The sequence below is a fragment of the Numida meleagris genome, chromosome 1 (assembly GCF_002078875.1).
Source record: "Numida meleagris isolate 19003 breed g44 Domestic line chromosome 1, NumMel1.0, whole genome shotgun sequence".
NCBI lineage: Eukaryota > Metazoa > Chordata > Aves > Galliformes > Numididae > Numida > Numida meleagris.
In genome coordinates, this window is record NC_034409.1 from 18,898,647 (window position 1) to 18,970,735 (window position 72,089).

General features: G+C 37.9%; 2 long non-coding RNA genes across 10 annotated transcripts; one reads left to right on the plus strand and one right to left on the minus strand.

Moving 5' to 3' along the window:
* Positions 3,854 to 11,598, plus strand: LOC110392474. The gene is made up of 3 exons (XR_002434412.1): positions 3,854 to 4,815; positions 8,299 to 8,503; positions 10,774 to 11,598. It is a non-coding gene; the product is annotated as an uncharacterized LOC110392474 (long non-coding RNA).
* LOC110392473 lies at positions 7,591 to 37,359 on the minus strand. Of its 9 annotated transcripts, none has more exons than XR_002434405.1 (10): positions 37,218 to 37,359; positions 36,986 to 37,130; positions 29,691 to 34,701; positions 29,501 to 29,548; positions 24,141 to 28,828; positions 23,115 to 23,230; positions 17,386 to 17,495; positions 13,750 to 13,954; positions 10,668 to 10,787; positions 7,591 to 8,557 (listed from the first exon to the last, which is right to left on the minus strand). It is a non-coding gene; the product is annotated as an uncharacterized LOC110392473 (long non-coding RNA). The 9 variants fall into 9 exon arrangements; XR_002434404.1 differs by having other exon boundaries at positions 37,204 to 37,359; XR_002434403.1 differs by having other exon boundaries at positions 36,986 to 37,359.

Below are 72,089 nucleotides of genomic sequence, written 5' to 3' on the forward strand. Positions count from 1 at the left end.
TGAACATTGCCCTTCTTAATCTTGGAATAGTGATCAAGGATTGCAAAAAGAAAAAGTGGGCTGAAAACAGCCCTGTGTTTGCTTCGGTGTAAGCCTCTAAATATGCTTTTCTATGGTTGAGTGTAAGAGAGGAGATATCTAACATTGTGAGATTGTTGGAAGGGAAGTGGACAAGTAATTGATCATGCAGAATAGTATTGCCTAACCAGCCCCAAAAAAAGAATATGCAAGAAGGAACTGGAGTCAGCTCTTGACACTGGGGAGGAGTAGTTTGTGTAACAGAGAAAAGTACTCATTTTAGCAAAATAACCCCATCTCTTAGTCTAGTTGGTAAAGTCAAAAGGCTGTCCCTCTTGGCTGAAGGCAATCAGACACCTTATGTGCAGAGGTCCCAGTGTATTCAAGAACAGATGGCGCCTTGCTGTATGAAACATTTAACGATGTGTGCTAATGAAACTGGAGTTTATGCTGTGCTGGGGCACAGGGGCCCTTGCAGGCTCCAGGTACACTCTGTGCTCTTTTTTTTTTTTTTTTTTTTGATAGAGCTCAGTGAATAAAAAGAAATAAAAGAGCTGTTACTTAGCTTGAAGGGAAATTCACTGCAGCCAGGGTGCCAAATGTCGATGTATATGTTAATCAACTCCAAATGTATCTTACAGGAAGAAAATTGTTTAAAGGGACTGTATTCTACATACTCATTCAGCTCTCCTTAGGATTTTTTCTTCCTGCATTTTTTTGTCTTAAAGGAATACATTATTTAATCTCAAAGTGTTCAACAATCATAGGTACAGATGATCTCTTTTGCAATAAGAAGTCCCTGTGAAGGCTTTGTCAGGTCAGCTTCCTAAATGCCTCTTTTGCAGATACCCAAAAGAGTAGGTACACCCAGATAGGGAGTGGGACACGGGTGACAATCTTTTGTCAGTGTTTTAAATTAAAAACAACTTGTACAGAATCGTTTAAGAAAGATGTGACCCAGAAAGTAACACTCCATAGCTCTTCTGTACAGCAATATCTGGAGGACCCACAAAAGTGACCTTCTTGAAGAATTCTTCAGGCCTTCTGGAAGAAACATTCATTCCAAGACAAGAGGAATTGTAAGCCATCAACCCTAAGCCGTCATCCTTTGCACTATCTCACTTTTGCAACAAAAGGAGAGATACTACAGGAAAGCACCTGCAGCATCTGAGGCACGGACTCAGATGTGAATTATCCAAATCGTTTATTACAGGTTCTAACATCCCTTATATACATTCACAAGTTTTCTCTTTTAACTTTCCCTTAACTTTACACGTCAACAAAACATTCTACAAACACTCCTTAACCATGCATGCAGGCGCTTATCCAATCAGAGCCATGAGTCGTTCCTTTTGTTTTTCTCTTCTTCTGGAGGTGTCCTTGCTTCTCAGCCTTGCTTTCTCATGCTGTTTATCTTGCTTCACAGCTTCTGCTCTGAATAGTCTATCTTGTATTCCCACAAGCACCATGCCATGTCATGAAGGCAGGTTTCAGTTACATTTAAGAGGACTTAAATATGATGAATTGGATGGTCTTAATGTTGGTCTTTTGTTGATTACTGAGATTATTAGATAAAGATTATTGACTTTGCAATTAAAGCGATAGTTTTATCTAAATGATTTTGTTGGATACATTACCTATGTTTCTTACTCAAATTAAAATTATTCTATTGCAAGTATATGTGGCAACAAAAGGTTATCAGTGTTATTTAGTCCTGCACATCCACAGTGAGCCTGAACTACCAGTAAGTACTACACCTGTCTGGAGGAAGAGATGAGAGAGGAAATGTATGCTGAGGCTTTGCATTGGCTTTGTGAAATTGTTTGAGCAGCCTGCCCTGAGTCCCTGATGATACGGAGAAGGTATAATGTACTTGATTCTTGTTGTTCCTTCAGAGTCAGGGATGAGCCTCTGAAGACATGCAGTAAGTCTGAAGAAGTCTGCCGGGGATTGTAGCTTTATCTCCATGCTCTCTAGAAAAGGGAGGTTATCTGTTCAGAGCCCCTGTTTTAGCAGGGTTGCTGGCTATTTAGTTGCGGTGTCCAGGCGTACATATTCAGTATATTATTTCGGCATGTTGCTGTGGTTTTGCCTACAGATGGGAATGACACCACACCCGTACCTGGAATATAGTTAAATCACAACATCATAGAATCATAGAATCATTAGAGTTGGAAGGGACCTTTAAAAGTCCTCTAGTCCAACACCCCTGCAATGAACAGGGACATTCACAGCTAAATGGACTTTCATGGAAGCTGATAGAGGTATGTATCATCCAGAAATTTCTAACTGATGAATTTCAAAGACCTGATGTAAGCAATGAAAGCATGAGAACATCAAAATCAGACTCTGCCTGCCGAGAAATACATGACAATGCAAAGATACTTCTTTCACTTACAAATACATAGATACAAATACGCATAGTCTTAGTTACACAGGCTTCTTTTAGCTGTTCAATAGATTAAAATTTTTAGAATAATATTTCTTCTTCTTATTTTCCAGAATCATTTACTGTTTTCTGGAGAACAAAACTTTGTCCATGACCTGAAGTATAACAGCACTGAAAGGATCCTCTCCTCATGAATAAGTATAGTTGCAACTTGGTAGGTAGGAAACATGAAACAGATGGAAGAATTGCTGTTCTAAACTTAACATGACTCTCTTTCTCAAAAATATTTCTGGCTGCATACAGATCTGAGCCATACGATTCACATGCCAGATACACATGTGGAAGTCTGTGTTTTCACCATCTCCCAGTGGGATTTTCCATGTGCACAGATAATCAAATTATTTGTTTGTTGAATGAGGTAGAAGTGCACCCCTCCATAGATTAAATTCAGGGTGTTTAGAATATATCTCAAGCTTTTATATACATACTCCTTCAGTGTTGCAATGCCCTGGGGAAGCCATGAGATTCTTCCAAGCACACCTTCTTGGACCCCTGAAGCAGGAGAATATATTTAAACCATAACATTCTTATGACTTTTGTTTATTTTCATGGACATATCCTTTTAGAGTAAGAAGTGTACAGACAAGCCATCAGAAGTAAATAATTTCTAAAAGACAATATTAAAGTAATCTTTTGAGTGACATAAGTAGTAGATTTCTATTCAATCACAACTGAAATATAGAAGTGACCAGAAGGCTAGTTGGAAAAAGGAAGGAGACACTGCAAAATGATCAAACATTTTTAAAAAGAGCTACTATGTTCAATATGAATCCAGGCTGCCATGTTCGTAATCTCCTCCAGACAACCAACACCTGCTCAAAGGACAACTGAACATGTAAGTAATTTCCCCTGGAGTTATTGGGTCTCTTTCCACTGACTCACTGCTGCATGTGAATGTACCTATTCCATTCCCTCAGCTGGCTTTAAACATATTTTGAACAGCCTGTCAGATTAAAATGGTGCAAGTAGGAAATTTACACTGATGTAAACCACTACTATTAGACAATTTATGAGGAAATTATGAGATTTTTTTTCCTGGTTTCTGCTTCAGATAATAAAAAAAAGAAGAAACAAAAGGGCAGAGAAAGAAAGAAGGAAAGAAAGAAGGAAATAAATAAAGGAAGGAAGGAAGGAAGGAAGGAAGGAAGGAAGGAAGAAAGAAAGAAAGAAAGAAAGGAAGGAAGGAAGGAAGGAAGGAAGGAAGGAAGGAAGGAAGAAAGAAAGAAAGAAAGAAAGAAAGAAAGAAAGAAAGAAAGAAAGAAAGAAAGAAAGAAAGAAAGAAAGAAAGAAAGAAAGAAAGAAAGAGAAAGAAAGAAAGAAAGAAAGAAAGAAAGAAAGAAAGAAAGAAAGAAAGAAAGAGAAAGAAGGTAAGAAAGAAAGAAAGAAGGAAAGAAAGAAGGAAAGAAGGAAAGAAAGTAAGAAACATCTGAAACTGGACTAATGTTTTAAAAATTATGACCCAAATCTATCAAAAATAGAAAAAACAGAGGATGGTCTATTTAATTTCTTGATCAGTGCTACTTTTTCAACATAAATTTCTGGTCTACTGTTAAATTCTTACCTTTCCCCTCAAGACTTTTTCTTCAGCAAAACTTTGCATGGTAATTTTTAAATTGCTCTGGATTGTGTGATTGCACTTGCAACCACTTTTCAAAATAGTCATTGTAAGACATAGTATTAACACAGAAAAAAAAAACATTCACCCCCATACTTGATCCCATGAGGAATACTTAATTAATGAAAACAAAATGCGATTTACTAACATCGTAAGTTCAGCAGACAGAAATGATGTCATTTTTCCTGTTTGGTTGTGATCTGTTGACCTGAGAGTTCCAAGGGCGCTGGCCAATGCTTGTTTACGTAGCAGAGCAAAAGCAACAACTGGAAATGGGATCACAACTATGAAATAACAGTTTACAGCAAGGGTAGGGAACTCCTGTGTGCTTGTGGGACATTATTTGAGGCAAGAACATGATCAAGTGAAAGAAGTAAACAGCCAGCTCTTCATTATATGAGAAAGTAGAGTTGCGCTGTTAGGAATAATGGAAACAAATTGTTTCTCCAGGGAGGATCCAGCTTGGCCCACCAGCTGAATGCCCTTGGTGCTCAGGGTGCACTTGCTCCCACCACCTCTTTTTGGGAGTGTTACACCAAGCTCCCCTTTGCCTTGAAAGGGCTACCTGGAGTATCTCCTTCCACCTTGCTGCTACTGAGGCTGGCACACAAACCAAAGGCAGGTTCTGGAACCCAGGATCATAATCTTCTGCCCCTCCCTCTTGCCCATGACACTAAACACACCTTTTCAATAACTAATAGGAGCTTGCTTGTTCTGAGCTGCTCTATGGAAGGTGAGGAGAACTTAACATGGGAGAAATTTTACTCCATTATTTTACATTCAGAATCAAGCTTTATCAGCAAAGACAACAATTTCTATTACTAACAAATACAAGACGTGACATGTTTGACCCCTGAGCTTACCGGTGTGCTCAGGAGCCCTGGGCTCTCATGCCTGTTGTTCCTCTTCTGTTTCTTTGAGGGGTGATGAAGCTCCCCTGTCCCAAATGGAAGGTAAAACCTGTCCATTGTAGACTTTTTCTCTGAAAAAGGGGGATAATGACGTAGAGCACACAGTTCTGGATTTACTAAATCACGTCAGTACTGTGGGAGCCGTCAAGTTATGCTGGTTGTGGAAAATCCCTGGCTCAGGTTTTATGTCCATCAGCATGTCTGTACAGAGCGTACCACAAGAAGATACAGGACTCACTGGAGACACTGGGTGATAGCACAGTAAAGAATTTAATCACAAACCTATTGAAAATTTGATTTAGAAAATCTGCTGTAGGAAGCAACACTAACAACAGGAAATAAATATAGCAGCCTGAAACCCACTGACCAGAGGAAGGAGCAGATAGTGAACTCTGCAGATTTCTAAAGGGCTTTCTCAGTAACCAACAGGAATTGGTTTAACAGAATAAAAGACAACAGAAGTATGAATAAGTAGAGGCTAATGTTAGATATATGGATAACTTCTGTGACAGCATTCTACAGGTCTGTAGAGAATTTTCCCAAAGGAAGTCATGCAAGCCTCTCTGACATATAGAATCAGTTGGACAAAATACTTACTCTAAAATAGTAAAAAATCATGCATTTAGGCAGAGAGACAATATTTGAAAACTAATATTCTAATTATTTTCTCCAGCTGTGATTTATAGTACATAAAAATATCTAAAAGTAGATTGTTCTCATGATTTACTCTTTTCTGGTTTCTTTTTATTTTTTTATTTTACTCCTTTGGAAAATCACCCCAAAATTAGGGAAACAAAATCAAATAGATAAGCCAAAATTTTAATTGAAGTAATACTGGAAAGACTATAAAATTGCCGGGTTGTTGCACCTTCTCATGAACTTCTGAAAGAGCTATGTAGAATCATAGAATCATAGAATTAGCTAGGTTGGAAAAGACCTACAAGATCACCTAGTCCAACCATCCACCTACCACCAACAACCTCACTAAACCATGTCTCCCAACGCTATATCTAAACGTTTCTTGAACATCTCCAGGGACGGTGACTCAACCACCTCTCTGGGCAGCCCGTTCCAGTGTCTGACCACTCTTTCAGAAAAGTAGTATTTCCTAACATCCAGCCTAAATCTCCCCTGGCGCAACTTGAAGCCATTCCCCCTCGTCCTGTCACTAGTTACAAGAGAGAAGAGGCTGATCCCCAGCTCACTACAACCTCCCTTCAGGTAGTTATAGAGAGCGATGAGGTCTCCCCTGAGCCTCCTCTTCTCCAGACTGAACAATCCCAGCTCCCTCAGCCGCTCCTCATCAGGCCTGTGCTCCAGACCCCTCACCAGCTTCGTCGCCCTCCTCTGAACACGCTCCAGGGCCTCAATGTCTTTTTTGCAGTGAGGGGCCCAAAACTGGACACAGTACTCGAGGTGGGGCCTCACTAGGGCTGAGTACAGAGGGAGAATGACTTCCCTACTCCTACTGGCAACACTATTTCTGATACAAGCCAGGATGCCATTGGCCTTCTTGGCCACCTGGGCACACTGCTGGCTCATACTCAGCCAAGCGTCGACTAATACCCCTAGGTCCGTTTCCTCCATACAACTTTCCAGCCACTCTGCCCCAAGCCTGTAGCATTGCCTGGGGTTGTTGCGGCCAAAGTGCAGGACCCAGCACTTGGTCTTGTTGAACCTCATCCCATTGGCTTCAGCCCAGAGATCCAGCCTGTCCAGATCTCTCTGTAGGGCCTCTCTACCCCCAGGCAGATCGACACTTCCTGCCAGCTTGGTGTCATCTGCAAACTTACTGAGGGTGCTCTCAATGCCCTCATCCAAGTCATCAATAAAGATATTGAAAAGGACAGGCCCCAGCACCGACCCCTGGGGAACACCACTCGTGACCGGTCGCCAGCTGGATTTAACTCCATTCACCACCACTCTCTGGGCCCGGCCCTCCAGCCAGCTTCTTACCCAGTAAAGGGTGTACCTGTCCAAGCCACAGGCTGCCAGTTTCTCCACGAGAATACTGTGGGAGACAGTGTCAAAAGGCTTTGCTGAAGTCTAGGTAGACCACATCAACAGCCTTTCCCTCATCCACCAGACGGGTCACTCGATCATAGAAGGAGATCAGGTTGGTCAAGCAGGACCTGCCCTTCACAAACCCATGCTGGCTGGGCCTGATCCCCCGGTTGTCCTGCAACTGCTGCGTGATCTCCCTCAGGACAATCTGTTCCATAACCTTCCCAGGCACCGAGGTCAGGCTGACAGGCCTGTAGTTCCCCGGATCCTCCTTACGACCCTTCTTGTAGATGGGAGTCACGTTGGCAAGTTTCCAGTCTTCTGGGACCTCTCCAGTTGACCAGGAACGCCGATAGATGATGGAAAGCGGCTTGGCTATCTCTTCTGCCAGCTCCCTCAGTACTCTCGGGTGGATCTCGTCTGGCCCCAACCGGGGCTTTCTCCTCTTCCACTTCTGCTGCATTCTGAATAATAATATTCAGAGAATTTAACTAGGTTTTCTATTCTTTTTTTTTTTTTAACTGGTGATAGACAAGGTTAAGACCTTGAGCAGTTCAGAGATCAAATTCATATTCTAGTCAGTCACTTGAGAGTAATTGTTAGGATTTTTATCAGAGAATATTTTGGTTACCTCAAGCTTCAAGCTATTTTCCACAAAAATACTGTGCGCAAGATATTCCTTGCCAGCAAAACATTTTGTAATGTTGTACAGTGTTTCAGTATTTTTTCATAGAAAGTGACCTCCATAACATAAAATTGTAAGATGTAAGTATAATTTGCTTCTATTTAGACAGACAACTGAGGCCTCAGATGTGATATTTTCAGAAGCCAGGGCAGGAGAGAGGTTAATTAAAATGAAAAAAAAAATGTTTTGTCAGCTTTAAAGTTTGTAATTATATAGAACTCTTTTTCTATTTTTAAGCTACTTTCAGACATACTGATTTTTGTTTATAGTCTTAATAACAAGATGACCTGACATTTCCTGTACTTGCAGACTTTCTGGAGCTCACAGAATGGTGTCGTTCTTCAGTAAAAGTTGAAGAACCTGATTTAGACATACTTTTTACATCAATAACCTATAAGATGAGAAACACAGAGGCAGAAAACAAAAATGTTCATCTCTGTGATAGAATTGTTCACTATAATTCAATTCACATGAGCACTGGTTTCACCTCTGGTGAAGGCAAAAAATACATTTGTATCCATCACTGTAAGAGAAGGAGAAAAATTATTTTATCCCTACCCCATGCACTATTTTTAATATGACTCTTTCCCTTCTTTAATTCCACTTTGATGCACAGATCTTCAGGTTATTCAGTCATATGCCTCAGGGAAGTGGTGAGTTCACTTTCAATAATGGCAAGAGTTTCTGGAAAAGTCAGTCAATGTAGATGATGGCAATCGGAGACAAACAGGAGAACAAATGAAATGACTGTGTTCAGATGCTCAGAGAGGTGACTGAAGTGGGAAACAATGTTCTGATTGCTGCTGCTGTTGATAAACCAGGTAAGTGCGTTCACTGCTTAGATGTTGCTGATTGTGCTGTGTAGCACCCATGGTCTGCAATGACAGAAAAATTTTGTCAGAAAATAGGCAAGACTGGGAATGAAAAAATGTTACAATAAAACTAAACCTATATAGTTGATTTTGTGAATGTATGTATGTGAAATTTGTGCAGTATGCTTTTAAATTCTGTCAGAAAATATGTATCGTGATGTCCTCTGGAAGGGTTGGTTTAATCACAGTTTAGGATGCTGATACTTCATTAAGTTAAGGTCAAGCCATTTGATCGTCAGAACTGATGTACTGCCTAGATAAGCTGAAATGCTGTTACACTGATCTCACTAAAAATCACATGAATAATGATACAGAAGTGCAGTGTGATTGTATAAAACCCAGAATTGTTATAATCCGTTGCTTAACTGGCTTTGCCAGCTGAAATATGAATGATTGTATGCTTTATGTATCTTTTACAAGACTAAATCAAATCCTAAATAATTATATATACAATGTGAATTTTTAACTTCATAAAAATATATTATGGTTAATGGCATAAATTTTGGAATAAACATTTTATTCTGCATACTAATTTTGTTCAAAACACTGGTTTCTGATTCTATCAGGCGTAAAAGCTGCATGCAGTCACAGCAGGTGAAAACTTAACTTTGTGCAAAGTGGTAAATAAAAGATCTTAGAGAAAGTTGACCCCAAAGCACCCTTAGGCATGTTTGTGAAGAATAGTTAACTGAACACTTCTAGTAAAAATCACAAGCAGCAGATTTAGGACAAAAACTGCCATGTGATAAACACATAATTTTCTATGCACAAACTGGACAATAACATTTTTTGTGGTCCTTTTCCTTGTACAAATCAGATGAACTTCTAGATTTAAACTCTTTCTTGTTTTGAAATTAAATATGAATTCAACACAGCAACGTACACCAAAACCTCAGAAAAGAAGTTAACTACAAGCAGATGTTGAGCCACACATGGAGAAATCCACTTAAAACAACAACCTTACTGTAGCTACTTGAGTCAGCTCAGTTTATGGCAAACAGAAAGGAGCTTTTCTTAGTTGGTATAAACTGGTGCACACACTTTAGCACGTGAAACCAACACCCCCTTAAAATACACAGTGATTGGTTGCTGGATTTGGAGTTTTATAATTTTGTATCCCTGGTGACCAACTCTGGATGATACAAAAGCAAAAGCCTGGACAATCTGCTGGCTTCACACAACAATGACCATGTTTTTCTTCCTGTTTAATCTGAATCTGAACGATTATACCTTTGTTGTGTACTCTACAAATCAAAGTCTCTGATACTGCTAGGGAAAAAAATATTGAAACGGGAGAAATGTTGCCAACTTCAAAGCCATGCTTCTGCCTGAATTTTTTATCTACTATTACTACACACAAATAAATTATCTGAAAGAGATTTCAGAAGGAAAATATTTTTTCAGTTCCTTTCCTCTCTTCTTTTGCAAACTACAGAGGTTTCTGAAAACAAGCTGAATCTATCCTTTTTCTGCGTAATTTTTGGTAGGATATTCTTTGAACAAAAAATCAGCCATAACGGAGTGAAAGATCTCAAGTAAGTCGGAAACTCCAAATGGGTGGAACAGGCGGTGGAATAGTTTAGCAGAATTTGAGGTCAGAAGAACAGTTGCAATTCTTTATCTGGTGGCCACTGTACACCCAGCTGGGGAGTGTCCTGTGAAACATGCTAGCTTCCCTCAGACCCAAGTCTCTCAGTCTGCAGACTGGGCCGAGACCCCAGCACTGGTCTAGGCTTCTGCCAGAAACTATGAGTAACTGTGTTGGATGCATCTTGATGATATCTGTTATATCTTACATAGAAATGTGATTTTGTTCCCACATACCCTTGCATTTAGTCTTGCAAATCTAAACTATGGAAATTGATTCCTGTCCTGAACTTTGGTGGTTAGTTTGGTGGTAAGATGAAGTTATTCCATCCAGTTCCACAGCCCCTGTTGCATATCTTTTTTCCAGCTCCTTCTCTGCAGTCCATAAGGCCAACTATTGATCATTCATGAGACAGTAAAATCACAATACATCAGGATCTTATAGGGTCATACAAGATACAGGCATTTTCATGACACAGAACTTCAGGAAATGTGTGAGCATGAAAGGCAGTGCAGAAGTTTTTACCTTCTCTTCAGCTCCAAAAATAGAGTGATTCAGTTTCCCACAATCAAGTATTTCCAAACCAGAAGAGACTGACATGATAATCCAGCCAAAATATTTGTATTCACAGGTTTGAAGGACTTTCTGCAGAAATGGAATGAAATCCATAAAAACAGATAAAGTAACCGCTTAAAGACACGATGAGACCACTACTCCACTACTTTCCATAATTAAATTGTTATAATTAAAGCATATTTTTTTGTTTGTGGGTTTTTTTTTAGACATATGATGCAGATTATTCTTTTACAGTGACTTGTCTTCCTAATTAATTACTACCCTATCAAATATTATGTCTTCTATGGAGCCCAGAAGAGATAATTTATCCCTGTTTATGTCACTGACAAAAAAGAATGCACAGGATCAAAAAATAATTTCTGAGAAATTCTGTAGGAAGCAGACCTACTCATCACATGAACTGTTTTTTGAGACTTCTTAGCCAGTTTTTTTGTCTCTGAAACATATGCTCTGCTAGTGCCATTTCATGCAAATGTTTTCTAAACTAAACGTGCAGGTAATAATTCAAATGAGTCAGAAAAATCCAAGAATATAATGTCAACATAGTTACATTTTCCTATGTAGGTTTATGACATTTCAAGAAAAAAAATAACAAGATTAATTGATCAGATAGACCTTCTACAAACAAGCATACTAACCGTCCTCACTTATAACCTTTAATTCTCTGTTAAAGCTCAACTTACCATTTTCTAATTCCATGTAGAATCAACCTGCAGCTAATAAATGTCTATTATGCTTTTAAAAAAAAACTGGAAGAACATCAGTGATTTCTTAGACTGTTGAAGTTTTCTTGAATTTGTTTAAAGATGATAAGTAGTTTGTAGTGATTCTTACTCTCTTTGTTTAAAATTTTTGTTGAAGTACGAACATTCTATTCCATAACAGTTTAAACTTAGCAGATGCTACTTTCTTTCTTTCTCTCTTTCTTTCTCTCTTTCTTTCTTTCTCTCTTTCTTTCTCTCTTTCTTTCTTTCTCTCTTTCTTTCTCTCTTTCTTTCTTTCTTTCTTTCTCTTTCTTTCTTTCTTTCTTTCTTTCTTTCTTTCTTTCTTTCTTTCTTTCTTTCTTTCTTTCTTTCTTTCTTTCTTTCTNTTCTTTCTTTCTTTCTTTCTTTCTTTCTTTCTTTCTTTCTTTCTTTCTTTCTTTCTTTCTTTCTTTCTTTCTTTCTTTCTTTCTTTCTTTCTTCTTCAAAATACAAGCTTGCTGTTCCACTGAGATGGTATTTTTGTCTTAGACTTAGTTAACTGCAAAAACATTTTATTTAATTATTTAATTTGGTTTCACTGTGTATATTAAATGATGTGCTTAAGCTATCGCCTAGAGGCTTTGTTTTGTCATAATTTTTAAATAAAATCCTTCCTTATTTAATTAACTTCATAAAGTTTCCAAAATGATAAGTAGAAATCCCTCCTATTTACTTTTTCCTTTTTTCTATTCTTTATATGTAATTTCTGATATTTTAACATTACTTTTATGTTTCTGTGTAAGATGCCTAAGTTACATTCGTTCCTACAGTAGAATCAAGAATTTTGAATGGCTAATTGCCCCTGAACAAATCAATCTTTTTGATACAAATTGGTCTAAGTTTGTAGTTCTTTTGGAAATTCCTACAATATTTGAAGCTTTGGAAATTGATACTGCTAAAGTCCCCATACATAATGCTGGCTAGTGATATATTCTATTTGGTACAGAAATTATACCACTTAATCACAATTACTTGTGCTTGATCATCCACTGATCATTAGGTTGATGACTGACTCCTCATCCATTAAAATGAAATCCAATCTTTTACTACTGTATGCTGAAGAACTTCAGGCACTTTCAGAATTTATACTCTCTTGTTTTTGGAAATAGTAAAGATGTTTTTTACTGACCATGTGAACTTGCAGGAACTATCCATCATATTACAGCTATTCAAAATAACTTTTCTTATTTTTTTTTCCTGTGTGTTTTTGGTAGAAAGTTGATGAGACATTCATACTACTTTTGCCTGAGATTTAGATGATCTGTTCTGCACCACAGTGCAACAATGAACTGTCACTCCACAGAACTCCAGTGTTCGTGGATTTATTCTACGCTTCTGGAACACCTTCTCTGTAAGATGTCACTTTAAAGCAGGGATTTAGAGCAGAAGTGAGTAATGACAGATATTCGCTCAAGGAAAATCAGGGACACAGATAATAATGTGTGCAAAGAGTCAAGAAAAAGCTTGCATGGCCCAGAAGTTAGATAACATTGCTCCAAACGAAGACTTCTTAGATTACAGTTGTTTCTAATCTCATTCATGGAAGGGTAGTTTCATGTAAGTGCTACATACGTTTCTGGTGATCTATACTACAGTTTGAGATTTTTAATAATTTATGCAGTGTCTGAATAAAATTTGCAAATCTATAACCCTAAAATTTAAAGTTATGTGAAGTTTCAGACAAGCAGAAAATGATTACAGAATACATTTCTCACTTTGAAATAATTTATTCTGCATTTTAATTGGATAATACTTGTCATTCCAGATTTTGAGAATTACTGGCAGCATTGCTCTGAGAATGACATGAAAAAGCTGCCTCTCTTCTTGTAGATTCGACTCTGACATACTTGTCCATGTGTACAATTCTTGTAGTCATTTTAAATCTATAAACTATGCTCTTCTGAGTGTCTGATTTAGAAACTGTATGTAACCCATCTTTTTCAAAGGACATATCAAATAGAAAAAATTGCTTACATATCAAATCTTAAAATCACAGAATCATGAAGGTTGGAAAAGACCACCAAGATCATCAAATACATCCATCAACCCATCATCACCATGCCCACTAAACCACTAAACTCAGTGTGACATCTTCCCTTTTCTTGAAAAGCCCCAGGGATGGTGATGTCACTGCTTCCCTGGGCAGCCTGTTCCAATGCCTCACCACTCTTTCTGAGAAGAAATTTTTTCTAATGGTAGCAGTCAGAATAAAAGCAGTCTGCTTAGTAAGGCAAAAATTTCTTTTATGTGACTTTCTCTATATTCTGAAATCAGCACTCATCACCTACCATTGCTGCTTGCTTTCTCCATGGATCATCTTGTTTTGATTGATGTTCTTCCAAATGGCAGAAATTTCAGTGTATGTTAACTTGCACAAGAGTATCAATTTAAGCATCTCTCGTGTAAAAGTTAGCTAGAGAGACCTGCAGATATACTTATTATCTGATGGCATAATTGAGCCAAAAGCTCTGTAATTGATCATTCACAACTTGACTGTCAAAAAAAAAAAAAAAAATCAAGTTGAGGAAGGGAAATCTCTTCATGGATATTAAAACTTTCTCAGATTCTCATACAATTACATTTATTTAGAAGTTAAAATGTAACAGTAAAGTTCATTATATATGTCTAACAGAAAAAATATGCTAGTGCAGTAAATGATAGGAAACTATGTTTGTAAAGGATGTACTACCGATACTTATCAAATTTCGTTATTAATTTTTTTTCAATTTTTTGATTACATAAACTTACATTTGTAGCAAAACCTACTATTTCTCTAAGCTTTTAACTGATCAGTTAAAAAGATACTTCTAAGAAGGACACTTCTAAGTGTGTTCCAAGGCAAAAGAACTGACGTTTCTCAGTTTTGACACAAGATTTGAAATACAACCTCAAGTGTGTTATGAGAAGATGAGGATGGCAATATACCTGAAGCAAAATAAATTGCTGATCATACTCTTTGCTCCACATCCTGTCACATAATTCAATATTTCTGAACACGAGGCTGTGTCCATGGTAAATGGTTTGCCCTCCATATGTTTCCATAATTTAAAATTGATACAGTTGTCAGGATTTCTGATAATACTGTGCTTTTATATTCTTCCAAATGCATTGAATCAGAGAGTAATCCAATAACAGATTTGCCATAAAACCAATATGACCTAAGTTTCTTCTGAATGTGTAGTGCATATGAATAGGTGTATGATATTTAGAGTGCAGAGCCTTTGCACAACAGGCAGATTAGGTAACGAATGTATGATCCTTCTCTAGCAAATTAAAAAGTGAAGTGACGAAACACCAGTGCTGCCATTCTGTGTATGTGGCTCAGCCTGTGTGACAGTAATAGAGACCCTGCATTTTCTGCAGGATTGGAATATTTGTGGTTTTCACAGCTGTGTGACTGCTTCACTCGGCCTCCAAACTGATCTTGGTTAACAATAAAAACTACACACACATATACACAGAAAAACAAGAGCATAGAAATCAGGACATCATAATTTACTGAATAACAATGTTTTGTCACTGCAAAATAAAGCAGAAAATGAGAGGTTAAAAAAATTCAGACAAAGGGACAAGATACACTTTTACTATTTGTTAGCCATGTATATCAGAATGACATTCACTACCAAACTTTCATCAATTAATTCTCCTTTTCCCACTCACCTAAGTATAGCTCTGAATTTTCACAGTGCTCTAAAAGAAAATGCTGGGATTCCAGAAGTCGCTGACTAAGGGGTTACACATAATATATAGGAAATATCTTTAGGGAATAACCTTTACAGCTCACTGTAGAATTTATATTTAATGAGTTATAGTGTCATTGCCCTTATGTGTGTCATGTATTAAATAAATCTAATATCTTCTTTCAATGCATTCTTTTCTTTCTATCACAGTGGAAAAAGATTCAAGAGCACTATATTCTAGCTGTGCCTGGGATAAATGGGCAAAGAAAGCTCTGAACTCTTATGGTTAGGTGCATTCCCTGTTCTCAGGCATTGTAATATAGAATTCAGTGCTGTGGATGTGATCTGAGGAACACATGGATCCTGCTGATTTGGTGCAGTAAGATAGAAGGGAAAGGTCCACCTCCTATCAGCAGCTCTGTGAACGTCCCCTCACATTTATCTAGAAAAATTCTACCTAAATTGCTTGTTTTGGTGAATTTATGATTTATTCTTTGTTTGTTTTTTTTTCCCTCAGTTTCTCTATGTAAGAGGAAGAATGCTTGTTAACCTTTTTTTTGCTAAGATGGTTCATCATTTTTTGAAATGTCAATAATTAGGGTTTGGTAGACAAGGAGCAGTGATGGGAGATAAGGGTTGCAGTCTCTCTCCTCTCTCAGGAAGCAGTAAGGAGTTAATGTTGTCCTGACTGCTGTCTGTCTCTTCTGCCTTGTCTTTTCCACTCCCAGCCAGAGCCCATGGCTCTTGACATGACAGAGTACCAATTTCAAGATGTTGATAAACCAACAGGTAGCCCTGCACCTAACCTTATTTGTCTTCTGTAAATCTGATGGCATTATCAGTCATTGGCAGGTAAGGTGCTATCTCATGGATGAATCATTTGACAGAAGCTGCTATTGTTCTCAGCTTTCTTTCAATCCATTTGACAAGTATTTCTTACATGAGTTCTTTTCTCTGTACAATTTTGGAAATAAAAGGATTGTTCAGAAACATTCGTTTTCCAGCATTCGTTAAAAAGGGCTGATTGCTGTGTTCACTCCAACTCCACTTTTGGTCATATTTGGAAGTGAGGAAGGATGAAGAGAGGCTATCACAGATACAGCCAGATATGGAGTGGGATGGGAGAATGTGCTGCACCCATATGAAGTATGTTATGTGAGTTTCCAAGAGGCATGGGAGGAGTTCAGCATTGCCCTTCCTGGAAAAACAAGTGTTTTTACAGGCCTTTGTGGCAGAGTGCCTGGACAGACAGACTAACCTTCATAAACAGTCATTCCTGCATCTGAATTACATGATGTTACTAGCCTATAAATCTTTTAATGGTAGATGAATCTCCACATAAAGTGTGAGAGAGGAATTGACTGTTTTGAAGGAAATCTCAGCTGTATGAATCAAATACATTGAATGTTCTCCCTTAAAAGCTTAATGTAATCTTGTTCTCACAGGAGTAACTCTGTTGAAGTTATCTGCGTGACAATCTGATGAAGTCAGAATCAGGTCCATCTAATTTGGACATTTTGGCCCAGGTATACCTCACCTACAGTTAGATACCATATGGGACATCAGAGGTAGAAACAGTCACCTAGGGTCACTCAACAGTAATGGAGAGAGAGGCACACAGCTCCAAAAGAAAATGTTTGCTCACTTAAATCACCTAGCTCTCTACTGATTCATACATTAAACCAGATAAAGAAAATCCAGATAATTTTGGCCTAATTTTCAAAGCAGGTAGTTTGCAAAAACAGATATGCCAAAAGGTATCTGTCCAGGTAGCTGATCATAAAGGATACAGGTCTGAGCAGAGAATATTCGCTGACTGTATGCTCTCTGGGACTGAACCTTTTTTGTCCCATATTCATGCAGGATTTTTTATTAAAAAAAACACTAGTCTGGCCTTCAAATCAATGCTTCTGTCTAAAGATAAGGACTTTTTGTTATGGAACATATTTAAGAAACAAAAATAAATTGGCAAAGTGAGTTGTATGGAAAGCTGAAACATACTCTTTATTAGGTTCACAGAGCATGGATCTCCTCAAGCTTGTTGCAAACTGAGTTATTTTCTGCAGGATGCTTTTTTACCTCTGTATTTATCTTGAAAAAGGAATATATTTATATATATTCTTTATGCCATTGGTTAAGGGAAAATACCCTAAGAACCAGTATTCTTGCTTCTTCCCAGTGTCTTTAGCTGTAAGCTACCAAAAGACTTCCACATTGTAACATGATGAATAGGCAGAGCAATACCTCAGAAGTGGGAGTCAGCTTTGGCTGCTGATATTGCCGCTGCATTTTCCGGGGAAGTCCCTTTGCTTTCCTGTGCTTCACTGCTTCCAGGTGTAAAAAGGCTCAACTTCCTGAGGAGAGTTTTTAAGGTTAATGGAGATACAAGTCATGTGTCACAACAGATTTGTACCTCTCATTTGCAGTGGGGTTGCAATTATTATACAAATTCATTGTAGAGAGGGAGAGATTTCCCATACAGGTTTGAAAAGCTGTCCGCATGGCTCTTACTAAATGGCTCTACAGATTCTTTCCTTGTAAATGGAGGAAGGCTAATATTTCATGTTTACCTGTTAAAAAACAAAATGCTTTTCCCAGCAACTGGCAAGGTCCTGATCCTACAGGAGCAGCATAATTGTGAATGACCTCATTCATTTACAATCCCCTTCCTATTCTGACAACAAATCCCATCTGTTTGTGTTTGTTTTCTGAAGAAAACACTAGCCTTGTGTGAGGTGTTTGGATTGAAGCAGCACACCGATATCCACTGGTGTTAGATTTACAGGGCTGAAATTGTACTACTTGATGACTCTATTGTTTGTTAGTTGGAGAGTGAGTTCATTACCTCCAGAATCCTGAATGTTTACAACCAGTTGCTGCTGGAAACTGTTTTGATTCTGTATTGGAAAGCACGGTCACATAGGTAACCACTAAGGCAGCTGCCAAGGGAAACCTGGACTTTCTCTATCTCCCTTGTAATCCTTCTATTCAGACTGCTACTGCAATGCTTCAGGCTGGGGACTGTTTATTTGATTGGAACTTCAAACACTCTTTTTTTTTGCCCTCACTATGTAAAGTAGGTTAAGAAGTATTAATCTTTGCCGGAACTGAGGGATTTTTTTCTCATATTAGGAGCTACTTCACAGGGGACACAGTGGATTACTTCAGCCTGGTTATCTGCTATGTGGGAGCCAGGTTCTCATCCATGCATTTTTTTTGCCTCTGAATGGTCTCTGTCCCTGACACACAGCACATAGGAATGCATGGAATCACTTGTGTATGTTACTACATACAAACTATTTATTTTAGAGATACTAGAGCTATTATAAATTGCTGTAATTCTGGTGTTCTGAAGCCATGAAAGAGGATGAGCTTACTCTTAACACTTGGCATTAAAGTAGGAAAAAAAGCAGCCTAGAATGCCTGGAGAGGTACAGAAGCACCCCGCAAACCAGGGAATGCTTTGCCTGCATCTGCTTTTGAAAAAGAGAAAAAAAAAGGGAATTAACTGGATGGGCCAGGCCTCTTTTGCATGTCAGTTATGTAACAGTTTATAAATTTTCTGTTTAAAAATAAGCTGTGAAGTTCTAGTGTTGAAGTGAATATAATATTGGCATTCATGTTTGAAAGCAAACAGGCAAACAGGCCGAGGGTGGAGGAGTCCCCCTGCCCACTGCAGATGGCTCCTGGGAAAAGCCAGAAAAAAAATGAAAATAAGAGAAAAATGAGAAAGAAAATGACATTTTACTAGGGAAGGGTTTCTCTTTTAGACAGAAGACTTACTAAGGTCCTTGTTTGTCTTTAATTCTACTGCAAACAACATCTGAAAGCCTGAGGGGGTAGGTGGGAAATGTGTTCAAGGTCCGACTGATGACCTGTGGCCTGCAGGACACCGCAGTCCAGAGCAGAGCAGAGTGGCTACCATTGCATGTCACTGAGTTTGGATCGCTTCAGCTGAAATCGTCTATGGAGCCCAATAAAATTCTCTGTGCCATGGGGTATCAGGCCAATCTGGGCAATGAACTAAGTGTGAGTGTAGTAAAAATACAGCAGTGATCCATGTTTACTGTGAGGAGAGGACTGGTAAATTGAGGCAGAGAATGGTAGTTTTGCATGCTGTCATTAAATTCTTGTTTCCCTGAGCTGCTGTGTTACTGTGTTTTCCTTTTGATCTCAATAAACTACTAGTTTAAAACGCTTTGGTATCATTGTTTAAACATGGAGAAATGTCAGTTGCTGAATTATGGCTCTGTATAAGAGAGTTATTCAAGTTTTAACTAGGAGCTCAGAATAGTACCATTTAAATGGTTGTAGAAAACCTTACAAATTTGAACCCATCACTCTGGCACAAAGTTTGTACCAGCTTTTCCACTGGGAATTACTCAATCTCTTCACTTATTTTTTTCATCAACCCAGTTTGACAATGCAGGCATGAGGCTCACTGACTTCGAATGGTGTTTTTCTGCCTGCTTTTCCAGAAAAGTTTTGGTTTTACAAGAAATATGTTAAAAGTTAAGGAAGAAAAATAAAAAGTTAAAAAAGTGTAAATAAAAAGAGGTGATCTACAAGGTAGAAGTATCACAAGCCACTAGCCATATTTTGGTTTGAATACTGGTTTCCTTATTAAAAGTTCATATGATGTTTCTAAGCAACCTAATTACTCCAGTAATCAGAATCACTGCTGTGCAACCACTTTAAGGATTACATACACCATACGCACCCTCCCCATGATCGTGACAGTAAAGGCTGCCATGTCTGCTGTGACCTCACATCTGAGCAGCAGAGGAGCTTGCTTTACAAAATGACAGTTCTACAATATTTTAGGGGAGGCCTACTTGTTAGCTCCTTCTTCCACTAATGTCTATTAGTTCTGCCAGTACTGGCAAAGGTAGACCAAATTCAACTTTGTTAATAAAATACTGCTGGAAGAATACGGATATAGTTACAGCCCAAAAGAGAAATGGTTTTCAGACAGTATTATAGGAAACAAACAGAGAAAAGAACCGATTTCCAGGACATTTTGCAACATAAAATATATGCTAGGAAAAATGTATTATCTTTGCCTTGTAATATTTATGTTGCAGCTTTAATGTGAGTGGGTACATACTCATGAATTTCCATCCAACTCATGACCTGTATCATTTTATTTTATTTCCAGACTGAACTATATATTGTATTTGAACTTGATATTGTTCCAGCTGGTGTTGAAACTCAAGTCTTCTAGCTAAGGCTTTCCAAGATTAAAAATGCCTATTTGGGGCCCAAAGCAAATGTAAAATGTAGCTCATGCAAATCCCTATTTGAAACTTGAAGAGGCCAGAGGAACTTTATGTTTCCAGTGCAAGTGAAATAAACATATTTTTTCACATGTTCTATCTTTGATCCTCAAAGTAAGCATGTCCATAGGAAGAACCTAGAGGGTTTACAGTTTAAAAAAATACTGAGCTCAGTCACTTTCTCTCATGGAAAAATGTGTTGGAGGAAAGAAACTTGTATACTCAGATAGATTCCCAATATTTTCACACAGAGTGGAATTTCAAAATTTTCATGGGAAACAATTTTATATGCTTGTCTTGGAACAAACCTTGTGATCCAACCCTCACTCAGCACATCTTCATATGCAGGGAGCTGAGACCTGACATTCCTCACCGAAATACATGTGTTTCATTGTAGTATTATTAATAGGTACATCAGTGTTCCAGAATGAAACATCAGGAGGTGAAGTCTCTGTCTGACTGGGTAGATGCTTTTTTTTTTTTTTTAACCTGTCAATCTGTCTTTTTCTTCTTTTTTTTTAAGCTGTTAATTGCTGTTCCTCCATTTCTGCCTGGATGTTTGTCACTTTGTCCGATTTACTTGTATTTGACATAGATTTCATGCTTTTCAGTTTTTTTCCTGTCTCATCTCTATCAAGCCTCACTTGTCAGCTGCGTCATCCTTTTTCATTAAAACACGGTATAAGCAAAGCATCTTGAACTTTAGGAAGGCTCCCTTGTCTAAATACTTGTTTACTTCAGAATCCTCCCTTTCCTTCCACACATGCCATTGGTTAAGACTGAGGATCACTGATGTCAGTTTCACACTGAGTCATCCTAGCAGAGAATGAGAGATGTGAATGTCTGCTCAGGTTACATGAGGTCAGTACTGCTCTTCTTGCTCTCGATGTTTCCTGCCTATGCTGTTACACATTCCCATTCAGTTGTGCCATTCAAACACTGCAACTGACAGAGTGTAGATGTTGTCCCATCCAAACACATGGGCTCACCTTGGATGCTATATAGCACCTCATAATGATAAGAAAAAACAAAGATGAAACAAAGCCCAAACTACCTGTACCTAAAAGACATGTCTACCTGACAGCAACTGTAGGCCATTAACCTCTTCCACTTGTTACAGGGGAAAGCTGTGTGTGCTTTCACAAGATTATATATAACATGAGAACAGAGTTCATGGGTCTATTCTTCCTCCTCTTTAAACTTTCTTCTCCAGCTAATCCTTTTGAGATCGATAGCTTCATTCTTGCTGTTCTTGGATTACAACTCCCATGGAACAAGACTCTTCTTGTTTGTGTAGGGCATAATGTGAGAGGATCCTCTAGCCCTGGCTAGAATCCTAGAGGTGCTGTTACAATGCTTCTACTACTCGTATCCTCAAAAGATTGTTAGTTAGGGACAACTAGGCAGGAAGCTCCTAAAAGTGGTGCTTCAAGGCATCTGGGAGATATTGATGTGGAAGAAGAACAATGTGTATTGACTTGATAAGGTTTTCTAAGCAGATTTTCTTGCCTCTTGATTCAGAGTCTGGAAGAATGCCCACTCTGGAAAGTAAGGATAAAACTGAAGCTTTTCCAAAATTTTTTTTTTTGATCGCTGGCACATACTTTATATAGAGCTTTTAACTTAATTAAATCAACCATTTAACCCTCTTCCTTAATTACGTGCTTTGAGAATTTAGAAGTAAAATTGCCCTAAGTAGAATGTTAAAATGAACATCAGACAAATACCATCCCAAACAGGAAATCATGTGAACACCCCAGTGTACACCTACTCTTTCACATTTCAGAACAACATACTGAGACTATGCGCTGTCTGCAGTGAAAATACCAAGGACATTTTGTTCAGCTGCCTGGGATTTGAGCACAATGATACTTTCTAAAGTAGAAGTACTCATCTGGGACATCTTTGCACATAAAAGCATGCATTCATTTGGGACACTGTAGTTAGAGTTGCAAAACAGTTTCCACTATAACCTCTTGCTTTCTTGTGCTCATAGCTCTCTAAAGAAAGAAAAACTTGGACTATTTTTGCATCCTTTCTGGACCAGAGTTTTTCTTAGCAAAGGTAACAATATTAGACAATTTAGTTTCACAAAAACAAAAACAAAAATGTATTTTTTCCATGACGAAACAGTCTATTTGTTGCTTCTGTTGTCAATTTATTATTAAACCTATGCAATTAAAATCACAGGTATCAGAAAACACCATAATACTCACTTTAATCATGCAGATATTTTTCTATTCTTATTATGAGTCCTATTTTGCTATTTATCTGGAGACCTATTTCCTTTCTCTGTATGTATCCAGAATGTTATGTTTACTATATAGAGAATGAATTTTTTTAAATATCAAGCTCAGAAGAATTTTTTGAACATGTTGCACTGGCTCTCCAGTCCCAATTAAGTCAGTATATTTTCTTGTATTCATGTGACCCCATCATCCTCTGAGATTGTAGCTGGTTTACCGTTACTGGCAGCCAGACACCTACTCAGCTTCTCTCACTCCCTTATTGCCACAGGGAGAGAAAATAAGGTGGAAAATATTGCGGGTTGAGAAAATAAACTAACAAACAAAAAAAAACAGGTATATCAATTATCATAGTGGACAAAACAGATTGGACTTGGGGAAAATTAATTTAATTTTTTGCCAGTTAAAACACATTTGGTTAGTGAGAAACAAAGGCAAAATAAAACAATACCTTTCTCATATCCCCCTTTTTTTCCCAGGCTCATTTTCACACCTTCATTCGTGACTCTTTCTAGAAGAACAGAAGACAAATCTCTTCTTGTCTCACCTCTTCTTCTGTCTTCTCAGCTGTAGATAATCCAAGAGAGGAGAAAGATCTGTATGTGTGACTACCTATCTAACATAATGTTCTCTGGTCTCACTTGAGTTTCTATTGGCCATGCTTACCAAATCAGAGATATGCTTTGCATTTTATTCTGTCAGATATGTTCCTTTTCATAATTCTAGACTTTTTGTAAATTTAGAGACAGTTGTTTTTGTGATTTAAGGTACAGAAAAGAGCAAATCAATTGCTTGATTTTAACTGTAAACAAGGCTAGCACTGAACCTAAGTATCTTGTTGGATATAATATCTGAACAGAAATTCCATATTCTGCTGCTTGAGAAAGTAATTAGGAACAGCCATAGTAATATTTCCTAATCTCAAGTCACTTTAAAACAAATGCATTTATCATTTTGCCTTCACATTGTTCTTAAAAAACAGTGTACAGTTACCCTTATTTAATAAGTTATTTGATTATTTACCTGATTTTTCTCATTTATTGATAGTTCTAATTAGAAAAGCTTTTTTTTCCTTCAATTTCAGACATAATCTTTTTTATTAATTGAAAACAGATTTTAATTTCAGTGTCCTGGGCATCTGCTTTTTATCACAATATGCTTTCAGGTATAAAAATTTTTTAGAAATAAGTGTAAACTGTTAAATGGATAAATAAACAGTGGTTGAGATTAAAAAAAACAGTGGTTGAGAACTTTTTTCTACTCCAGTTAAATACTATGGCATTAAATTTGGTGTAAAAAATCTTGAAATTATTCCCTTTAATAAACTGAAACACCTTTTCATATAATGAGAGGAAATCAAGCTATTTTTAGCAGTCATATTTATTTATTTTTTACTACTGAACAGTGCCAATTGCTAGATTTCAAGACTCATAATCATATTATATGCTTAAGACTCATAATCATATTATATGCTTACCTTTTGTAAAGGTCAGATTTCACAAAAACTCAGGCTAGGAATGTGGTATTTTTTGAAGCTTCAGGTGTTCTTTCCATATATATAGTAGTCATAGAAGAGGAACAAACCAAAACAGAAAATGAACAGTCTGAAAAACCCCACCAAACCCAACTGAAATGAAACAGCCCACCAAGCAAGCAAGCAAACAAAAATACAAAAAACAATCAAATGAAAACTTGTCATCAAAATCAGTGATTTGGGAGAATATGAATTTCTGAGTTGGAGTGTTTTCATAAGAGAACTCACAATGGTACCATGCCAAATTCCATCATTTTATTTACCCGGAGTTAAAGTGGCACCTTTATGATGGTAGTTAAAGTTGTAACATGAAGCAGTTCATATGTCCTAGCTCCCTGTATCTCAATAAGCAATAGATTTTTAAAAATGTGCCTTTTGAAGAGGATTTTTTCTGCAGGCCTTTTCTGTGACTGCAAACCAAGCTGATAGGCAGTAATATCTCAATTCTAGTCTGGAAGACCTTCCACTCTTTAAACTCTGTTTTATGTTAAACAATCTGACAACACAAAAGAGCAAGGAGCTTTCTCTCTTATCACCAACACTCTTTATTCACAGTGGGTCATTTTTGGAAGGCTGGGATTTTTTCTTCAGGAATTCTGCACTGTGGCAGCCAGAGGATAAAAGGATTTTAAATTCCTCCTCTTTCTCCAGCAGTGTGTGATAATCTATTCCCAAAGTATGTCTTGGGGACCTTGTCCCACCGAATCTGAAAATCTTCAGTAAAGGAAATTTCAGTTTTTCAAGGTGATCTGCTCTAGAGCTTAACCACTCTCATGTTGAAGACGTTTTCTTTATAAATAGTACAAATTTCCATTGCTGAAACTTGTGGCTGTTGCCTCCTGTTCTTTCAATGGGCATCCACATGAAGAATCTGGCTATGGCTAGTCTGTAACCCTCCAATAGTTAACTGAGAACTGAAATTAGAAACCATCCTTGTCTTCTCTAGGCTAAAAAGATCCAGTTTATTCAGCTTCTTTTTCTATGTCACTCTCTGTCCTCTTAACTGTTTTCAGTATGCTCTTTTCAGTCTTGTCAACATCTCTCTTCAATTGATAAGATGCTCTTAAAAAAGTATTAAGTACAATGCCATACACAGCTGGAATGGAACGGAACTGAAATGCTTCATGAAAAGAACACGTCATCCCTCCTATGGCAAAAACATATGCATAGTCTTTGCTTACCATTTTTTTCTTAATGCACTGCTTTCTCAGATGTGAGCAATTCTGAATGAAATCATTTATTACATAAAATTAGTTTTTACATTTTGTATGAAAAGATACAAGTGTTTACTTTATATCCCGCACTTTCTTCCCTTTCAGTTTTGTATATCTGACATTCACACAACTACAAATGTTAGAATTTCATTGGCAATCTCTTGATAGAAAAGTAGGTCAGCAAGACTGAATATATCGTTCAGTACTTGGGAAAGAGCAAGTTTCAACACGGTGCAGCAGTAGGTGTTGCTCTTGTGTGAGGACTGGTATTCACAGCATCTGAATTCAGTGTACTTCACAGATTCACAGAATTGTAGGGGTTGGAAGGGACCTCTGGAGATCGAGTCCAGCCCCTCTGCTAAAGCAGATTCCCCACAGAAGGTTGAACAGGAAGGCATCCAGATAGCCTGTTAATATCTCCTAAGAAGGAAACTCCACAGCCTCTCTGGGCAGTTTGTTTCAGTGCTCTATCACTCAGAGTGAAGTTCTTCCTTGTATTTGTATGAACTTTCTGTGTTCCAGTTTTTGCTCTTGTTCTATTGCCCCCATCAGCTTGACTCCCACACTTTAGATATTCATAAATAGTCATGAAATCCCCTTTCAGTCTTCTCCAGAGTGAACAGTCCCAGGTTTTGTAGCCTTTTCTCACAGGAGAGATGCTCTAGGCCCTTAGTCATCATTATGGCTCTTTGCTGGACTCTGTCTAGAAGTTCCTGTCTTTTTTGAACTGAGGAGCCCAGAACTAGATGCGATACTCCAGATGTGGCCTCACCAGGGCAGTGTAGAGGGGCCTGCTAGCCACACTCTTCTAGATGCACCCCAGGGTACCACTGGCCTTCTTGGCTGCAAGGGCACACTGCTGACTCATGGCCAACCTGTTGTCCGCCAGGACTTCCAGGCCCTTCTGCTCAGAGCTCATTTCCGGCGGGTCTAACCTTTACTGATGTGTGTAATTATTCCTCTCCAGACGCAAGACCCTACACTTGCCCTTGCTGAACCTCATACTTGGGTAATTTGGCCATATAGTTATAACTATAGTTATAACTTATAGTGTATTCTTGCCTCCACAAATGTTCCATTAATGCTCTCTCCTCTCATTAGGTATAGAGAAGGGTGTAGTTTCTTCAGCTCACACAGACTAACACCATTTCTCATATCTAATTTTTCTGAGGGCTTGGAGAATACTCTTAAGAGATTTGTGGTTTTGCACTGAGCTGATTTTTCTCTCTGCTACACTTCCTCAAATCAGCCTTTAAGCAAACCTTTACAGCAACAGATGAGAAATTTACAGGAGATAAATGTACTCGAAAGATATTCAATTTAAACCAAATAGTGATAGTAGCGATGCATTTCTGCAGTGGTGTGTTCAGGCTTGTACTTCATAAGCATGCCTTTCTCAAACTTCAACTGCCCATAGAGTGACAGTGTTTAAATCCAGCGGGCTGTCAGAGGGTGGCAATGTAAGAACACAAATAAGCACACAGCCAGCTAGGAGAGCTTCCCCAGCACAGCCACAGCCTTCTCTTTATTTACTACCATCACACTCAGGTTTCTGTGAGCACCATTCAAAACAAGACAGGGTGGTCCTGAAAAAACATGTGGGACTGTCTCATACACACAAAACGTTCCAGACAGAGACAAATACACTCTGCTTGTTTGCTGTTCAGTCATGCTCATCCCAGGCTGCACTTCTTCCAGGTCTGCCAGAGGAAAAAGAGCAGGCAGCCTCATGATGTGTGCTGGGAGCTGCTCCTCTGATATGCTCCTCAAGAGCTTCTGCATCCCACACAACCTGCCAGATCTGCACTGCTGGCAGCTTGAGGCATCTATACCAACTTGCAAGATTTGAAAGGTAGCTGTCTGTTACAGCAGAACAAGACAGATACTGTCCAAGAGTGCTAGTGATTCCTTAATTCCACCTTCTCTTCCTCTGCTCATATCCTAAATCCTTTCTCTCTGTCCTTTCACAGAATCACTGGATGGCTGAGGTTGACAGGGACCTCTGGGTCCATCTGTCCAACCCCTGCTCAAACAGGGATATCCAGAGCGAGGTGCCCAGGCCCATGTCCAGGCAGCTTGTGAAGGTTTCCTAAGAGAGAAATTCCTTGGAACATCTAGGATGATAAGTACTTTCCGCAGTTCATGCATACAGGAGTACAAGATGCTTATAGTGTATGGGTAGGGCAATAAAACCTGCCGTTTTTTTCCCCATAAATAATTGTTTGCCTCACAAATAAAAAAAACCTTTCCTCGTCCTGATTCCTTTCAGTAGGGACTTGAACCACTAGATGGTGCAGAGGCACTCGGGTGGCTGAGAGGAGTATATTCAGGGAGCATTCTCAGTGCTGGAATAGATTTTCTATCAGATTTGTGTGCCCTGGCACAGGGAGGAGGGAGGCTGCTCTTTCACAGACTGAAACAGGAGAAATGTTCCCTTATGTGTATCTATACTTCTATAAAAATGTATGCTTCCTATACTAGAGCATTGCAACTGTTAACTTTCTTCCACTATGACTGAGACTAAGGCTGCATTTGAGTGCCTGCTGAGATGAGTCACCATTCATTTTAATATCTCTTTTGGTGACTAAGAATAAAGTTTTTGCCAAAGAGCTATGGAAGCTTCTTTGGAAGAAGAGCTGACCACTGTGCACTTACAGAAGAACTGAGATTGTAGCACGAATGGGTCTGAACATAGTTCTTTAGCATTTGGGTTTGAGCTATGTATCTTAGAGAAACAAGATGAAAACTTAATGTGAATTTGTCACAAAATAATTCAATAAATTCATATATGAAAATGTATTACTCTAATCATTATTCTCTAATCATTTCATTGTCGTCATTCCATGTGCCACATCTAATTTATAACATGAGGTCTCTTGGAACAGTGACTCATCTTTTCCTTATAAAGAACCATGCACGCAAAACTGTATTAATATAGTATAATAAAGGGATCTGCTTGTCTGACTGGGGCAGAGATAACTGATTCAGTTGCAGATGCTAGTAAGGATGTAGTAGTATCGTGTATGTCTACCTTGGATCAAGCAGTTTAAAGGCCAAAGGATGAAAGCTCAAAGCAATATGATTTTAAAATAGAAAACAGGGGTCAGGGCCCCAAAGAAAATGCACCATCAATGCAAACAGTTTGCCTTATCTCCAGTTGAGAATCTCAATGCCTCTGGCAAGAAACCATGATCCAATCCACTATATAAGTGAAGGGATAATGCAGTGACACTATTCCACTGAAAAAGGAGAAAACTGGGGAACAGACAATGTTCTTTTCCAAATAAATCAATTTCACCCCAAATATGGAAATAAAATTATTTCTTGCCTTCAGAATGATCATTCCACAAGAAGAGTTTACTCTAGAAAAAATGTAGAGAGTTCTCATTTCCTGTTCCTGGTCCTTCTGCTGATTACCTATGGATAGATGTTATGAATTTATTGACAAGTATGTGGGGAAGACATAGAATTTTGTTATTCTCAGCAATAAAATAAAAGCACCTAAATACTGAACTGTGAGCTGCTTGAACCACAGGTTCTGCCCACTACTGTATATACACAGCCACAATATGGTATCAGCATAATAATTCAGTACGCAATGTTTGAAATAATAAATAATAAATAATAAATATTTTTAAATAATCAACATGAGCAGATTCCAGGTAAACTAGTTCACAGATTCCTTAGCAGATGCCCATAATTAAGGATATAGATGTAAAAATGCTGTAAAGAACATGCATGGAGTTTGGTTATATTCACTCTCAGACATACCTTACTGATATAATGATATGCTTTAGTTTACAGTGAGCTTGGCAATCTTTACTATTTCTCAGTTAATATCAGATATTTATAGCTTAAGTAAAATAGAAAATGACATGAGAGTGGACAAGCTGTTTATATGAGCTAAAGAAATAACTGTCAGATTATTCATGGCACTGTAAAGAGTAGGAATGATAAGCAGCCCAGCTATTGTAATCTGATTAGCTAATGTTAGTTAAGCATTGTGAAGACAGAGAGAACTCTACAAAGGTTAAGCATTATTATTATCACTGTTAGTTCAGAGTGATGGAAGGCACAGTGAAACCTTACCATGTGCTGCACAAAGACTGCAGAAACAGAAATTTAAAGCCAAGGGGTCTGCAAATAGAATAAAGTGCATTACCAGCTGGTAAACTTATTCTGTTTGTTCCTTGCTGAGATTTGGGTAGCTGATCATTTGAAAAGAGACTTGATAGATAGTGGCAGAAGTATGGGAAAAATCACAGTAGGAGGCACTGACCTAGATCCAGCTGCATGGATCTTCAGTCCTGAGGATGCTCTGGTCTTGCACAAGGAGCAGCACCCCTGGAAGCTGCAGGTTGCCATTCACATCTCTCTGTGGGCCTGACAAGCCTCTGAACCTGATCTGTATGGGCATCATCCTTCTGGAGACATTAACCATCCTTCTCTGCAGTCTTGTATCTCTGGGCTTCTTGGTATTTATGCCATGGATCATTGCCCTAGGCAAAATTTCTTGTATGTACTGCATAAAACAAAAGGTGCTTCACTTGGATGCTTTGTTTCACCAAGGTATTGTTATGTGGAACTAGATGAAAATAAGCATTTTATTCTAAAGGAGATTCTGATGTTTTAAAAACATTAATGTTTGAGTCTCAACAAGGAAGAAGTCATAACTTCCTGCTAAACTTAAATAACAACAACAGTAATAATAATTAATCATGTCAGTATATTGTGGGCTTATTGGTGTTTTCTTTTTGCTCAGTTTGAACTTTTTTTTTGAGATTGACACATTTCTTTGAAATATGTAGATATTAGAAAAATGCATATTTTTAAATAAAAATATATTTAGTCAAATACTTCATCCAGCTCTTCTGTGCTAAGTGCCTTTCCTATAAACAGTCTTCAAGAAAAAAAATGTGGTAAGGAGTCAAATTTGGTGAATTAAGATTCAATTGAGAATCAGAGCTGTTGAGAAATCGGGTTGAAATTCAGGTGGCAGTGCTGGACTATCAGGACCTTGGTTTCTTCCAGTTGGTAAACTTTTGTATTTTAAGATTTCAGTAAAAGAAAGGAAACAATTCTAATTTTGAAACATGATATGAAATTTGTTCATACTGAGGAGGGAAGTAGTTTCAGAGAACACCTTTTTCAAAGGCGTGTGATTCTATCTTCACCTCTCAGACTTATTGTCAGTATCTGTGCTAGGCTGGGCATTACTTAGGTATTGCAGATTCAATAATCAGAGAAATTCCATATCCTGAAGCTTTATGAATCTGACATTCAAGGCAGGAAAAGTAAAGAGATTAAGTGATAGAGGAAAAAGCAGTTAAAAAAAAGGAGCACCGGAAAGCCGATTTACCATGTGACATTTGGAGCCCATTCAAGTCATGATGAGTCTTAGCACTGACTTCAGACATTTCAGTTCATTGAGAGCTGACATTCAGAATAACAATATTATAATGACTCTTAAGAGATCTTTGAGAGAAAATCTGAAGTGATTCAGAGGATGATTCATTTATATTGATAGCAAAATACCAGCAGTAGCTAAACATGACAGATACAGTGTGTGCAGAGATAGCCAAGCCAATTCTAAATTGGAGTTTTGAGCATGTATTTGTGATTTAGTCATCTGGATAATACACTGTGAGTTGTGAGAAACCAACATTAACTTAAAAGCATCTTGTTACTGCCAGGATGGGTATTCACAAAGGTAGAAAACATTTGTCCTCTTAAAAATGACCGTGATCAGTTTTGGGGTGTGATTCAGACTAATAATTTAAGACATGATCCCTGACATTGTTTTCTGGCTAATTTATATTAAAGGAATTGAATTTAATTCAACTCATGCTTCCTCTGTTTTACAGAATTTGGCACTCATACCTCTGTTGACTCATCATCTGTGATGACAAAATTGAGTTGCAAGAGCACCATAGGTCAAAGTGTCTGTAGCTGCACTGCATGTCTTTACCATTTGCACTTTTGTTGGTGAAAAACCTTGTAGGTCTCTTTGGCACCTTTTGATGCAATGTACTATGGGATGTGGAAGTTGTACAACACAAGAAAAGAAGTTCATACCACAGATACAGTGGTTGGAGATTTCAATTTGTCCAGGTAGCACAAATAAGGAGTTCAGAATATTAAAAATATATATGTAATTATATGTGGATTATATATGTGGATAATGGTAAATCTCCTTTCCACTGTGGCATTCTGACCACTCCCTTATCTCTGCCATTTACTCTGCTACCTGGAGCTTGTGTGCCTCCATTTTCTGGTGGTATCTATGACAATGTTGATGCCACTATCTTGGATTTCAAAGAGCTATCCAGTAAAATAACACCCTTCATGTCAGGATTTTTCAGAGTTCATGGACATTGACAGTCTAGACAAAAAAAAACACTTGTTTGTAATGAACCAGAGCAAACTGAGGTATTAAAAGACAGTCTCCAATCTGTTAATATCATAGACTGGCCACTCAGAGACTATACACTGCCTTTGCTTTTCAGCAGCATCAACCTATACTAGCATGAAAAGTTTTTGCATTTTCTCTTTCACTGAAAAATTTGCAAGGCTTCCCTCACAGAGAACAAAAGAGGAAATCAGTGCAAATACCTTCCTTCTGATTTACTTTGCATTATTACTATTAATATTACTATTACCATTACTATTACCATTACTCGTGCCATTACTATTATATTGCCACTTAAAATGATGCAGAGGCCGGTCTGTTTTTGAAAGGAATTTTCTTCTGGACATCTCCTGTCAACCAAACACACCTCCTTATTAGAACACAGAAGGGAGCCTGGGGAGAGATCTGTGGAGGCAAAGATATTGTCTACAAGTAAAATAATAATTTCTGGGATTGTTCTTAGGCTCTTCAGATAGAATGGCTCACAGATATAACAATAAAAAGATTAAGGTGATCCTATCCAAACTGGCTCCTTGGCGTGGCGTCATGCTGGGGGAGCCTCCAGTTCAGAACATCCTAGCAGTTTACAATGGCAGAAGAGCGAGATTTGAAGCCTGGGAACATGATCTGACTCTGTTTACTCTATTGTGGAGATACAACCAAAGAGGACAGAAACCTGTGCAGGTTATTTTTGCTGATAATTCCTTACTTGTACATGCGTCAGAATCAGTGTAGCTGTGAGTTTGGGACCAAGCAATTCTCCTGCTTTTCTTTGTTATTCTCTAAGACATCGCCAAGTTCCCCTTCCCCCATAAAACTTGTTTCCTGAGTCCTTTTATTTCCTATAGGTTTTTCCCTCTCTTTTTTACACTGCACCTTCAATAAGAACACCTCTGCTACAAAAGAAAGCTTCTTTGTTCTTTAGTTTGGGGATTTTCCATTTTTTTTCCTGTGTAGTTTCCCAGAGATAAGCTTAAACAGGTTTTCCAGCACGTATTCTCTTTAGTTCATCCTCTTGATAACGATATTTTTGTTTGTGCTGTAACTTTTTCCAAAAGGGTGGGGAGGTATGTTGGAAAACTAGTCTTCTGATGGCTAGCTATGCATTGAAGCATTTATTGACAGCAATAACAAGAACTAGGATTATTTAAATTAGCTCATAGACAAATTCCCCAAAAAATCAGGTTATACTCACATGGCCTAATCCTGGCATAGAAAGCAGTGCTTCCTTCTGTATTCTTCAAAACTATCTTTCACGGTTTAACTTGACAATCAAAGCTTTGTATGGCTTTTGATGTCTTTTATGATTTTAGCAATCTTTTTTTAAATAATAATGTTCAGGTAGCATTTAATCTGGCAAATATTGTGCCAGTAACACAAAGAGCTCTAGTAGAATTTCTTTTACCAATTAAAAAAGAGTTTCTACATGCTCCAAACATTTGTCTTCTTTATATGAAACAAGAAATTTCTTGTGTAATTTGGTTTTCCACAAATGAAGATCTTAATGCTGATGAATGACTCCGATGGGTAATCAGGTAAATAAACATTTTAATTTAGTGCAGACATGGTCCTATATCATTTGAATAACAGTCTTAATAAATAAGCACATGTAGTTTTGTCAGAAAAAAAGTGATGAAATTCTCAAGTGTCACTCTAAACGGCCACAGTTTACACAATAGTGTTAAATATCACTCTTCATCTTCTGTGAAAGACATCAGTGGTTCAGGTATAGAAATACAAGCAGAAATATGGAATTTGGGTACTTGGATGGAATTATAATGAATGGAACAACATCCATTATGTCTATTTCCATTCTGATAACATTTAAACATATCACAAATTTTATGAGACATGATGTCCCATTAAAAAGTCCAGTCTGTGTACTTAGGTTTCTTTATGGCCACATGACTACAGTGACCTTAAGAGCAGGAGAGAAGCTTATTTGTTTAGCTCCAAATTCATAGAGCAAACTGAAAAATCCATGTAAAAGAAGAATTATTTACACAAATATCAAATGAACTCAGCACCGCTTTTCAGCTCTATGCATTTCCTTTCAAGCAAGAATGCTTTTTGGAACTGCAGAACACAGCTCTGATTCTCTGTGATGTTCTCTGAGCTACAACCACTGCTGTGCAATATTAGAAGTGTATTAGAAGTACGGTGAGCTACCAGTATGGGGCACGTGGACACTGAAGTACAAATGTGCTTGGAACTTCTTGTATTGATAGACCCATAGTGTTGAGTAAGTTTTCTTTAACCACAGCAGTTTTTTAAGGCCATGTTGTGGCCTTTTTTGTTTGATTGTTTGGTTGATATTTGTTTGTATGCTTGTTTCCTTTTTTGTTGTTGATGATGGTGGTGCTTTTTTTTTTTTTTTTTTTTTTTTTTTGAATGCTTAATTTCACCTATTTATCCAAAATACCTTAAAAAAACTCAGAGGGCCACATTCTTAGCATGTCGTTGGTGGATCTGTGCTCATGCAAGCTACCAAGGAATATAGTTCAACTGTAAATCAGATTGAAATCACAAAGCAGAGTGTGATGTATGTTTTCAGCCCAGACAGTGAAGGGGTAGGTGAAATAATAATGTGTTACATAAGGATTTTATAGATTTAAATATTAAATCAATAGAAGATTAGAAGAAAGGCAAGAGTATAATGTTTAACATATCAAAATTTTCATTACTAAAAAAATTAATATGCTCTTGTGCATTTCTGCATTTCTAATTCCAAAATACAAAGAATGCATATTTAAGACTTCCTGTGAGCACTAATAACACTAGAATTAAGTCTGAGACAATGCAGAAAAAATGTTGCAGAAGTGACAATTACTGAGATGCTTCATAGATTCGAGGCATCTTCGGATCAGTTTCTCCAGCACTTCTGAGAAATAAAACAGAAACCAAAATGTGATGACAAATAACAAATAACAGGAAGACAACCTTCTTGTGCTTGCAGATCTGCTCTGCCATTGATCATCTCCAGGTTTGACTTTACCTCATAAAATGGGAAATAACAAAAATAAATAGCATAAAACTTTAAGGGCAAAATTACAACATATAGCCACAGGCCGGCATGGGTTTACAGCTACTCCTGAGAGCCTGAGCTGTCTGCCTCCTGCAGCCCCCTCTTGTGCTCAGGCCTTTAGTATTTATTTATGTACAACTTGATTTGGGGAAGAGAAGGATTTGTCACTCACTCAAACCCTCACACTGTGCAGGGCAGTCCCGCAGTGGGTAGGGACAGCTGCTCTGACATGACTTTGGCCCATGGGAGCAGGAATTGTTCCTCCTCTCTTCGCATGCACTGCAGCCCAGAGCGGAGGCCCTGCAGCTATACTGAGTAGCTCTCAGGTAGTAAGCTGTGCACAGTGCTTATTCTCTAGAGGACAGAAACAGTCTTTAAAAAAGAATGATGTTTCCCTGTGGAGACTGAAACATTCTCTGATGTTCCTAGGGACCAGGTCTTATCCTGTTTATAACAGAGCTTTTAAGGAAAACAAGGCTTAGCAAGCTAAGCAAAGCTTTAGTGTCACAAATTCAAACAATTTTACAGGAATTCAAGCAGCAAATCCCTGTGCTTTGCATTGAAACTGCTGGAAGTACAGATAAATTCCTATCTACAGTAGATATAACTCTGTGTTGATTATGACTTTATATTACTCTCCTTATGAACATAATATCAATTTAAGCAAGGAGTTTCCATAACCTGCGTATCAATTAGCTCTGTAAATGCTACATAATTTGCATTGAGGAGCTGAGCTGAACCTACACACCATGAGTAGCAGCACAAGTCAGGGCTGGTCAGGGTTGTGGCACAGTGTACCCGTGCGTGGTGTGACTGACTCAGGGCATTCTGTTTTGAGATATAGTCACCATGCTGAAAAAAACAACCAACAGCTGTAAAATTATCTAAAAGCTGCTGGGGGAAAAAAAAAAAAGAAAAATAAAATAAAAAACAAGCTGTTTCTGATATCGATTGTCCCTAAAACTGTGGGTGGCAGTAGTGTCCAGGGAGAGGGAATTCTTGGTAGCCTCCTCCACAGCCCTGACAGACATCCAGTGAATGTTTCTGGAGGAGGCAGCACTAATTGCTGCCCCAAGACTGGAGGGCCAAGCTCACAATGGGCAAACACATTAGTTTGTAAATGAAGGATTAAGTCAGGAACTCTTGCTAATAACCCAGTTCAGCAACTCTACAATCACCACAGTATGATGGTGAGTAATTTGTGATGTTTGCAAGCATTAGCTCAGTTACCCTCTAATTGACTAAGTTTCCTGTTCTGGATAGCTCTGATGGTACTTGGAATCATTCTCTAAGAGGATCTTTAAATAATGCTCCATGTGTCATGGCACATGTGGCATTCCTGACTTCCACTTGTAGCTTTCCTCGTATGGATGATTTATGGGTTTGTGTAAATCATTCTCAAACATAAGTGTGTGCCTGTTCTTTTGCTGATTCATACTGCCTCCATTGTAAGTAAAGCTATGCCCTCGGACAACCTTCATTATCTGCAGGCTTTTCCTGCCTTGAATCTGAATTCACAGGAAAAAACATAGCTCCTCAGAAATTTCCAACTCCAGCCAATTCTTTTATATTTTGTCTGCCTGAAATGTATGTTGAATATCTTCTGCACAAACAGGTGTTACGAAGCATGACTTCTGTGGCACAATCAGCATTCCCACTGTCCTGCTGGTAAATAATTGCATGACAACTGGGGGAAAGTTGAAATTCGTTGGAAGTGAAGATGCCTCTGATTTGCCCTCTCCAGTGCAATATGTACAAAAAGATTTCAAGGTCACCTTTAAAATCTCCAGTTCTGGTTAACTATGCTTTCATGTGCTAATTTCTAATAATGATTAAAATACAATGACATTTTTTGCAAGGGCATTATGAAAGTGCAAGGCAGTATATGAAACAAGTATTTCACAGTGAACACCAAATTCCTGCAATTGTAACTAACAAAGCATTCAACGAATGATCCATAAAATATGCTATACTTTCCACATATGAAATGCAAATGCATTTTTTAGAAGCAATTGAGGTTTTCAAGCCCAGTGAGGGAATTCCCTTCATCAGTTTTGGAAATCTCAGCCAACATGTCAGAATCAGGTAGTCTAATGCAAACAGTCGTACCTCGCAATGTTGCTCATTTCCCCATACTTACAGAGGAGCTGACTGTGACAGAGGAGTACAAGATGGTTTACTCATGGCTTTTTTTCAGTGAATCAACCCCTTTCCTTTGTTCGAACTTTGTCCTTCTGCTTCTAAGACTTGCTGAAATCACCAGACCTCACAACCTTCTCAGACCACTGGAACGAATAATAGTGTAAAATCAGCTTAGTGAACTTGAGTAACGCTTCAGGATTGCAAAAGAACTATTACCTAAAAATAAGCACCCTAGAGTGATCTGCAAACTGAATTGTGAAAGTTTCTTTCCTTCTGTGCTGAAAGTGGTTAAAGTGATCAGAACAGGGAAGAGGAACAAACTAAACTGGATTTACTACTCCTAATGCATGGAGGGCTTGGATTTTTTAGAGGTGTGCTGTGTGGGTCATACTCTTCTCATGCAAAGCTCAAAGTAAAATGTCCATTGACAACAGTAGGAACAGTGTGAAACTCTACCCTACAATTTACTGATATGATCTCCATGTAAAGAATAGAACAAGGATCCTGCTCCCATAGCAGGTAATTCATAGCCTAGATGCAGCAAATAGAGCAAATAGAGCAACCATATTTGCAAAGGAGAATGCTGAGAGGCAGTGGAAAGTTGTAGTTATAATACAGCGCAGTGTCTCACTTGTGGCATATTTACATCTTGTGAGATTTTCATGTGTTTTGATTTTAGTTTCATTTTAGTCGTTTGCCCTGATTAATTGATGAATGCAATGTGTGTCATTATTTTGAGAAGAAATATAGTTTATATAATGTGAAATTCCTTCAAGGAATTGAATGGTAGATTTAGTATTAGATTAATACTAGATCTCAAATCCCACATTCCTACTGTAAGCTTGTCTTACAGAAGAGCAGCTTTGAACTCTGGATTGGACCTACATTCCAGAATTCACCCAGAAGTCCAGAGTACAGACTTGCCAAACAGAAGTGAATAATGTAATATCTATTATCAGACAGAAACAATGTAGAGGAAAGCTAATAATAGATTTAAATCCATCAAAGAACAGACACACAAAAAGTATTAGATGCCTTCCTATTTACACTGAATATTGGAATTTTAAAGGAGTTGTCAGGAAACGTCCATTATAAGAAGATACGTGGTAAGTATCCTGCCATTTAGGAGTCAGTCAATGAGCACAAGACACCTTTTGAAATGAAAGACACATGACGCTTCTCCTCAGGACATCCTATCCTATCCTATCCTATCCTGTCCTATCCTGTCCTGTCCTGTCCTATCCTGTCCTGTCCTGTCCTGTCCTGTCCTGTCCTATCCCGTCCTATCCTATCCCGTCCTGTCCTATCCTGTCCTGTCCTGTCCTGTCCTGTCCTGTCCTGTCCTGCCCTGTCCTGCCCTGCCCTGTCCTGTCCATTTCTATCCATCTATGCTGGGCCACATGCCACTTTAAAGTAGATTGTAGCCTGCTGTTTGAACATACATGTAACTCTCTGTGAACATCTATTTTAGCTCATTTACAAGTGATTTAGCTCAGCTCTTCAGCGGAGCCTTTTAATTCTGTGTAGAGAGTTAGATCCATTCTCTTTCATGAATGTAAGATGACTTACATTCACTGACAACGGGCCTGAACATAATGCTCCAAACTGTTAACTCCCTGGGATGGTAGGTGATAGTAGAAGTCTTATAAGAAAATTCTTACCAGCAATGCTATTGTCTAATTTACTAACGATAGCAGGTTTAGGTTTGTCATGGGGAGGCAACTTAAGTTGTGACAATGGAGACCCTACAGTAAACAGACTCTGATGGTTTACAACACTATGTTCCTACTTCCTTAGAGGACAGCTGTTTTCACCTATGTTCAGATAAAGATGACAACAAATTAAACTTGCCTTTTCTACCAGCTATGCAGGCATATGGATCCATCTTAACCAACCCAACTTAAAATATGAAAACACATGTTGGAAAAACTACATTTTTTGTGTGCTTGCTGTAAGAGCTTTAGAAAATCCATGGGGATTGAGGATAATGGAGGAAAAGGCTATTTATCTAATAGTTTTGTCAGCAGCATTGTTCATACACTAACCAGTGAGCCTGACACGAGACAACTGGAGGAATACTTCTGAAAACTGTTTCTGCCTTGAAGTAGTATTTTTATTTATTTATGAAATGGCAAATGAAAAAAAGTACTTACTATACTTCTTTTTACCGCTGTCCTTTTTACTCCATCACATTTATTCTTATTATAGATATGTTTCAGTGGCAGTTTAAGCAGGTTTTTTTTTTTTTTTTTTTCCCTCTGTCTAAATAAATACTGTAAATTGTAAAACCCCTTTGGTCTACTAAGGGTTATGTGTCTGAGAGGGGAGTGCTTAAAGGGCTTGCCAACTTCTCATTGTTCCCAATTAGTCAAAAAAAAAAAAGGCATAGCTGTGGCTTAATTAAATTTATGAACCAAAGAAACATCCTCATGCCTTTGCCCATGTTCTTTATGGGGGTAAAATGTCCTTTTAAGAATAGCACTATTTTTAAAAGGGTTCACCTCCTTTGAAGTTGGTTATGTAGGACAGGCACAACCCTTGTTGGAATACTCCCCCTTGGAATACTTGTCTCTCACTTTCCACTGTAGCACGATTACTTCTTCAGACCAGATATCTGATGGCTAATTTTGATGAAAAGAGTCCCATCCTTTCTTATCTCCCTAGTGCTCATGGAGTCAATATGCCTAATTAGGGTGACTGATGATCTCTCCTGACCTAACAGTGACTTAGCATATTTACTCACATTTTTTTCATGCTGTACAGAAATTATGAAACACTTAAATGCCAATTGATGGAAAATGGGGCCCAACGTTCAGAAGAGACAGCAGCTGATTCAGAGATAAAGCTGATCTCTGAATGGAGCAAGCTCTGCTCCTCTGTCATGCTCATGTAAACCCGGAATAATCCCATTAACAGCAGTATAAACCAGAAAGGACTTCAGATCACTGTACTCAACTGCTTGTTTACATTTGTTTTTGTATTGTTTACATTTCCAGAAGTGCTCATCTTTTCCTACTCATTTTTGGTTATTATTACTATTGTTGTTTTGCAGTGAAAATCATTTTACCTCCTAACTTTGTATTTTCCAAGTTTTAGCTCAGAGATGGATTTTAAGAAACAAACAAACAAATAAATAAGCATTGTCATTAGGAATGTGAATCAAGAAATATGATGTACTTCTCATTAATGTTTTAAAAAATTCATTTGCTAAGAAAGTGGGAGGATTTACTTCTATCTAGTAATTTATGGTTAATTACACATTCTAAAATACTACTTACAATAATGTAACGTGATGTTCTGGGTTATTTTTGTAACCATGTAACCTTCATTTCTTGTATGTAGTGTTTCTAATGGGACTCACAGTGTTCTCAGGAAATTATGGGCTGAGCTTTGTACCTTTCAGAAAAAAAGAAAAAAAAAAAGATAATTAAAAGTACCATCAGCATAAGAAAATTCTTGCACTCTCATATCAGCAGGCTTAAATTATGTTGCTGATGGTATTTACAAAATATCTGTGGCAAGTACAGTGTGTCTGTGCTAAAGTCAATGAAGCATACAATGAACAGGACACAGTCACATGAGAGTTGAATTCATTCCAGTTTGTACTCTGGAATTTTTTTTTTTTTCACTCAGATGATTGCAGTGACCAACATGTGATTCAGAGTGAGGAACACTCAGGTCAGGCCTGCAGAAGCTGGTGGCAGAATGCCTAAAAGCAGTTCAGACCAGGAATGTTTGTGTGTGGTAGTTCAGAGAGTGTCACATGCTGATAGATATAATTTTTGAGACAGTGCCAGCACAGCTGGGACTGTTTCATGCTGACATACTAACAAGGTGTTCTGTTGAATGGTAAACGTTATCTTGAGATAACGCCTGAAAACTGAATAACCCTTGTCACTGATGTGGCTAGCTCTTCCCTTCTTCCAGCATCTTTCCAGGTGCTGGGTCTCTCCTAAGCAGAGGCACCTCTCAGAGCAGAGCTCAATTTCTCAGATGTTCGTTAGTCACTGTGAAAGAACTTCCTTGAATTACTTAATTATATTACACATGTACATACATTATACTAATACATTGTACCGATGTCCTTAACTATTTAAGTTGACAACATATTTTAAAATAATGTCACCATGATGCAGCAATTGCAAAATGAGAGCTCCTTAGGAACACTGCAGTTGCTCTGTGTATGTGCATTAGGCCACAGCTAAGTCTATGCAGAGTTCCCCGTGCATTCACACTGCACACTGCCTAGTTTTTGTGCACTGCTAACCCACTGTTTTCTTATTCCCTGCGTCACTCAGGCCCCCCTCAGCCCTGACGCTGCTTTTCAGGGAAGAGTGCTACAGCATTTAGCAGAGAGAGGCCCCTGGTTGTGTCCCCATACACACAGCAGGTGCAGAAACAGTAACACAGCAATCTGGGAACAGCTTTTTGTTTAGATGCCCCAAGCTGAATTGGCAATAGAGATGTCTTCGTGTGCTTCTGTCTTTCTGACTCATCTTAGCCAAACTATTTTGGGTGTTCCCTGAAAATAGCAGTTGAAAGCTACTGAAACCATTTCTCTGACAGCAGCAGTTTTTTTTCTTTTCAGAGGAAAACTTTGCTGTCCTGTCACATGTCAAGGGCAGAAAATCCTCACCTACATATTTGATAGAGCACCAAATTCTAGCACTTCACATATTATTTAAAACTCCCCCACATTAATCAGACCATGGATTTAGGGAGATCATTAGTATTTAAAATTAGGTTCCAGACTCCTTGTCATTAAGTTGCCCTTCTGAAGGAAGCCACGCTGTAGGTATGGAACATATAAATAAACACAAATTAGGCTGGACTATTTAGGGAAGTGGAGTTAATGCACAGGTGTACCAGTGCTATTACCTTTCTGACAAACACTCGTGAAAAAGCAATAACTGTAGACAAAAAGGCTCACTGGTATGAAGGTAAAGCACAGATCTTGCAGCCATGAAACATTTTTTTCTCCAATATTCTGCTGCATCTTTTCTGTTTCAGCCATGTGATTGTCTCAGCAGATCTATGATGCTACTGATGGACTCTATCTTTGGCAGGATTGAGGAAGTTAATTGACAATATACTATTGCCATTGTGTTTGTATTACATTCACAGGGTTATGCTCAATCTAGAGGGTAATTTATAAGAGCAGATGCTGTCTTTTTTTTGTTTTTCTTTTCTTTTTTTTTTAATGAAGAACCTGTTGTAAATCATCAGCCGTAGTTATTAAGCCAACCTTTTTCGCCATTTGTTGGGCACAGAGAAGCAAACAGTGCAGAAATAGGAACATGAGGAAAGCTGTATATTTAAATGCTGGTAAGAAAATTATTTTTGTCACTGATTTGAAGAGCTGGTTTTCTAGACATTAATAAGCAGGGATTTCTAATTGATAGGAGTTGTTGCAGCATTTCAGTCAAGACTATGGGTCTAAATAAATAATTAAATCTTCTGACTTGAGTCAGGGTACTTTTGTAAAACATCCATGGGTAGCATTTGGTACGTATTCATTAAATAAACTTTTAAAATATCTGAGACTGATATTCATTCACTTTTGCTAGTTATAGTCACCTGCGTATTTATCATAACTTTCTGAAGAAGTTACAGAACTCCACATGGAATTGAGATGTTCACTGGATTATGCACATATTTATTTGGCTTGTACTGATAATAGTTATTTTTTGTTAAGTATTTTGATAGTAAGATCGTGTTTGAAAGGAGTGAAGAAAATAAGATTGCTCCTGTATCTATTTATTAGAAATTCCAGGATAGACATCAGTACTATCCATTTAACACATTATTATGGTCGTCAATTAAACAACAGTACTATCATTATGCAAAAGGATATCCAGCCCTTCACAGCATCATATATTCTTTTTCACTTATTTGCTTAGCTTTCTTTGCAGTAATCCACAGTCTGCAAAATCATGTTATAGAATGTTGGGAAAAAAATCATTTCATAGCAAACAAGTATCCATCTGATTTAGCCAGATACCTGACAAATTTTGCCAGATGTTTGACAGACACCTCTTTAGACACAGGTCTGCAGATATCAGTTCTAGGAACAGACTGCTCCAAGATAAATGTAAATTACAGGCTCAAATGCAAATTATAGCTCAAAGCTTTCTCCGGTGATGCTTCTATTTTAATAGATTTCTAAGAAGGTGTGAATCAGAATCAAGTGGTTATGTTATGCAGAATCAAGTGGTTGTGTTGCAACAAAAGGGGCAAGAAGTAGAATTTTAGGCTGAATTCTGACAAGTTGAAACGAAGAAGTTTTTATGACTGTTTCATCTGACAACTTGGGTGTGATTAAATCCAAGATTTCAAATACTTGCAATGCAGATCATTCTGTATCTAAACTACACCTCTGACTCCCTTTAAAAACAATAAATCTTGCAGTTCCAGAATCCTATTCAGCTCATTCACAAGTAGACATCTGAACTATGTGTAATTAGTTATGCTGGATAAATGCCAGCTACAGTCCATTTAGTACAAATGTGCTCTAGATCACAAATTTCAGTGTAGATATTAATGTAGTAAACATCAAAAATTAGGTAAGATGAACCTAATTGCCCTTGACATGTGAATGACCCCAAATGGATCCTATAGATATCAAGAAGATTGCATTTCGAGGAAATACATTTGAAGAACGTTTATTTATTCCTGTTCTATACATACTCATGAACTTCAAACACAACAATCCAGTGACATGGAAATAATTTAAGAATTGAGAATGAATGTTTTCAAGAGCACAATAAATAGAGGAATAAACTTGTAGGGATCTAAAGTAAAATGTCCCTCTGAAGCAGCAACATTTATGAGATAGTGTTTCACAGGAGATTAGGGAATCCCAATTCATCCCTGACAAGCCCAGGGAATAAAAATGTTTGTATTTTGTCCATATTTTTTTTTCCAGTTTTATCCATTGCCTTAATAGTAGAAGTTGTCTCTTTCCAGGAACTTGGTGCCATCAGAAACACATAGTCAGAGAAAATTATTTCCGGGAAGTGAACATTTCCAGTTTCCAGGAAGCAGACATTTAGAATGACACACTGGATACACTATCTGACTGAAGCATTTTGCCAACTGTCTGCTGGTGGAAGTGAAACTATGGGGAGAATATGCATGTAGCATGATTTGGCTCTAAAATAGCACGAAGAGTCAACAACTTGGCCATGACACAGTCAATGCAACTCTTTCCAACAAGGGCAGTGTGTTAATGGCACATCTTTCATGAAGGATTTTCAAAGTGCTTTCTAAAAATTCATTAACTGAGCCACTCACCACTTAGCTTAAATTAGGCTAGACTGGGATCCCTTCTTTAACACCAAAACATAGTTGTTGTCATTGTGATAAAATGGGGAAAATACTTAGGCCTTAATCTTGTTTCAGTTATGACTACGGGAATTTTTGATTGTGTTCTCCTGGAAATGGCACAGATATAAGGACTGCTCGTAACCTTCCCAAGGGCCCCAGCTATCAGAGTCTGCTCCCAGCTGCAGGCAAAAGGAAAGTCTTACTGAGTTGGCATTTTTCCAGAAATGAATGTAGTTTTCATTTCTCCTGGAAAATAAAAGATGCCTAGACACTAACTGTAACTGTCACAGCCTCCACTTTATATTCCCTTTGAGAATTAGCACTTCTGTGCCTCCTACAAATACAAAGCCTATAAAACTTCTCCTGGAAGCCACTACTAGTAAGTAACTCCTTGGGAAGTACGCGGAAATAATTGATCTAATCCAAACCATTTCTGCAAGAACTGATAGGATCAAGACAAAAATTGCCCTAATTGCAAATTCACAAACTTACTACCATAAAGCATTGTTTTTTAAACTTCTTTTTCCTGAATGAGAAGAATGAAGACAGATGGCAGAAAATCGGTAGTTTTCTAAAATCCAGGGGAGATTTGTTAAAATCTTTGCTTTTATTGTGGAATCTGAGCAACAGCAAAACTCTGGTCAAAATGCCTAATTGCCAGCTCTGATATAGATTCCAAAGGCAAAGAAGGGCTGGATAAAATTTTCCTCCAGGAACAGAGTTGTCTCATTTGGTTGATTTCAATTAACAACTTCCTTGAAACATTGTTGACCTTTTTGGTGTAGTACACTTTCAAATGAAATGCAGGATGCCAGTCTAATCCACTCAGCTCCAGAATAGTTTAACCAATACCCTTAGGGCACACATCCTGTGACTTGATTTAATCTTATGATCAGAGCAGTGTCACTTGATGTGTTAGGTGCTTGAAGACTTAGGAGGCCCTTGACCTTTTTCACAGCTATAAGACTTCCTTGTCCTCAGAACAAAAAGAGTGATGATGAAAAAGTGATTTTTTGGCATTTTGTTCATTTTAGGAACAGAATGCAGATGAGAGATAGAAATGACTGCACTCTTAGAAAAGCATTTAAAATTTAAAATTAATTGTAAAATTAAGACTGTGTTCTCAGAATCGTCTAGAAACCAATAGCTATTTATCACTGCTACATTACTTTCAAGTAACCTCAACTGACTGCACAGTGAGCTAAGCATTTACACTACTGCTTTAGAAAATCTTTGCTATTTGTTGCAATTTGTGCTAATCAAATTGGTTAACTGCTTTCCAGGCATAAATTTTTCTCTGATGTTCCTTCAAGTTGTAATATTTTTAAGGAAATAATAACTGTTTTTTTTTTTTTTTTTTTTTTAAATTATTTCATCCAGCCAATACAGCTGGTGAATTTCTTGAAATTTCTATTTGAGGTACATGGTAATGTAAAAATAATGTAAGTTTTGTAGTGATTAAGTAGATGTCTTTCACCATCTGTGTGATTCTGAAGAGCATTATAAAGAACATAAATGTGCATATTTCTCTGACAGGTACCTACCTACACATAAGGTAAATGTTTCAGCCATTGTTCTAAAATTGAGCCTAAATCAGTGAACTCACAGCATTGCTGTGTTCTGTCCACTCAGCACTTACTCTGCCATCTAGAAATTGCAGAATTATTGGGAATAAACAAACAACTAAATAATTAAATAGAAAGATAAATAGATAAATTTGAAAACACTTTCTTCTTGTGCGTCATGATTTCAAGTTCAAATTAGATGCCAAAAAAGCACTGGTGGTATGGACCATCAGTGAAGTCAGGAAATACAGACCTGCTCCTAGATTTCAGACTGTCCAAGACACAAACACTTCTGCCTTCTGGGTATCAGAAGTAGAGATTAAGATTAATTAGGACTTTTCTCTCCCTCAAACTCTCAGGAAAGTATATGTATGCATCCTCAGACTGTTTTAGTCTTAATAGTTGCAGTAAATGGCATATTTTTAGCCTAAGAAATTAAGTTTATGGGATTACACAATTAATTAACCTATCAACTACTTTCAACCCATTTCAAGAGTTGGGTCATGTCTGTAAGAACTTAATTACTATTACAAGCTTGAGCAATATATGACCCACGGCAAAGGCACGGACAGAATAAAGCCAAAGAAATCCATCCAGAAAGGTTGAGTGATTTGATGCACTACTGCAAAGCAAGAAGTAAAATCTAAATTACCTTTTACTTTAACATGGAGACTTTTATTCAAAAAGCTTACATTTTCAAATAATATTTTCTAAGTTTTACTTTTTGATAAAATTATTTCAAATACATTTTAAGGGCTCAGTTTTTTTTTTTTTTTCCTCACATTAATTTATACTGTTTCACTGCTGAAAATTCACACATCAGTCTGAATCTGCTAAATAATCTCAAATATAAAACTAAATAACTTTGGAAAAAGCTTCCTGTAAAAGACTATTAGGCTGCCTTTTCATTTTCATGGTAATCAGTAACCTAAGAAATCTCAGACTGTTTCCAGGCTTGGATATAATACTGTGTGCTTGTAATAGATCTTGTAATGATTTACTCATTCATTCATTCACTCATTCATCCTCTGAAGTGGCAGTACTCATGGCTTGGGCCAGACTTGTTTATCAGCAACATAAAATCCAACTGTTTAATGAAAATTATTCAGGACCTTTGGGGAGGTCTTTCAATTTCTACATTATTTTGAGATCTGTATCTGTAATCTGAACTGATGTTAGGAGGTGTTCAACATTGAAAACGGTAACCCTATAGATATTGTTTTATTTTATATATTCTTAAAGGGACCAATCCTGTTTCTCCCAAAGGCCAATTTCATATTTTTGATGGTTTGGCCCAGGAAATAATGTTCTTTTCTGTGTACACGTGGTGCTCTGTGTTCTCATGGTGGAGTGCCAAGGTATGGCTTTATCCTGCATTGATGTGTTTACCTTTGTCTGCCACAAGTCTCATACTTCAGTTGGAATGCTATTTTTGGCTATGTCTAGATATCCTTGATCAGTGCTATATAGGAACTTGACACAAGAGTGAATCCCAAAAGAATTACATTGGCATAATTTTACAGCCAGGCCTCAGCACAGCATTTGTGCTGATATGGCTGTGTGTCTTCCAATTTGAGAGCCAGCTTGTATGGCAGTAGCCAGAGTATCTTCTCATGTTCCAGCACAGTGCAAAGTAAATATAACTCCTTCACTTCTGATATATCTGTACTTCAGCTCAGCACAAATGAGTTACATAAATGATTGTAAAAATCATAAAAATATTAAAAATGCCCTAAGGAAGTATATATTAAGAAATAAGCATGTGCCAGAATTAAACTCACTCTTGCAATCTATTGGCAAGTGTGAATAAAGCTCTGTATTTCATTAGGAAATCACAGTTATTTCATAAGATCTTTGTCCCACTTGTTGTCTGACAAATAAACATCTGGGGAATTTGAGGGGACAGTGAGTGCTTATTGTAAGCAAAATCTTCACAGAATTCTGCTGTTAGATTACAAGTTTCCCCTGAATGCAGATTTTGTAAATATGCAATAATGGTTAGATAGAGGTAGAAGTTTATGAAAACAGGAAGAAATATGATTTAGCAAATAGTATAATACATTAGTGATCTGCTCCGATGTATAGTCTTTCCATAAAGGGGGTTTAACAGTTTTTGAAGATTGACTATTTTTTTCTGGTTTTTTTTTTTTTTTTTTTTTACCTCTGTTGTTTGCTTCTTTTGAAATAGGTGAACTATGTTACCTGAAGTTAAAAGGTTTGTCTGAGGAGAAAATATTCTCTAGCAATTTAGGGAAAACTATAAAAAGTAAAAACATGGAAACTTAGACAATAATTTTTTAGATTATCATATTATCTAAAGCACCAATATGATGAAACTGTGGCTGTTTCGTCATGTACAGGTAGAATTCATGTTTTCTAAAATAGTTATCACAAGTGACTTAACTATGCCATTAAAAAATCAGGTTGTATGTACAGTTGTGAAGAAATCTTCCTAGTTTGTTACATTAACTAGTATGTTTAGTGTTGCAGGAACAAGTTGTTATTTTTTAAACAGTAGTTTCTTAGTGTTTTCCTCAAACGTCAAGTACTCACTCTTTGGACTCTTCTTAGGGTCTGCTCACTGCTCATGCAGTATTGCAAGAAAAGTGAGTTCCAACAACTGGAATTTGACCTTTAACACACAGCTGCCCATTTGAATTGAGAGATAAATTTTTTAATGTTTTTCCTCCTTCCTTCTTTTTTCTTCCTCCCTTCCTCCCTTCCTCCCTTTCTCTTTCTTTCTTTCTTTCTTTCTTTCTTTCTTTCTTTCTTTCTTTCTTTCTTTCTTTCTTTCTTTCTTTCTTTCTTTCTTTCTTTCTTTCNCTTTCTTTCTTTCTTTCTTTCTTCCTTTCTTCCTTTCTTTCTCTCTCTCTCTCTCTCTTTCTCTTTCTTTCTCTCTTTCATTCATTCGTTTGTTTTGCTGAGGGGAGCAGCTTTTGCTGGGGGTAGCTGCAGCTGACCTTTAGAGCAGGAGCTGACAAACCTGAGCTGGAATGATTCCAGAGCTCCAGGTCTGGAGTAGAGGGCAGCTGCCAGGCTGCTTGTGGAAAGGAAGTGACATTATCACTCTACCACCTGTTTCCAAAGAGCTACACTGACTGCAAGCTTGCACTTTGCTGGGTCATCTTGTTGAACTGGGCCAGATCATGCTGGGTGTTGAGCTGACTTGCTTTTTAGCACTCTGGGTGCCTTAGGTAGAGACTGCCTCCGGACAGCCAAACCATTGACACACTTCCTACACACATGGACTGTAGGAAGTATGATGCAATCTGTTACAGATAGTAACTTGAAAATGTCAGAAATTCTTTAAAAAAACCCTCTTTTTATATGCAGATATCAGTGATGACAAAGTGAAAGAGATGGAGACACCAAGGAGGGTGTCAAGTAGTTCTTCTAAACCACAAACCAATTTCAACAGATTGGCTGCAACTTTTGTTCATACAAAACAATTTTTAATACTGATAGTTACTGCATGAGCTCAGAACAACCCTGTATAATGAGCATGCTGGAATGAAATTCCCAGCACAGGTAATATGCATTTTCTATGCGTGTTTTGGATGCATCTAATTTGCTGATCAGCAATGCAGTCGGTACATCAGGCTTAATTTGCCAGACCAACAGCATTGCCTATGTGCATCTCACATAAGGCTGGGAAAAAACTCTGGCTTTTGTGCCCATCTCCTGTGATGATTTTATCATGAAACTAGCTGATGAATAATAAACAGGCTCTGACTGATTGTTTCAAAAGCAAAACTGTCCTGTTAACTTGGAGCAGGAAAGAAATTGTCTTTGAGCAAAGAAAGTAAGTTAGTGTTCTGGAGTTACACTTTGTCACAAGTAGATGCACATACTGCTGCACAGAACTCCAGCATCAAAGGAGGAAAAGACAGGCTCTGCAACGGCTCTCATACTTCATAATTTGGACCTCTCAATGCACTACATGCTTCCAACATGGAGAAGTCTGAAAGTCTTGATGGAAATTTGCCTTTGGTCACATCTGCATTGAGAATATGAAGAATTCCCCAAAGTGCTGCATTAACACTGTAGCAGCATGCAATGCTAGCAGGATGCAGCTGATGGGACAGAAGATCTGATACTGCTGTGCTAGCTGCACTTTGCACCTTTCCTAACTACAAGAATCTCAGCTACTCAGATTCCTCTTGCAATGCCAGTAGTGGGTCTTACTTGCAAATATGCAGTTACTACTACATTTGCTACTGCTATTTGACTGGAGTCTGTAGCCCTTCAAAAGAAGGAACTCCTCAACACTGTCAGAAATAAACCCATTTGGAGGGTTCCCCTCAAGTGAAACTTCTCATGCTAAAGCAGAATGAAATACCATTGCTTGCACATTGTTGCCTTCCCCACACATATGCATTCATACACACTTTTTGCCTTGTCAACAGTGCTGAAACAGATCCATTATCTGTGCAGCTCTAGAATTCAGACCCACAAAGGATTCAGGGTACATCCATGCGTGCACTGTAGGCAGACACAAGCAACCTCTGTCCACACTCTAAGCTCACAAAAAGCCCATGTGACTACAGTTTAGTGAGTCACTGAACCTCAGCTAACAAGCTCTGCTGCAACAAGTAAACACCTATTCTAACTGCAGGGCAAAATGTTCAAAAATGTGTTTACTCCTGTCACATTTCTTAGTACCCAAACACGCATTTATCAGAGCCATTTTGTGGGATCATCCAGAAGGCCCTGGCTCCTGCTGTGTTAAGTACCTTGCAAAAGATAGAAGAGCAACTGGGACAAAGCTACCAGTTGTACTACACCAAGGTCACTCTTGGTTTGAGAAAACTGGCAACCTATCTCGTCAACTTCCTGTATTTTCTTTGGGATGATGCAAAAGAAGTCTTGTCCGGGTTTAAAGTCATATGCAAAACACTCATGTGCCTAGGTAAAGCATTAAGGACAACATTTCCTTTTTGGTCTTGGTAATTAAAATTTATCTATACTTACTTTAATATAGCCGTAGTGGAATTGGCAAATAAAATTCAAGGTGTATGCACACTTACAAAGCAGTAGAGCAGATTGTACAAACTGCATCGTCAAAGCTGTTTTGAAGCAGAATTAGACTTTCCCCTTTATGCCATAGTCTGCTGTTACACATATATTATGTTACATATTAACTGGAGTTGTAGGTGATTACGGAAAGCTGTAATCCTCTGGGTCAAGAGTGGCTGTTTGTGGAAGATGGTACTTGAAGCTACTCACAGAGGGTATTACTGCCCAATTAAAGTCTTTTTTTTTCTTTTTTTTTTCCCCCCAAAACAACGTGTATTCTTATGTTTACAAGCTAAATTCTTTGTAAATAAAGTGAACATTGTTTTTGGATGCATAACTCTCAACAACTACAAGGAGTTAGGTAATTTCAAATGGCCATTGTTCACTACTTTCTTTTAATGGACCAGTCAGTAAGATCCCTGAAAAAACCCAAAAAATTAAATCACAAGTTAATTAAAAAAAAATCTTCACCTAACTGAACATGCATTTTATTACATCTTTTAAAATAAAGACAGCAGTAAATGATCATATGCTCCAAAGCTGCTTGGATATTATGGGGACAACCTCCCACATACTTATCGCCAACACTTTCTTCTCCAGTGCCCTCTAATCCTGAGCAGACATCTGCTTTATTACTGTGTTTTAGGGCTCATGGCAGCATGGCACAACTACTCTATTTCCCTTCCAGGCAGCTTGATGCTAGCTGTTTTGAGACATTGTCACTGAGGGAAGCATTCTTGAGTAATGACTTCAAGATTGAGTCCGAGGCAAATCCTTGCTCGGAAATAAATCTGAGATAGTCTTCAATTCAGCATCCAATTCTGTCTACAAATCTTGTTATTTATGCCTTGATACCAAGTATTGCTTTTAGCTGCTTTGGGATTAAGCTGTGTAGATTTTCAGGAGTAGGCAACAGAGCTGGTTTGAAAAGATTTTTTTTTTTTCTGCTTTTTTTTTTTTTGGAGATAGCCAGTGAAGAAGGCTTTTTTTTTCTATTTTTTTTTCTTTTTCATTTTATTTTACTTTTAATTATTCTGAAATGGAAATTTCACAGTAAGAGTCATCACGCATGGGAACATGTCATCCAGAAAGGCTGTACAATCTCCATCCTCAGGATTTTTAAAGAAATCCACTGGACATAGCTCTGATTAACTTGATAAAGCTTTGAAATTAGTTTTACTTTAAGCAAGGCTGGGACTAGATAACCTCCAGAGGTCTCTTCTAAAAAAGTCTGTTTTGTGATCCTGTGCTATTCCCATTTAGCCCACCGACTTTTTGTAAACTTTCAGGTATAATTGCACATTGTTACAGGTATGGAGCATGGTTCTAAAACTAAAACTCAAGCTGATTTGTGCCAGTAAATCTATATGGCATAGAGCATCACCTCACAGACATACTGGCTCCAGTTCCAAAGCATTAGTGGAACCGCTAATAATCCTATCTGCTCACTCAAGTCTCCTTCAGAACCCACTGTGCAGCTGTATTTGAAGCACAATGCTCTAGGACAACTCTAGGCCTCCAAGAACCAAGTGGAGAAGCTGCTTTAGTAAATATAGTCCAGGTTATCCTTTGTTCTGTATCAAATGCCCAGTGGTGCATTTGCCAGGCTTTTTTGTTCAGTCTTCTCCTGTTCAGGAAGTCTGCATTGTGAGATTTGACTTCAGCATTACTCATTTGGATCTCAGGGTAAGGAAAATCTCAAGTTTGAAAAATGAACCTCTAAGACTAGCCAAGGCGCTCAAGGATAGCACTGTAGGAGTAATGTAGGGTGTGATAAAACTACTGGCCAAAATATGATACAGAATTTGGAGATGTAAAAGCTTTGTCTTAGCAGTTCTCCAAAAAGCAAACATTTTCCCAAAATTTCTAATTAATTCTCATGTAGGTACAGCCTAGGTGAGAAAGCTGGATAGCCTTCCTAAGAGCGGAGCTTGGAGGACTCCAAGTCCCAGTACCATTCAGAAGTGCTCCAATTTAAACCAACAGGAGCTGAATGTACTTAGCACTTCACTTTTTGATACCTTGTACTATCATGGCCTATGTTACACTGTGTATTGCATTACACTGCTGTCAGGGAACAATTAAATTCCTGCTGATTTTGAGGAGTATATATTCATAACCAGTAAAAAGAGATACATGACTTGAATAAACTGTTTAATCTTCCCACAACCAAGAAAAGATCTCATAATAAAGATTTGTAAAGAATATATCTTCTCACCAAACATATTTATTATCGGTATTAAAAGACTATTTTACACATACTATTTACAAAGAGCTTTTTCTTACTGGATTTTTATAGGAAATAAGTAATATCAGCTAGATGACTCTTGTTGGTTTTAGCAAGGATGATACTAGGTGTGGCTTTAGCCACTGACTACCATGAAACAGAATTAATCTCATTCAATTTTGATCATCCTAAAGGCAGACATCTTGGCTGTGCTACTCATGAAGACTTCTTGTGTAAAGAAGATCACTGAACCAGATAGGATAAATATTTGTCTGCAAGCATCTGATTCTCTGCACTGACAACAGAGAATGAGTTGACTGCCTGAGATCAATATCTGGTGTTTAATTCCCGCTAGTGGAAAAGTATCTAAGTTTTTATATGCATTTCATTACTGTTCTCAGACCAAAGAACATACAAAACAAGTTAAAGAAGATTTGGATGTATCTGAATATGTAAATGGATTCATTTTTTAATTTGTTAAAATACTGAACTCTTTATATTAATCTGAGTCAAATGGCTATACTTTTGTCAATATAGAGTGGAAAATAACACTACAATTTCTAGAGTTATTGTTGTTTTAGAAGACAGAACTGAGTGTCCTCAATAACTCTCAAGATAAGCCCTTTAAAGCAGTTCTTTAAGACATAAGGTTCAGGAGGTTTCTATGGAGATGGTTCTTTTTCTGTAGGTGTAGTAAAATAAGCATTTGCAGCAAAGGAGTGTTCTGGAAAATGGCTGTTACAAATTGTGTTTTTCAACCCAAAACTTGTCATATCATATAATATCCCTGATCTAAATATTGAAGCCACAAGGAGCAGCAGGATTTCACCACCTATGCAAATGAGATCATGCAGATTAAATCCAATCCTATGAAATCCTGCCTTACAACAGAAATAGCTTCACTATACTTACATCCCAGACAACAATTCTCAGTGTGCCTGCTGCTGATTCCTTTCTACACTGGTTTGTGTTAGATACTTCCTGAGAGCTTTTTGCAACTTCCCTTAGTAGGTACTTTTCCTGTACAAATTCCTCCTGGTGTATTTGTAGCAAGATTGACTATCAAACTGGTGGTGCTATGTGCATGGTGGGGTGAAAGTGTGTATATCCCGCAGTGTTTCAGACCCCTGACATCACATAAACCTCAACTTATGAAACTACAGGGTGGCCTGCTGGAGTCTGGAGGTGTCCTGTCTTGCTCACAAGCTGTCAGGGAATGGGAACAGCTGGCAAACGGAGCCACCTGGCAGGGGCGAAGTGCCCCGCATGTGTGGCTGCAGCCATAGGCACTCCAGCTCCAGGAATGAGTGGGGATGGAGCTCTGAAGGACTGCCCCTTCTTCTCTAGCAGTTTGTTTAGATATTTCTCCATATCACAAAACCACGGAATGGCAGAGGTTAGCAGGGACCTCTGGTTCCATCTGACCCAAACTCTGCTCCAGCAGGGACACCCAGAGCAGGGTGCCCAGGTCCAGGTGGCTTTTGGAGATTTCCAAGAAGGAGCAACCCACAGCTTCTCTGGGCAGCCTGTGCCAGTGCTCCTTCATCAACACAGTAAAGAGTTTTCTCATCGTAGAATCGTAGAATCACCAAGGTTGGAAAAGACCTACGAGATCATCCAGTCCAACCATCCACCTATCACCAATAGTTCTCACTCCACTCATGAGCCTCATGAGTAACCTACAGCGTTCTCTGCTACAGAACGATGACAGTTTCTTAACATGGTTTGCTCACAATGGCTCTTGTCCTTTCACTGGGCACCACTGAAAAAAGCCTGGCTCTGTCCTGCTCGCATGCTCCCATCAGGTACTTTTATATGTATAAATCTCTCTCACATCCTCTATGTTTTTTTTGGACTATAGCTTTTTTTGCCTTGCTTCTCAAGGATCCTCTGCTCCTTTTCATGTTTTGGAGTTTATATCTTTGCAGAAATGTAACTTGAAAATTTCCTCTTCTTCTAAGTGTCTGCAAATACCTTTGTTTTGTATGCTGTGACGTGGATGGGGGCTCACTTGGGGCTGAGGCATCTTCTGGTTAAGCTCTGAGTCCATTCAGAAACTTAAATATTTGAACAAATATCTTAACCAAGGGCAAGGGGTAACACCCTCCTGTTTTGCAAAAAAGAAAATGTTTTCAGGCTGCAATGTTTTTTTAAACCCTATTGGCCATACTTCCTAGTGAAGTTAGATAGCCTGTAGATTAAAGTTCAAGAAAGTGTATTTGTTGAGCCCATGAATATATGAGCATACCCTAAGATATTGATTTGCTGTCATTAGCCACCAAAATCAGAGAAGCATTTTACTTTAAAAAACAGGGGGTTTAAAAACTTACTATATCTTTAGCCCTCCTTCTCCAGTTAAAAATTAACCACTATAGTTAACAAACATTTATTGTCTAACAGCAAGTTCACTTTGCTAATTCTCCAAATATTCAAATAGAATTGACATCGGAACCACAGCAATTTCAGCTCACATGACTGCAGACACCTACCAGATCAGATAAGTTCAGCTTTCACTGTTCACTGCCACTGGGCTAAGATTTACCCTTGACCCACATTTTTCAGCTCCACACATACTGAAGAAATTGGCAGATTATAGAAGAAATTCAAAAAGGAGCTATATAACTATAGTGTAATGTATACATAAGCCTTTGCGGTAGCAACAAAAAAAAAAAAAAAAAGGAAAATCTATATATCAAGGCGAGCATATGAAGAATTGAAAGAAAAGCACTAAATATTTTATATATAAACAGATGCCTTAATAAACATACTCCAAAGAGCTCTAAGGGAACTAGTTAATGAAATGTACAAGAGCATCTGTACATTTTACTGGAAGAACATTACATTGTCTGGAAGAACAATTTGAAGGAATGATTAATACCATCACTGACTTCTGTGAAGAATAATTGCTGGAGTCTAATTTTATTAACCTATAATGGCATACACTGTACCTAGACTGTATTAAAATAAAATTAAAAATGATATACATGCAGAAAAAAAGTGTATTAATTATCAGTTGATAAATATATTATAATGGATAAGAAGGATTTAAAATACATCAAAATTTCTTATAATAAGATTTTTGTGGGTTTTACAGTAATCATAAAAGAAGTTAAGTAGCAATATATAGAATACCTGTTTCTTTCATATATCAAATCTAAGCTATACCGATTATTGTAGTAACTTTAACATGTTTTCCAGTGTGAAATAAATAAGCCTTAAGAGTCCCATTATTTCATCTCCCTATGGAGGGATTTATGCACATCCATCTGAGCACCATTAACGGAGATAAGTCTTATGTATGCAAATCCTTAGATAATACGTTGAGAATATAACTAAATTTTGCAGAATAGCTATTAACCTGAAATTATAGGAAAAACACAAAAATGAGCTCTTGTATAAGAGATTAAATATTCTGGGCTTGATCTTCATGCCCAGAGCGTGGCAGATGGAAAAACTGTATATTGTATAGATTGTAAGATTAAGATGTAAAATAACACAGTAGAGAACAGTTCTCCCTGCACTCCTGTCATGGGGAGGCAATGCCAAAGTGCACTGTGAATATTAACTGAAAGCATATGAATCTAAGGGTGTGCTAAGAGTGGGAACAGTGGGCTGTATTCAGGTGATGTGCCACGCGACCCTGATTTAGGAGCTGGAGCTGGTCTGACATTTAAGGTCTGCAGGGTATGGAGTGAACTAAGCTCCCCTTGGCCAGGATTGGCACCCCCTAGTTTTCTGCATAATCAACAGGGCTGCACAGGTATGCTGAGATGATACTGCCTGCTTCCACCTTACATATTGCAGGATATTGTTGTAGTAAAAAAAAGCAATGTTAGATTTTAGAAGACTAAAGATAAATGTCTTCATCACCCCATTCTCTGTAAAGCCCATTCCCCAGAGCATTTAATGAAGTTCAGAACTCCTGGTGTCACCCTCAGTTTGGAGCACGTGTCGTCCTACTCTACCACTGCTGGGTTTTGCCATCCCTAGCTTAGGGGCAGTCAATTAGAAAAACCCTTCTAATCTCTAAATACTTTCCCTCTTCTGCCCCCCCTGGAACAGAGTAACAACAGGGACGCTTTACCTTAATTTTACTTTCAGGCAAGTTTTATTCTCAAGGTTTCACCTTGCCTGTGACTTAATCTGTTTATGCCATATCTTTTGTATGTGCCTCATACGCTCTCTAAGAGATTATGAGACACTGTTTACTCATCTGCAACTGTATGTAAAGACGGGCAGATACTGTATACGCCTTTCTGGGTGACAAGTTAGCAGCTGATGCCAGAAAGCATCTTTGCCACCGTCTCCTTTATTAATTATGGTTTTATGCAACAAATGTAAATAATTTCAATTTTGTACATTATGTAGTTACAGTATATTGTTAATCATACCATCTGGAGATCTATGGAATATGAAAAAACATATGGCGACTTTGTTTTCCTGATCAATCAACTAATTTTAAGCAATATATAATGTTTAGACAACCTGTAATTTGGGGAGGGTGAGAATCTTGAAAGGGTGTATTTAGTTTCATTGAAGTTTTTGTTCTATTGTGAATATGAAAAAAGAAAATACAGTAGCCTGACTACTTTTTCCTCCATTATATTAATGAAAGAATTGTTCTTGTAATAAACTATATGGCTCATTGACAGGTACTAGATCTCAGTTGTACTGAGTATGGCACAAAAAGAGGCAAGAAGAAAGTTCTTGTTCTTCAAAACTCAAATAATCTTTCTGATACAGACCACAGCAAAATGATGCAGATAATAGATTTTGCAATTCTTTGCCCTTCCAATATATACAATTAATTAATGCATATTTTAAAATTACTGATTTTATTTGGCAAATGCCTTTCCAGTTTTCCTTTAGAGAGAATAATTTCAAGTTCAGATAATATCTGCTTCCCTACTGCTTGTGCTAATGCAGAATGCTCCTTCTGTCGTTTTGAGCTATGAAATTTAATTGCCCAGAGTGGCTGATACTTATTTTCAACAGCTGCTGAACAAACGCTTTAAAATGCTATAATTGCATATACAAGAATCCTTAATTTAATGTACGCCTTGTGGCATTAAAAATGTAAGTATATGTGAGGGAGATAAAAAGCTCACGGGCCTTCTGAAACATCTTTATTTGGGGAGGGATTCATGCTTTATTCTGCTCCTTCTTACATTTATCACAGACAGATATAAAGTACTTCATTTACACGGACTTTTATTCATTTACACAAGTAGCAGTGAAAGGCAATTTCAACTTTTCCTTTTTCCGTAACTCTGAACACATTACCTCATCTTTGGTAGTTAGTGTGCAATGATTGCTTGTGTTACAAGCAAAATACATTTTCATCTTATAATCTGTAGTTCAGTATACATGTGAACATTCTTCTCTGAAAGGGAAAAACCTTTGAGTACAGTCTAATAACTACCGTCACAGACTTATCCAACAGCCCCTTGTGAATTGTGTAGATGGTCTATTTGGATAAGCTTTTGAATGCAGCAAACAATACTGTGGCAAAATCTTTACAAGAAACCATTCAGAAATTACCTACTGTAGTGCAAATGCATTGAATTTTGGATGGTGGCCAGATTTGCAGTACTTCTTCCCCTCTGTGCTCCCTGGAGGGCTCCCAGAGATGATGGCTCCCACTAGTCTGGTTGAGGTACACTAAAAGCTTGAGAAAAATCCAGCAAAACTGAACATGAAATAGTTGTGAGCAAAGAACAGTATTCTATAGTTGTAATTGGAAGTTTTAACCGTTTGGCTATTCAGTGCACCAATAAAACAGTTTGCACTATAGTTAACGACCTGGGTAGAAGTAGTTTGTTCTAAATATCGGGAGCTGAGATGTGCCTCATTGTACTCCCTGGACCAAAGAACTGAGATTTTCTGCCTTGAAGGAGTAGACATATGAAAGGAACACAGTTACAGTGTACCAAAGAGCACAGCCTAGATTACAAGATGTATGCTGATGTGCTGAAGCTCTCAGAATTTTTTTTTAAAAGACACTTGGCCTACTCTATGGGGGCATGCCTTTTCCATTATTCAGGTCACAGAATAGTAGTTTAGCTACCTAGGCTTGTCCTCTTTCCAGTGAAAGAGTCACTGACTTTGCCTAACTTATGTCAAGTAATTGCTGTCAGGGGATCTATTAAGAGCATAGAGTAATTCCCAGTATTCCTACAGAAGAACAGATTTTTTTCTTAGCTGAATGCCAACCCCAGCACTGAGGGACTTCCAGGATAACAGCTCTAAAATTAACTTACAGGTTTGACAGAGAGTCAAGTAAAGCTTTTTTGCCTAGTAGAAGCTTTCTGAAGAAAGACACCTTAAGCAACAGGCTGTTTTAACTGATCAACAGCTGCAGGGAGTTTCCTGTATGCTTCTGTTTTGAAAAAAAAAAAACTTGATAGAAACCATCCTGATGAACTTGTGAAACACGCAGAGAAATTATCCTGATGAACTTGTGAAAGCAAGCAAGCAAGCAGACAAACAAGCAAACAAAAACTCAGCAATAAAAATTTAATTGGAAGTTTTTCTCCACCATTAAGAAAAAGCCGTTGTTATTTGAATAATTCACTCTCTGACTCTTGGGATCAGCAAGTCATCTGTTTTTAAAATGTGTTGGAACAGTAAGAGCAAGAGATGGGATGCACAGGGCACAGAGTACATTTACACGTCGTTGTCACTTCTGAGCTGCTCTCTGGGGACTGACCTTGCGAAGCAAGCAGCATTTTCCCTGAAATGGTATGGAAGCATTACCAGATTAATATGGAAATGCAGGTTAAAAATGTTCTCTGTCATTGGGAATGTACAGAAATTACTTAGCTGCTGCCAAGAGACTTGTGAATGAGTTTCAGGGCAATTGAACACTGAATTTCTTAGTGTATCACAATTACAGAATCAAATGTACTGTGAACAGGAGAGATTTTAAAATGTTATTAATTACTTCATCAGGGGTTTAATACTACTATTTGTGAAGATCATGCCTTCCTTCCCTCTTTTCCAGCAACCATCATTACAGTCCCCTTATTCTTTTAGCTCATGCATTTGTATTATCATATTTATTTTCCAATCTTGGAAATCATATTTATTTTCCAGTCTCTCCATTATAAAACATGTTCTGGGATGAGGAAGGAATTAAGTAGAGGGAGGTAAATATGGAGTGGTGAAGATGATCGTTACTACATTGTGCCTCAATTAAAGAAATTTTACTGAGCTGGAAATCGGATGTTTCTATATCCAGATCTTTCATTATCACATACAAATATATTTGGGTCCTTTACAACCACTTCTGTTTAACTGTGATCTCTTATCATACATGAAGGAAAAGATCACTCTACACCCATGTGAAAAACAAGACAAGAAAATTTGCAAAAGGCACGCTGTCAGGACTGAGAAGGGATCCATCCATGCCAGTTTGTGTCACAGTGGATTGAGGAGCATGCACACAGTTAGCTCAGCTGCACCTGAATAAGGGGAAGGGATCTTCTTAACAGATGCTACCTGGCTTGCTTGTGGTCAGTCAGTATTTCTTTATGGAATTTCTGGACTTTACCGGATTCATTAGATTTAAGTGTTTTTTAAAGGAACTAGCCAAGAGTAAAATAACCAGGGCTGCTGAGTTATCTGAAGGAAAACAGAAAGCATTGATGACAACATCTGATATCTCTGTTCCTCCAAACAACTAGGATCTCAAGTGTTTCTACTCACACTGAGGGCAAACACATTTCCACTATAATTTGGCAGCCTCTCAGAGCATCTTGTATCATTCTGTAGACATCCCTAGAAAGCTCCTTTCCTTACTTAGAAAAGGAAATAGCATTTCAGGACTACTGAAGCTTACTTATACCCACTTTGGGTAAAGAAGGTATTACAGAATGCTTTTTATTGTTTAAATTTGGATAAATTTTCATGCAATTCTTCCACTCAATCTTACAGAATTCAAATGGACTTCTAACATCTTTTTTTTTAATTTAATTCTCTCTCCTATCAGTTAACTATAGGTTAATCACAATTGTCCCAACCTCAGCCTTGACATGCTGAAATGTTCATTCCAGATAGTTATTATAGTAATCAAATGATTACGGTTGGATAAGGGCTATAATAAAATGGAACCAAAATGCTCTATATGATACAAAGCTTCACAAACTTTGTCAACTTGAAATTCAGATATTGTTCCAGATCATACTTAGTAAATTACCTTTTTCAATAGAAGGGGCCAAACCAACCTGCTCTTTTACAGCAAATAATCCAGGGAAAAAGAAATCTCCTTTTTTAATTTTGTATTCTGGAATCAGCTGCTCCATTTGTCTACAGCAGCAGGGGCAAACAGTTCTTAAATTACTCACATTTTAAAACACAGTGTCTCCTACAGAGTTACGAAAGACAACCTCCTTTATTTTATTCATTTTCTGCATGATGGTTGAGGGAGTGAGGGAAGATGCAACACATGGGGCACGTGACTATTATGGATCTGTTGGGAGCAGCACTCAGGCTGGGAGGTGAGTTTAGCTGCCATGCCTATTGAATACCTGATGTCTCCTGCTATGCTTGCTTGAAAGGGAGTCGGCTTCTGCCAGTGGCAGTAACTACGTTGTAGGATTTCCACCTGCTTGCAGGCAGCTTGTTTTGCACTGGTTATCTTGCAGCCATCAGATGGCAGTAGCTTTCAGTTGTCACTCCTGGCCTGGTTAGTATTCCAAACACTGGGCAAAAAGAGAGGTTAAAGACTGCATAGCCCCACAGCTCCTACAATAAATCCAGTTTTGCAACAAAACAAAGAATATAGCATAAAAGATAAGTTGGAGTCATTTAACTTGTAGAATGTGAGCTTGAAGTCTTCTCTGGGGACTCATTCCAAGGTCCGAATTCTAAGCAGGCTGTTTTGTTGTATAACTATGTCATCATCAGCTGAGTTTTGGTATTTTGTTTTCCAGAACAACTAGTGCAATAATAATCAGCCCAGCAGTAATCTTTGCAAAATCCCTTCTCATTGCTTACTACATTGAAGTAGAATGAAAACAAACTGGCAGCAGGCATCTAGAAAATTAGATATTAACTTTCAAAAGTGCATGTTAGTTTGCCCTGCAATAGCTGGCAAGCAAGAACATTATGTTTCAGCACTGAGCCTTTCCGTAGAATCAAAATATTCTCTACTATAGCTTGGTTCACAGCTGCTGTGGGTTCTAATGTTGTTAACAATACTTGTGATTGCAGTAATAGAAATGTAGTCAGGGAAGAAAAAGGGAAAAACCCTCATATTTGTATTCAGAACTCTAACAATGCAGTTAATCCTTCTGCAATTACTGGAAAAAAAAAGGAACAAATCTGAGAAAAGAAAATTAATGTGAAAAAAATAACCAAACCTCCTCTGCGTTTAATTAATGTTAAGGATATGGAATAAACCCACATAAGCAAAGTGGTGCATGATTATGGCAGAAGATTTGGATCAAAATCAGTATCTTGATAAAGTCTGTTATTATAGACATAATGTAGCTGACCACAGAGACAGCCAAAGGAAAAAAAAATACTCACTTTGACTATAGGGAGATTGAGGGCAAATCGGATAGCTGAAGTTATTATTAAAGTGACCATGGGCTGCAGACAAGGGTAGCAGCATTACCAATAGGAAAGCTGCATAATGTCAGAGTTGCTGCTCTGCCCTGAGCCTGGGAGTTCACGTGTTTCACCAAGCACAGGTGTTCAGGTCCCTCTGCTTTCTCCTTCCCAATACACCTGACAGAAGAGCACAAATTGTTTCCCTGCAAGAAGTGAAGGGGAAGGTGTGCCTACTATTCATGGTTTGAGCAAAGAGGCCCCTTTCCAGTTTATCCTATGCCCTCCTTTTTTCTGTGCCTTCCACTTCCCTGAGCATTTTTCATTGAGCATTTTGATAGTCTCCTCACTTCCTTTCCTTCACCACTGCCTGATGTGAAACTTTATTGGGCATTTTCTGCTTTTGACTTCTTTGGCTTGGCTTCCTGCTTGCCAGCTTCTAAGGAACTTGAACTTCCTTTCCTGGTTTTGCTCCTTTGCATAACTCTTGTCATCAAATGGAGATCTGCTCATCTTGCTTTCTTTAGCCTCTTTGTTATTCATGATGCCCCTTCTCTTTTCATGCAACTAATTTCATCAGCCTCCCTGAGGGGGTTTCAACTCCCCAAAGCTTTTTACAAGATAGATGCCTAGGTCTGAACTGGTCACCCAGGCTCCCTTTGGCAACTGTTTGCAGGAATAGATGTTTCTGTTGTGAAAATAGCAGACAGTTAGCAAACGGGTTGGGTGAAGGTGCTGACATTTTAGCTGTGTAGAACAAGGTGAGATAAATGCCTCTTGTAGATTCCTTCAGAAGGTAGGATAGATAAGAATTACAACAAGAATTTATTAAGAATTCTCATAACTAACTCTTAATTCAATTTCTGAGAATGGTTGAAGAACCCAATTGAACAACACACTGTCTGATTTTTATTAGAAACATAAGTGCACTGTCTTTAGACTATTAAATATTGCTAAGAATGATCCAGGAACATCTATTTTCCTTATATGATGGTATGTTTCCTGTTGTCCATAAAATATATAATTTTAATCTTAATCTCTGAAAAAAATGTAACTTAGTAAAAACTTTATTGTATGCTGTTAAAATAAGAAAAAATGATTTGTAGATGTGGAATCCTTATCTGAATATATTATGAAACTGTTTCCAGTCTTGTACATATACAAGTATTTTACAACACATCTTGTTAAGAACTCTGATTGTTAAATTATTTTCTTTCACAATAAATCAGTTTTGAACTTAGTCTCCTAAACCCGATATGTCAAATTATTGGGTTTTGCCATTGCTCGGTACACAACAGGATGTAAGATGATGGATTTTACATGACATAAGATTTTACAATTTTTCAAGTCACCTGGAACATAATGCTTTCTTCCACACTTGTATTGGTCATCTAACAACAGTAAGTTGTGCTGTTGATACATTATAAATGTATCTTCCTTCTCTTTGAGATGGAACACTACCATGTCACTGTTGGCCCTTCAGCTCTATTCACAAGTGAGGCTGCTGCTGTCATCTTTCAGCTTTACCCTATTTCACCTCACAGAAAATATCATTGTGATCTGTCTGGTTCATCCATTTAACTCAGCTCATTTTATTTCTCTCAGCTTATCCTTCACTCTGGTGCATTTAATCAATGCTTTGCCTTCATATCTCCACATAGCTCATTCCTTTCCTCTGTGAAAAATTATCCAATATGGCTACGAAATTCAGCCAATTAATAAACTCACAACAAGATCCAAAACAAAACTAAGAATGTACGGAATATTTTGAATATTTCTTCTGGATATTTTTGCTTTTGTCCCCATTCTTAGTATTTTTATTTTTCTCTAAGCTTAACTATTCTTAAAATATGCTCAATAATTTTAACACAACTTCCTTGTTACAGAGTATTAGCAAGGATGTAAAGGTACAGTCTATAAGCATTAATGCTGACGTACAGTATTCAGTACAGTACCATATGTACAAACCAGATGCTTTTCAAAGTTTCTTCTTTTTTCTTGAATGCTTTTATGAACTCTGTTATTGCTGCATCTCCCAATTATACTTCAATTTATAGTATATTTTTGTAATACCAATGCAATGTAAATAAATGCAGTTGTTCCCATTTAACAGATGGAGAATTAAAGAACAGAGAAACAAAGATTCAAAAAAGAGCACTGACATCCAAAACACAACTGAAGTGTCGAAATTATTAAAACCAAAGTCCTCAAATCCACATTTGACAAACCTTAACTGACTATATACATCATTACAACTGATTGCACACTGCAATTATCAGTTGAAAAACTACAAAATAAGGAACATTTCTAAGTTCAGATCTCAGGATTTAATGCACCACTGTGTAACAGTGGACACAGAATACTCAAATTTCATAGCACTGTGAGTTCACAAGAGCAGAAATAAACATCATACAAGAAATCTCACCACACTAATTTAATATTTACAGTTAAGGAATAAAGTTATTTAGAAATTAGGAAACTAATCAAAATGAATAACTAGCTAAAAGGGTAAAATTCTTACATTTTTACACCACCTTAGAGCCCCAGATCATATGTATTATTCATCAAAATATGCTTTTGAAAGGGCTGTGCTCTTCAGTTTTTTTTCCCTAAACTCATCACTGAATAGCAGAGGAAAAGAGATTATTAAAAGAAAAAGTAAAATAATTTTGTATATTCAAAAATGGATTCCAGAAATGGAATTGAGCTTTTAAACTAACTCAAACAAACAATCCCACCTCCCTGCCCACTCCTCCCAATAAAAATAAAAAAAAAGTTACTTCAAATATTTGGGGAACAAAGTAGTCTGCTAAAGGCCTGCTTCATCACTGAATAGGACCATAGTAAACAAAGAATCTAGTACAAGTCTATAGATCAAATATACTTTTTTTTTTTTTTTGTATTGGTGTTCATTGTAGGGAAGATTAAAGAAGTCCCTTTGTTACTGAATTTCTTTATAGTTAAAAATCCTGAAGACACACTTACCAGTGTGAACTGGTAACTGGAGAGACTGATGCTGAACAATTTGCTACTAACATAACAGAAAGTGACAAATGGCCAATCAGCTGTTAAAAAGGGGCTCCTCCTTCCTCCAGCAGACCAGTAAGTCTAACTTGTTTATCAAGAAAATTGCTAGGTATTATTATAAAAATAATAAGTAGACAAAGGAGGAAAGATGATATATTATGGAAGGATCAGAACAACTTTTGTAAAGACAGCCATACTTTGCAAAATTATGTCAATCCTCTGAAGTTAAAAGGATCATTTAGACAATGTTGACTCAAACTTATGAACTTGAGTTTTCAAAGAGAGATGAACAATATTTATGAAACAGAGTTGTCATGGGGTAAAAGTAAAGCCTCTCCCAGATTACTTGGTGAAAGATAGGAAACAGAGTGGGGTGAATAATCATTTTTCACATCAAGGATCCAGCAGTGCTGTCAGGATCTGCTCTGGAGGGAATGCTGGGATTCATAAATGCCTTGGAAAAGATGGTGAGCTGTGAGATGATTTTTCTAATGATACAGAGTTAGTCACGATAGCAAAAGGATAAACTGGATGTGGAGAGTGACAGAAAAGTCTCATGATATTTAGCAATGATGTGAGAGATTAAATCAATGTCAATAAATGGAAAGCTATGTGCTGAGAAAAAAAATAGCCTTCACTGTTCATACGCAATGATGGACTCTAAATTCACTATTACTGCTGCATTTGAAAGCAGTCTTAAAGTTCCTGAGAACATCAGTGAAATGTTAAGTTGCTATGTCTTTTGGAAGAAAAAAAATGACAATTAAATAGGAATTATTGGGAAAACTATGATGAATTTAAAACTTCAGATATCTGTGTAAATCTGCTGTCTGCCTATATCTGAACAATAACATGGTTCTGGGTAATATATTCCTAAAAGTCTATGATGGAACTTGAGAGAGCACAGAGAAGAGTGACAGGAATGAGCTATACTACAGAATGATTTCTATACAAACAGAGATTAAGTAGATGGGTCTTTTTCAGCCTGGAAGAGATATGACTGAGGGAAAGTGATGAAACCTGTAAAAAAAAAAAAATTAAAAGTTTGGAAAAGAGTAATAAAAAAGAATTATTCCATTTCTTATAGCATAAGAATTAAGAAGGCATATATTAGGTGCCAGGCTTGAAACAAATGAAAGGAAGCATATTTTCACACAATAAAACTGAAAAAGTCATGGCGGAGAGTTCATCTGCATTTTTTAAATTGTGGCTGCAGCTTCTGGCTCAGGAAGTCCCAAACACGCTGAACTGCAAAGGCTGGGATTCTACATAGAAGAAAGGATCATTTTACTTCGTCTATTTCCTATAATCTTTCCTTAACAATCTCTTAGGCTACCTTTATTCTAGGCAACAAAAGAGAGCCAGGACCAAAGAATTTAGCTTTACTGACAGAAGTAAGGCTATACCTTTTGTCTAAATAAATCGTGCCCCGGCTTTGTTAGTTCACTAACAGAGGCACAGCCTCAGTGCCCTCTGTGTGGTGGGAAAGGTAGGACTTTGGCCCTATTAGGACAATGATTATATCCTACCACTGGACTTCCTTTTTTTTTTTTTCCCACTTTAATTAAAAAAAATAATAATCTGGTAGTGAGTTACATCCCTTATTTCTTTTCAACAGTTTAATGTATTTGTACTTTGAAGCATGAGATTATTTTTCCTTCTGCAGATTTTTCCTTCAGCTGTACAAAATGTGCCTAGTAAATTCTCTGCCTTTTTCTAGAATATGGTTAGACATCTCGATCATGTGTGTATGGGGAACAGGTTCTGGCGTAAAGGAAGTGAGATTTGTTCAGATATAGCAGATGATTTGTTTGGTTCAAATCCAAATTACCATAATTTGAACTCAAGTCAGCTCAGAAACAAAACTAACTGCAGATCTCTCACAAGGATTTTGTTCCATTCCCACCCATGAATTAGGGTAGATCTAGAAATAGAAAGAAAACAAATGTTTGTTCCCACGCCACTGTTACAGTAAAACAAAAGCTTCCAAACTGTGAAGGAATTTTGAAAAGCTATTATAGTTCATGTTTCACATGCTTGCTACAGATAAAAATGCATTATTCTAGAGAACCTTTTCTTATTCTTAGGACACAGTAATTTCCCTTGTTGGACCTACTCTTATGGGCTGCTCTCCACATATATTATCACATTTCCAATTGACTCATTTGTTTATTTTGCTCTTAACAGTGCTTCACGTGCTCTCTCACAAACCATCACAGTTTCAGACCACAACTTGAGAACTAATGCATTGTCGGATAAATTAGTTTTATTTTTCCTGCTGATGCCTGTACTTCAAGCTAATCTCAAGAACAATGTAACACTCAGAAATTTCAACATTTAAGCTTATCATAGAACTGCGCTTATCATATGCAGAGCTGATAGACCACTTGGAGAGGGTCTCTAGACAGCAGATCACTTCTCAGAGCTTGGTTTGGCTGCAAAGCTAATGTGGGCCAAAGAGCTGCATGCCCACAGACATACACTGTGCTTGGGCTCATGTGTGCTCCTCTCTGGACGGCACTCACTGAAGGCTGTGGTCTGTCTGCCTTCTTTATCACTGCACAAATGTCACCTACCTACACTTGCTATTTCCCCAGTGATAATTATTTTTTTTTATCACAAGAGCATTTATCTGGCAGTAGTGTTGATTATGATGTTATCCTGAGGTATGGGAAAAATACACGAGCCTGTGACTACAACATCTACAGGACCTGAAAAACATATATATTTTTAAATACAGATTACTCATATCTCTAATTGAAATAGGATGATTTCACGATGCTTAATATTTCTGTAAAGCAGGACAAGAAATAAAGCTTTCACCTTTAACTACGTGCCTATTTCTTTTCAGAAAAATGAGAGCACTGTAAAAATGCTGTTGATGCAAGTGATTTTGTAAGGAATTGTTTATATGTTTCAGAGAACAGTGGTGAAGATATAGCAGTGATAAGGAATGAAAAAGGTATCAGAAGAAAGAATATAATCACAAACATTTAGATGGTTGTGTAGTGATATATGACTGAATTCACTCTGACAGTAGTCATCTGAGTACATACTGAACTGTACAAAACACTTCCTTTAAGAAATTATTAAGAGGTTTAACTATAACATAAATAAGAATGTGTCATGAAGTGTTTGGATATGCCTCTAACAGAGAGGAGATAAGCTCAGATAAGAAAGGAATTGGAAGAATTTTGTCTAAGGACAAGATGTATTATCCTAAGACCTTAAAGTTATGCATGTGATTAGGGCTACATTGCTAGAATAACATGAAGTTTTTTGATAAGTTTACATTGCATTATTGCTTTTGCATAAATTGTTGCCATTTCTTCAGGTAAATCTAACACAATTCTGATTAATCGATCCAATTAATATTTCTCATAAAGGAAGTTCATTTTTAGCTGAAGGCAGCATTCACTTCCACATTCACAAAGACAGACCTTTTAGGCAATATCTTTGGTGAGATTCTCACAGCATGAACGTGGTTCTGACGCATAAGCAGGCATTTTCCTGAGACTCCAGGACAGGGGGCTCAGGCCAGGCAGCATGCCTTCTTGAAGCGGGATAGAAGTGATATATCCTGAATGTGTTCTTTTGAATTGGAGATTTACTGTGAATAACTTTGACTGGCTCAGGCTTTTAATTCACATACCACTTCTGACATGACATTATGGGAGCTGTTCCAAAACAAGGAATTGTAGTCACTTAACAGTTCTCTTTCCACAAATATACACAAACTGTATCATTTCCAATGATCAGAAGATATCCACAGAACAGCAGAAAATTGTCTATAAAAGCAGAGAAAATGTATCCATTTCATACTTCCTAAGAGAACCCTTAAATCATATCTACACTGGGCTCTCTTTGAAACGAGAAATATAAGAGCAATCAAAGAAAGTCCGGAGGAAACTGGCAGTAATGACCAGATCATTGACTAAAAGACTGGCATGAAAGCAAAAGCTGAGGCACATGGTAATGCATAATCTGAAAGAAGTGGTGGAGATAGTCAACTCCAAAATATAAATCAGGAAATAGATGAAAAATAGATATTGCTAAGTCTGCCATCTCCAAGACTAGAAATAATAGACTTTAAGTGAAACAAAGTTTTAGACATTAGGAACAGTTAAATGCTGGAGTAGATTTCTCAGGGAATTTATGGGATGTCCATCACTGGAGATTTCTAAGAATTGATTAGAAAAATAACTGTCATGAATTATTTGAACAGAGCTGAACCTGCCTTTGGGCAGAGAGATGAGCTGGATGGCTTCCTGAGGTCCTTTCTGGTCTTATTTTCCATGATTTTATGATCATAGCGCTCTGTCTGGACTGATGCTTTTGGGTGTAAGAGCTTGCCAACATGACTGTGCAGTATTTCAGGGTCGAAATGTTCCCTTTGCTGAATTAATGAACTCGGCCAGAGGTAGCTTGAGGGTAACAGTACCAGAATCCAGCATGGCCTGCAGATCTGCAGTTTAACCTTAAATAATCACCTTATATATTCAAAAAACACACTGGGTACAGCATCTATCAGGAGACCCTTCGTGCTCAGGGGTCAGCTGGGGCGATGGGCCTGCTAACCACTGTCAAACACCATCCACAAGGGAGTCACACAGAGTGACACTTCTCCATCCCGGGCACCACACATTCTTTCCACAGCTCAGTGCATGTGACTGCTTGGCATGGTCTGTGACAGCCAGCATTGCTGGGAGGTGCAAGCAGCTGCAGCACGCTGTCCTCATGCTCCCTTTTTTAGCTCCCTTTTTAGCTCCCTCTGTTAGGGCTTGCGCATTAGGGGTTACACACCTATGTGCTGAGTGTTGGTGACATGGCTGTGCGCTTGCAGGCCACAATCTGACGTTCTCTGTTATAGGGGTCAGCTTTCCAACCCTGTCACTTCTTTGATAAGCAGCTAATGTTGCTGTGCTATTTCGGGGTTACAGGGAACTCCTAGGGAACACTACAAATGCTGTAGCAATATTACCTCATGTCAGCTGAAGTGTCCAAGGGGTGCAGTGCACTGATTTGCCAGGGAGAGATAACTGGGTCAGAAACACATTAAATCTAGCAGGCATGTCAGCCATCCTTCCTCTGGCATAGCTGCAGAAAGTCGTTGATCTCTGCTATAGAAGAGACAGCTGAAGCACAGGCTAAGGAACAACTGGTGCATGAAGAAAGCAGTGGCCCAAAGGGCTGCCTCAGGTTCTCATACCCTAGAGATGGGAAATAGACAGGCCTGTGGAGCTCACACTCACTCAAATTCTCACCACAAAAGCATCCTTAGGCTTCCTACTGCACATCAGCTCCAGCCTGTGACAGTGATCTGTGAGACGTCACAGCTGAAACCTGCTGGATCTTAAGTGTCTCACTGCCTCTCAGTCTACATACTTGAAAGCAATTCAGCTGCAGTTTCTGTGCCCAGAGTGGGCGGAGCAGTCAGCAGGGCAGATATCCTTGTCCAAGGACAGTTAGATCATCCAAATCCCCAGCAGTTATGAGGAAGAAGCTGGTGAAGTCCCCTACAGCAGCAAAGATTGCAAGTTCTCTTGAGATCTGGCAACAGGGCTGGAAACATCCAACCTTTCTCTGAAGGACACTGGCTTTGACAAGAATTTTGCAGAAATATGCTTGGTTATGTTATTATGGTATCTTGTTTAACTTACCCCAAGAGAAATTGTGGGCAGTAGAGAAATTCAGCGTGAGGATTTCAAAGCACTGCATGATGCAGAACCTGTTGCCCTGTAGTACTGTTCCTGTTTCCGTGTCACAGCAAAAGATACTTCTTTCTCTAATTAACAGTTACCAGAATTTCTTACAAACCTTCACACATGTGTGTGTACAGACACACAATTCTGCACGTGTACCTATGCAAAACATTAGAGAGAAATTGAATGAAAAATGCAAACCGGCATGAAATATGAAAAACAAGAGTAGGTTATGGTGCTCCTAAAATGTGACTTTGCTCCAAAATGTACTTAAAGACATTTTCACTTCGTCAGAACATTATGCCTAAATGGACATTTTTTCATATAATAAAAATCAAGAGTGCATTTGCCATTGTATTAGAACTTTAGCCTTGGAACAATCTTCAAAGATAAATAAAATGCTTATCATAAGGCAAATGGCTCTTGGTTCACAGTGCCGAGGATGGAAGGATGCACAAGTTGCATTCTCCTCAGAGCAGAAGTGGACACTACTTTTCCTCTGCTTCCTCCCTCGGTTTTTGTGGTTTATAACAGAAGCTGTTTTGCACCCTGTTTCCCTGGGGTGACAGACATATTTTCCAAGTTCCTAGTTGCTCTCACTGTTGCTGCATGGTCCCAAGGATAGCAACTCTGTTCAGGCTACAGGGGGTAGGACCTCAGAATGCTTCTGCTACTTGGCCAGAGCCA